This window comes from Oreochromis niloticus, linkage group LG4 (assembly GCF_001858045.2).
Source record: "Oreochromis niloticus isolate F11D_XX linkage group LG4, O_niloticus_UMD_NMBU, whole genome shotgun sequence".
NCBI lineage: Eukaryota > Metazoa > Chordata > Actinopteri > Cichliformes > Cichlidae > Oreochromis > Oreochromis niloticus.
Window position 1 is genome coordinate 17,924,317 of NC_031969.2, and position 64,319 is coordinate 17,988,635.

At 39.7% G+C, this 64,319-nt stretch overlaps 1 protein-coding gene across 1 annotated transcript; it reads left to right on the forward strand.

Annotated features, from left to right (window-relative positions):
* The first annotated feature begins 14,935 nt into the window (after nucleotides 1-14,935).
* Nucleotides 14,936-58,501, forward strand: fam20ca (FAM20C golgi associated secretory pathway kinase a). Its single transcript, XM_003452872.5, has 10 exons — nucleotides 14,936-16,371; nucleotides 16,809-16,993; nucleotides 20,490-20,568; nucleotides 50,741-50,833; nucleotides 53,374-53,489; nucleotides 54,631-54,811; nucleotides 54,956-55,065; nucleotides 55,146-55,227; nucleotides 56,172-56,231; nucleotides 56,825-58,501. The coding sequence occupies exons 1-10, from the start codon at nucleotides 15,821-15,823 to the stop codon at nucleotides 57,081-57,083; spliced, it is 1,716 nt and encodes a 571-aa protein (XP_003452920.1). The 5' UTR covers nucleotides 14,936-15,820; the 3' UTR covers nucleotides 57,084-58,501.
* Nucleotides 58,502-64,319: the final 5,818 nt, after the last annotated feature.

Below are 64,319 nucleotides of genomic sequence, written 5' to 3' on the forward strand. Positions count from 1 at the left end.
GGTACAAAAAATGATTTTGGTTTGTATAACTTTTTCTATTCTATGTATAACTTAATATTAAGCCTTTACAATTTAAAGGTAAGTATCAGGAGCACCGCTGCTTTTAGTGACAAGTGAGTGCTATTTTGTGTAGTGCTTTGCTGTTATAGGACAATCCATGAATAAACTGTTTAGTTTATTCGTTTTCTCACCAGCCAGAAGTATACAATTTGATCTTAGTTGATAATAAAAATACTTTGCTTGTTCTGCCATTAATGAACCAGTTCTACCTTCTCATTCATAGACAATTTATGAGCAGAATCTTTTTGAAATGGACTTGGCTTATCATCAAAAACTAACAAGAAAACTGGCAACTGTCAATCAAATGAAACAATGTAAGACAGAGTATTTAGCATAGGATCCTATGTATTCAGTTCTTATGCTGTATTCACACTGGAATTGTATGTGTTTGTTCAACTCTTTATTCCCTACTGCAAGGTCAGGCATATCCTGAGCTCTACTTTTAGAATCCAAGTTTGCTTGGATTGTATGTTTGGTTGGGAAGTGGGAATAAAAGAGATACCACTTATCCTGTGAAAAAACAATCATAATTACACAAATTACTGTAATACATACAACAGATTAGAAAGGAGAAATCAGATCCCTCTTTAAAATGTATTAGTGGCAGCAATATAAGTCGGACTCTAAAGCAAGACCTAACAGGCATTTTTAGGTTGAACAGATTTCTTTTTACTGGAAAATTCTGCACAAGAGGTGATGCCAACAAGGAGTGTTCTGGGGAACTGCGCAGGAGACTCAGTGAGATTTCACTGGGAAAGTGCAGAGGTAGGTCAGTCCAAGTAAGGATATTTGAAGATATGTCACAAAGTAGTTCCAAAGGTAGGAAGATTGAGTGACAGAGATCTCTTTTAGGTGTCAAAGAGGATACTCTAAGGGCCGCTGGTTACTCTGAGTTGGCAACAGGGGGCATACGAGGTTGGGCAGGCAGACGGGTGGTTATGGAGAGTTTTCCTATGAGGGATTCTAGGGGGAATTAAACAGCTCAGCATCAGCAGGTAAGTTGGTCTGGGAACAGAGCTACTCCATGGCTACGCAAGAAACAGTGGAATGCGGGGAGCCAGCGAAATTAAACTTTGGAAATTATGGGAACACAGGAGAGCCATAAAAAGCCTGATTATTAAGCAGGAAATGCAGACAATCTGGCAAGGACTGGATACAGGAACTGTTCCTTAAGTGCAGGTGGATGACGAGGCTGATGTTCCACAGGTGTGGTGTCTGAAGAGCAGGAGTGCCAACAAGAAGTCAGAGAGTTAAAGCATCAAAGCAAGAATAAACTATATTTCTGTGACAAATACAATGAATGTTTTAGTAGAATTTACTTGCAATTTTTGATTTTTTAAACTTAAAATATTTTTGCATTTACAGAGTTGGATCTCATTTTTGAAATAATTGAGAAGATTTGTAGAAAATCACCCTCCTGTGTATATATTGTCTGCATCTCTCTCTGTTCAGTGTTCTCCCTCATGGTCCACGTAATCTCTGTCATTCCTTCCCGACCAGGTAAGGTTTTGTATTTTGCCTTTTTTGCCAGCAATAAAGCTGTAAGTTCAGCATGTCCTGTCCTGCATTGGAGGCCCACTACCCATTCGCCACATGCCCCACTCTACATGACAAAAACAAAAGAAGAGCTTGCTCAGGGCTAATCATGTAGAATGCATGTGCATTTATTGGCAAATTAAATGTTACAATGAGCAATTAAGCCCGAGTAATAACTGAAGATGTGTACATGACATGAAGAAAAAAATTTCAATATAAAATATTTCATTTTATATTTCATTACCACAAGTTTAAATAGCTAGCTAACTAGTTATTTTGACTGAACTAGCTAGATAGCTAAGTGAGATAGATAATCTTGGGAACTCTCAGGACTATTGAGCCTCTATTGATCCCCTTTAAGTTGTGGAGTAATTTCAAATCTTAATCTTATCACTCTGCACCGAGTGTATTCTATTGTTTTTGTTATTTTCAATTTTATTTGATGTTTATATAATTCAAGATGGAAGGAAAGGAACTTGAAATATTTGAACCATGGTTGTTTTGTGGAGACAACCAAGCCTTTGCCATATTGGATTAGAGGTAAATATTAGTATTTTGCTGATTAAGGCTTGAGTCAAAACTTATGAAATTGTCCATTTCCTTTTCTGCAACAGCATCATAAGCAGTTGAAAGCAGATGGATAGATTAGCTTGGGAGGAGATTGTACATTTGCTTAACATTTTGCTGTAGTCCTATGAGACCTCTGATCTAATGAAGACACACGATAAGCCAGGCAAAAGTTGGCATGGGACATTTTGGCTGAGAGAGGAAGTCAAACAGGGAGCCAGGCCCTGATATTTACTGTAGAAGACCAAATGCCAAGATTAAATGGATCGGAGCCATTTGTCTGCTGGATTTATAATAGAATCTAAAAATCCATCTTAAATAATTTACAACGTCCATTGTTCATTTGTTAATTTTAATCCAATAATTGACTGTAGTTTTATATTTGAGTTATAAACATTTTCTATACTAATTTGTCTTATTTTAAATATTCACCTCTTTTCTTTTTCTATGTAAAAACTGATTCAGCCTGTCTGAAAGATTTGAATGGAAACAACACAAAGCAAAAATCAAGGAGGCAATTCTAGCTCAGCTGTGTCAGGAATAAGGCTGCATGGAATGATGCCTGTTTGGATTGGGAAGCTTTTACTCATCACTTCCTGTCATCCTGATTGCATGTACCCTCATGAAATGTTTCTTGGGGTGGAATTTTCATATATAAGAGGAAGACACATGTCATGATTTTCATCAAGTTTTAACAAACAGATTGACATGGGGACACTCATTATGCAAATAAGCCACCATGTAGTAATTCCCTAAGTTGGCAGTGTCATACTTAAGATGATTATATCAAAATCATTCTGTCTATTTGAATTGCGTGTTAATTTGGGGATACAGAGCTCATTTCGTCCTTTGCCACTGTAAAATAAGAATATACATGAAGAACAGTTTAATACAGTAATATCTTCTGATAGCGCTCTAATGTGTGCCAGTGGAAGTGCTGAAAAATGATATTGATGAGATGTGCTTAAACAGCCATCCCACCCCCAGCACATAGAGGCCAGAAGACTGTCTCCAGTAATATTTCATGGTAACATATAACCCAAAACATAGCCCCCAGTTGAAATGTGAAGCAGTCCATGTTTTAAAAAATAAAACGAATAAAAATAATTGAAAAAAAAACCCTTCAGGAGACAGAATACAATGGACATATCCAACTTCTTGGCACAGACGCACGCATGTATGCCCATGCAAATACACGCCCTGCTGCTGGCTGCTCTGAGCCACCCCCTGACTAAAACCACTTGTTTACTCAGTGATCCCATGCTGGCTTCCAGACCACAGTGACCTGGGAGCAGGGCAACTTTCAGCGGCCTTGCCTGCCCCGTAGCCGCTGTCCCTGGCTGAAGATCAAGGCTGTCTGGGTTTGCTCAAAACACAGCCACTGAGAACCCAGACTATGTAGGAAGGAGAGAGCGAAACAGGCAGTTGTGTTGACAGGGCAATTAAAACACACAAAAACATGTCTATAACTGTGCTCCTGCCTCGTGAAAATCGATTGTTTCTAATGAATAATACACTGTTATTTAGTAGTGCTCCAAAGAAACATCCAAAAGCGATTGCTTGTTGTTGCTCGTTTTTAATCAGCATGTCTTCTGTTGTTTTTCTTTTTATTAATAATTAAGTCTTTTCTGCAGTTCAGTGCAAAACTGATTAGGAGCAGGATGATAAATATCATCAGCAGAACAGAGTCAGCAGAACAGCTATATTGTACAAGTTAGCACAAGGATTCTGTCAATATTTCTCAAGAACAAAGTGAGAGATCAATGAATTCATAACACACAGGACACCACAAAATCAGCCCTGACATTGCAACTTTAAATAGGTACTGACAGTTGCCCAAAGTAACCCAAAGGTCACCAGTAAACATTCTGACCTTAATCAAATTTACACCTAATTTGTTGTGCTTGGAAAATCTTAAGGAGGATTCTCTGTGGCAGCTGCAAAATGTAGATAAAAAGAGTATTTAGCTTCTTAGCAGACTCCCATTAAACATAGAGACAAATTGCTCTTTTTTTTTTTTTTTTTTTTTACAGGAAACAGTGTTTGCATGTTAAGCAACTTTCTGAACATTGTGGTGTAAACAAGTTTCACACCTGACATGTTGCAGTCAGGATAGGGCCAAGTGGAGCCATCAATATGCAATTACTCTAATGCAATTAAACATGACTCTTCCTCTGCTCTTGTAATCGATACCGATCATTTCCTCTAATCACAGGAAATGTGTCATCAAGGTCCAGCGGGGGTGTCATTCCTGTAATTAAGCATCTTGTCACAAAAACCACCAAGCAAAACAGGCCACTCGCTCCCACTCTTTAACCTCATCCTTCCTCTACAGTATCCGGTGCTGTCTAATTATGGGCTTCCAGGATGAAAAGTCTTGGCCAAAAAACATTTTCCACAAACAGGAGAGCCATCATCACAAACAAGGTGGCACTGTAATGAAAAGGGAAATGCCTGCCTGCTTCTCAATTGACAAGCCAAGTTTTGTATGAAACACATATAAACTGTGTTTTCTTATATTTGGATGTCTGCCATGACTTTTAACGTCTAAATTTTGGAGGTCTAGCCAACGCCCTACAATGACCCATGTGTGAACATGCGAGTGGGAGCAGAGCAGTAACAGGATGTGGCCCATGAGGGATTAGAGCCATGCCAAACACTTGTGTAATAAACAGCCTGTTAAACAGTCAGAGCCAAGAGGAGAGAGTGAGCCCCAGTGTCTACCATACACAAAACAGTGAATAGAGCCACATCATCATACTACCCGACTCTTGGTTGCCCTGGTGACCTGTAACATGTCATGCTAACCTTGCACTGTGGGTAAAATAATGTTGAGGCTGAGTCATCCCAATAAGAGGCAGAGCATAGCAAGTCTGTTTTATAAAGCACAATACACCGCGTCAATTTAATGATCTTATGATAAATTATGATATAGGTTTGTCTCTTTGTCATCTTGTTGATCCATGTAGCAAAATTTGACATTGCAAACATTTATAATGATTTTTAGCGCCATTTTTAGAGTCATCTTCAACTTTGAAATAAAATTCAGCAATAGTTTGAAAATATTGTGAGACCCTGCTTCCTAATCTCTTGGGAGTGTAAAAATATGTATACATTTACTATTGAGTCATTATAAACAATAGGATGGGTGTGCACAGGTGTCACACCAGCTATTGCTGTCCTGTTCTGAAGGTCATTTCAAAGGGGAAATCATACTATACAACAGTTTTTCCATGTTTACCCTGCCTACCAGACAGGGTCATTTCTACTCGCTTACTTTCAGCCTGGCAAATGTGGGCTGACCAAGTCTTTAGTTGGTTGTGAGAATGCCAAAACAATCAGCGTCTGGTCTTGTTTGCTTAAAAATTACATCAATTATACAATTTTCTCTAAAACTATAGTGACAGAAAGATTTCAACAAGAGCTTCATATTGCATGAAATTAATTTACTTAAATTCCTCTTAGAGTGACATAGAGCATTACAAATGACAGCTGAAAATACATGAATCTTATGATGTTTCAGACTGTCACTGATTTAGATAATGAAAGGTTTTTTGTTTTTGTTTTTTTATGTGAGGGAAACACCATACGTTGGGGTAAAACTGGTATTCGCATAGGAAAGCAAAACTGGCATTTTATTATGGATTTTCATCATTATTCTTGCGATGATAAACATTTGGTTAAGGTTCGTGGTCATGTGTAAAAAAAGTTACACCCAGAGCTGCCACCACGATTTGAGGCCCTTGCTGAAACAACTGCTTTTGGTGTTTTTCTTTTGGAGACTGTGGACTTCCTGCAGAGGTTGGGAAACAGCAGTCAAATATAGTACTTCGTGGTCCTGTACCTTGAAATTAGCACCGCTACCTTAAGTATAGGACCTCAATAGCCTTTGATTAGACCATGTCCCCAATATCAGGGACTGCACACTCTATAATGTATTGATCCATTAATTACCTGTATCTTACACTGACATCGATCTGACAACAATTTTCTTGCTGGCCACAGGGAGCAATTTATCTTTCTCTTCAATGCGCTGGATTTTCTCTCCACTGTATCCTAAACCAAGGCAGAAGTAGTTTGACTCCAAGGCTTTGTATGGCAAGCTAAAGGCAATATCCAAAGCTATAAACAAAAATATATTATTTGAAGTGACACTTCACTAACAATATCATCATTATTCACTTGTGCACATTACTTTTGTCTGGTTGAGCAGCGATCCAGCTTCAGCCCTGCTGGAGGAGATACAGCCCTGCGATATCCCTCTGAGGCATCACATCCCAATGTCCAGAGAGCTAATTTGACAGCATATTACCACTGCTACATAGCTAACCAATAACCTTGCTGAAATATAAGCCTGTGCTTGCTACAGTCAGCAGTCGCAGGCCTGTCCTCTTTCATTGTTAGGACATTGTTGTCATAGCTTTGGACAAGGTGTTAATTTAACCTTCCAAGCCACTGAATGTGATTTTCAGTGATTGTTATTTTTATGTTAACAATATGCATTATAAAGAAGCCACAGCTGCAACAACAATAAATCACATTCTCCTATGTCCTCAAGTGCAAAGACACAAAACAAGTCTCTGTGATAAGCATAATAACCAGTGAGTTGAATGGAAATTTTTTTACTATGTGTTCATTTTTTTTTTTTTTTGTTAGAAGCTTAATAAAGCTTCTAAAAAAGCTCTAATTTCTTTGTGGTGAGAAATAAGATTCATAAACAAAAGCATGCACACACACACACACTCACACACACACACACACACACACACACACACACACACACACACACACACACACACACAAAAGAGCCAAAAAGGGTGAAATCTGACCTCTGCACACCAAGAGAATAAATCTAACACTGTCAAAAGTCATAATGAGACGTGGCCTTCATTGTCATTAGTCTGCTTCTCCTCAGGTACTTGACGTCAGTAGAGGAAAGATGATCTTCTATCTCAGATCTTGGCATTGTACAGCCTCTGGGCCACATCCGCCCCTTTGTTTGTCCCTGACTGGCCCACATTAGGTCAATGAAAAATTAGGATTCAAGCGTAAATAACTGTGCTTAGTTTGTGCAGAGCAGATTGCTGTGTTTCAGGATTACAGTTTGAATGGTCATTCTGAGAATAAACATGCAGAAAAATACAAGAACTTGACTGATGGAGAGCAGGAACGGATATCTGAACCTTTCCTACCAAAGCTTTCCACATTAAGGGATGGAGCACTCGAGACCAGCTTAGGTGATTTCCCACCGAATCACAAAAAACAGTAAGCCATCCTCTGATGGTCTGATCATCTTTGTATTTGAGATAATAGGAGAGTTTTAAATTGCGAAGGAGCTGGAAACAATGCTCTCAATAAGAGAGACTACAACAGACAGTGAAGGCTGGGCCTGAAATGGAACAAAATACAAGGTGTTACAACCAATGGATTCCCAGATCTGACAAGGAAAAATGTCAAGTTTTTTGTTTTGTTTTGCTTTGTTTGGGGGGGGGGCCGTTATAATGTACAACTGCAGGTGTTGTGTAAGTTGTGTTAATAAAATGTATGAAAAAATGATAAACCATGCTGTTGATGTTGAAATTAAAACAGTTAACTTTAGCAGGGAAAGAGCACTGAATTACAGAAAGCTTGTTATGCTTTTGGAGGAGCATGAGATTAAACATGATGACATAGGCTACCACACACCTGTCCAGTGGCTCAGCCTAGGCAAAGTGCTAAAGAGAGTATGTATCCTGAGAGCAGAAATGTGAGTTTTCTGAGAAGAAAGGCAAGAACATTCTAAAGCTCTCACACTAAATGTAATGCACTTGTTCAAATGTTCTGTTTTGCACAGGTCCAAAACAGAAAAAAAAAATTCTCTTAATGAACAAGAATAAAATACTTGATAACTAAACTACAAGGAAAAATAGCAATTGCACTTTATATAAAGTTAAGTCTTTGAAATTTTGCAAAACCCTGTACATTTTGTTTATGATTGTTTTGGGGAATCTTAATTAAATTGTGATAAAATGTTTGCTACTATGGATTTTTTTTTTCTATGGCTGTTTCATATTTGCATATTGCCTAATTGTGACATATACTCTTACCAGCAGCAGTAAAATGAATACTGAGCATAATAGAGTTCAGCTTATTGAAGGATACCTCCACAACACTCCCAGTGTCTCATGTGGCTCTGTGGGAAATGAACTGCCCACCCCTGCTCCACCTGGTAATTAATCAGGTATTGGACACAACATTGAAAATTAAGATCTTCAGTTGGGAAAACTCCAGCCAACAATTGGTCTTTAATTGCCAAGGTTGTGGGAAATATTTCAATTAAATTATTTATGAAAATAAGTAGGGTTTAAGTTATCATACAGTGAGAGCAGAGGTATTGTACAACAACAAGAAAGAGCAATACAGTTTCAAATTCATCAGCTTTATTTGCACACTTTGATATGTGTGCCAGGCAGGGTCATGGATAGATAGGATGCATGCAAAGTACAGGACACCAGAGCTGGTATTCGTATCCTAAATGTAGGTTTAGACGGCAAAAGCTCTGTGGTCACTTAGAGAATGTGTTGAATCATCAGCAAAATATTTAAGCAAGCCACTGAAAAGAAAAGAATACAGTAGGCTTTCTATTTCTTGTACAGTTAGGCCCGGTTTTTGTTATTTTTCTTCTCTGCATGCCGACAACAATTGTACATTACTGTAACATCAAAAAGGCCCGAAAGACCACATAAGACTACTAAACAGCATGATGACAGAATTCTTTTCCTGGTTAAGAAAAACCCCTTCACAACATCTAACTTGATTGTTACCACTGTTTACACTCAAGAACAAGAAGGCCAGAATAGCTGCCTGAAAAAACAACAACTTTAAAACAGTCTGCATTGTCCTGGAAAACAATCTTTGGACAGATAGCACCAAAATTAGTTTGTATCAGAATGGCAGAAAAGGTATGGAGAAGAAAACAGAGAGAAACAGCTCATGATCTGAAGCTTACCACATCACTGCTAGAAGCAGCAGAATGAATTCTGGCCTACAGAACAGGGCTATACTCTCTGCTCAGAGTCAGCCAAACTGATCGGACAGCAGTTTTTACTGATGACCCAACAGCATAACGAAAAAGAAAGGCCAACCCAAGAATTTCTCAAGGCAAAGAAACAGAATAGTTTTTCAAGAGCCCGATCAGTTGCCCACCTGATCTCAGGACTACAGAGCATGTTTTTAAGTACTAGATGTAAAACAGAAGGCAGTGACCAATGCATAAGTAGCAGCCAAAGGTGTTGGCAGCCTCGCACAGCATCTCAAGGTGGTGATGTCCACACACACACCTTTCCTCAATTTGTGAAAAAAGGTCCATGAAATACTTTAGTCAATGACTTTGGGCAGTCCTTGATTAAAGGATTTTTATCCAATTATTAAAAACAACCCTAATATTTAAAATTGTGAGTGTTTGTCATCTAAATATGAGGAACTATCTATAAAATGGCTATAACTCCTAAACTATTAATATAATACTTGTGTTAAAAATATTGAATTGAAACTGAAAGTCTGCACTTTAACCTTGATGTCTGATGTTAAACTACAAAAAGTGTGTCCTTGTCTAAAAGCCTATGGCCCAAACTGTACCACTGGTGCACTTCAAGAACATGCTTCAAAAGCATGCAAAATAACAATTATCATAAAAACTGAGTTTGTTTGATATTAATAAGTATAAAAAGTGGAAAAAATGGAGACCTGTCAGCTGGCCTTTGTATGAAGTGAGACCTTAAGTAACAACAATACTTTTTTGATCAACGATGGACAGTTGAGAGTCCACCGGTCAATCACTCTGATGACAGATGGACCAGTGGCTGTTGTTACCTTGTCAAGTCTATTTTAGGAAATCTATCCATGTACACCTACCAATTCACACAAAACATATATCCTTTCTATGACTCATTTTCAAGGTCACACGCTTTTGTTTTTCAAATTGAAAATCCCTGAGCTCAGTTTTACCCTGTGAGTCTTTGAGATAAAGAGTTCAACACAGCGGGACCACTGTAGAGCTGCTCATGGCACCAGTGGTCTCATTATTTTAATTCTGCAGCATGCTGTGATTAGCAAAGGGTCCAAATGAAAGATGTAATGTGACCCGTGTGGTAGAGTAATGTTTTATATAGAAATCCTGCACATTAAAACGACCATAACATGAATGCATTCACTGTATTCCATTTGACATTATTTTGCAGTAACTGAAATTGAAAGCATGTAATAAGGTTCAATTTAAGGTCGTGTACTTAGACACAGACACACACAAACACCCTACAACAATTTATTACTGCTAAGTTAGAGCAAAAGAATTTTATTAAAAATGGGTCTGACCAAAAACAAGTTTTACTGAGTTAGTAGGTGGAATTATTTTAGCCTGAAGTACAGACGCCTACCCTCATTAATGGGCCCTTTTCACACAATTTTCCTCATATGTCCCCAAAGAAGACCATTTTCAACCTGTTTTCAGTCAAGTGAATAAATGTGCCATTACTCAGCACCCACCCTCACAATAATTTTCTCTCTTTCCATTTCTGTCAGCAGCGTTCAGATTCCCTCAGCCACGCCTTCCTTTCTTTTATCCTGGCAGCAGTGTTCAGTGACACGCCATTTGTCAAAACAGCACTTTTATTGCTTTTACTTGGTCACATTATTCTCTAATTATAATCTATACTTGTGACATTTGCACAGCCATTTCTCCCTCATCTTGATATTAGCTGTGTAACAAATCATCAGGCTCATATAACTGCCTACCAGGGTTATATGGGACTGAACCTACCTGTCCTTTTATGGATAGCAGTAATAAAAAAGATGTATATTTATATAAATGGATCAGAAATGTGTTTTGCCTTCATCCAGTACTAAAGTTATAAAACCCATGTTGTTAAATAACCAGATTAATTTGATGTTAGTATAGTCTGGAAGCTCAAGTTGAACTTTGGAAAGTCTACTTCCAACCCGAGGAACAGCCGAGCCCTACGGTCAAATATTCAGACACACAGACAGAGAAAAAAAATATATTCATCAGTGGATTCCAATGGACCACACTAGACCAGACTATGCATTGATTTTTTTTTTCCATCTGTTCCCTCCCTCTCCTTCCCTTCCTTCATTTTAAACATAAGGCGATTCATTCTTCAATTCCCAGAGCTAATCAAAATGTTATAAGACCAGCTTCCAGCATGACTGTGGATCCCCATGTAACTGAACTTCTCCATCTTCAGTCACTTTTCCTTCTTTGGGTCAAAGGTTACCATTATTTCCAGAAACAAATTAGATGCAGAGAAACTGCACTGGGAATGATGCCTCAGGACCAAGAAATATTGTATGTGTAACCTGAAAAAACTGCTGCAATATTAGTAGCTTTAGGAATGAATTATTATAACCTTAAAAAATATATAACTATTATAACCTAACACAATAGGCCATGTGAAAACCTGAATAAATTGCTGCTAATTCTTATTATAGGTCATTCAGCTATCTTGCCTTTCCTTCTCATATCTCATGATATTATTGTTGTAGTAAGTATATTACTATCCTTCACTGTGAGTTATTTGAGAAAACTAATGTCACAAAAGCCCGGATGTGCTCGTGAAACTGGATTGTTTTATATAGCAGTACACAGACTATTGTTTGTTGTTGGCCATGACAATAAAATGGTGCAATGCTTTTATAAAATGTTCTAGGTGCATAAAAGAAAAAACCAAAAAAACAAGAGGCACTCGTAGCTGACTGCTACTTACGTCATAATAAGCTGTATCACCTATTACTGAGCTTTTGTGGATATAAATGAGACGCTATTGTTGTGAAAGTAAAATGATAAGATGTTTTCGTAGGTGCTGTAGGTGCGTAAAAGCAAAAGAAAGGGAATATTAGCTTGTTGCTTCATGGTTGCCAGGCAACGTGATGGCATCATGATATATCATGAATAACTGAACTTTTGTGGATACAAATTAGATGTTCATGTAAAAAATGATACTGCGCTTTCATTAGGAGCTAGATATGCATAAATGCTAAAAACAGGTATTTTTAGCACATTGTTAGGCGGTTGCTAGGCAAGATGATAATGTCTGATATAGCTGATACACTGCACATGTAAACCTTCAAGGACCAAAGATGTGCCTGTGTGCAAAGTTTTCAAATTCTGATCATATACAAGGACCAAAAAAGCAAATAAACACACAGCCAAAGGGATTTCCTTTATTACGCTAAGATACTGAACCAATCAGGCATAACATTATGATCACCTGCCTAACGTTGTGTTGGTTCCCCTTGTGCTGCCAAAAGAGCAAAAAAACAACCAGCAATAATTTTATTTGGCAATTTAAGCTAAAGTCTTTTGGATCGGACCACAAGAGTCAGCCTTCGCTACCCACATGCATCCATGAGCCTTGGCCCGCCCATGAACCCATCCATAGTTCCTTCCTTGGACCACTTTTGATACATGCTGACCACTGCAGATTGGGGAACATCCCACAAGGTCTGCCGTTTTAGAGATGCTCTGACTGAGTTGTCTAGCCATCACATCTTAGCCCCTTAATCATACATATCTATACGCTTCCCCATTTTTCCTGCTTCTAACACATCAACTTTGATGACGAAAATGTTCACTTGCCCCTTATTATATCCCACCCAATAAGAGGTGGAACAATGAAGAGATAATTAGTGTTATTTACTTCACCTGCCAGTGGTCATAATGTTATGGCCAATTAGTGTATAACACATCAGTGTGCATCAATTACTGTTTCTTCAAAAAAAGGTGGACATTTTATCTTTTTAATTAGTTTCTTGATATTATAATTCCACATAATGTCAGGTTTTAAAACGGCTTGCAATTTGAATATCTTCCTAATTTCAGTGGATTCTTATCATGTGTGCACGTGCCAATTTGTTTTGTTTGGAGCATGAGATGAACTGGGACAGCAGGCCTGCTTTAGGGGAACAATTTGTTTGCTTGTTAGCTTTAAGATCTTGTTTTATTTAGATGCACAAATCTGGCAGTGGCATGAACTCCAGCTCAGTGCCTCTGGGAAGAGGGGCACACGCCAAATGAAGCTCTTCCAATTGAGCCCGCTTGGTGAGCCTTCTACACCATTCAAGCACAAGCCAAAGAAATATGTTTAATTTGTTCAATTTATTACTTTGTGTATTTTTTACTGCTAAGGACTTTGCTTTTTGCTTTTTTAAAATCATATAGCAAGGTTAAATAGAACATATTTCCCTTTTTTTCTGTCAGTCAAAAAGTACAGATTTTACAACTTGAACTCAATAGCACCTTCAAAGTTGGGGAGAAAGTCTAGTCCCAGATATAAGTCCCAGTTGCAGAAATTGCAGTAAATCTTATGTCCCTGTGAAATTATAAATAAAATATGTTTCACTAAATAGAAAAAAAAATCACCTCTGAGAAGACCAGCTGGTGTGTTTTCACTGCACAATTTCCACAGCTGTGAGTTTTTATTTCTGGACAATAAATAACCAAAACCTTTTTGAACATAACAAATTAATCAGGGGATGAAAATTGCTACTCTCTAAAATAGAATTTAAGGGAACATAATGGAATAAGAACAGGCTTGGTTAATCCTTTAACATCACAACTCAAAATTACCCCATTACAAGTCAGAATGACATTTACATTGGTCATCAAGGAAGGATCTGTGAGTGAGCCAGCAGGGATCTTCCACTGATCTGTATGGAGCCTGTGATGAACCAAGTGGAAATTTAGGTTAATTTCCTTTCGATTCATGATTCGTGTGGCTTGCATGTACCTAAATGTGCATAAAAATAGATTTCTGGTAATCAAACAAACAATGCATGTAATTTGAAAGCCTAAAATGTCTGCAGCTATGTGCAGCGATTATTTATTTCTTGTGATTTTATGGGTTTTATATATAGTATAATTTACAAATCCTGACAAACAAGCTATTACTTGCTACTTGCTGTTTGCTTCAAAAGCAACATGCTGTCAAAGACTCCAAATGTCCAAGTGCATTTAAAAAGAAATAAACAAGATGGTAGCTTGATAAATATGCTGACACATCTGGGCATTATGTGACTTTTCTTTTATTATGTGAGAAGTACATTTCTAGCAGATTTGAATCAGAATTTCGAGGAAGCAATTTGGGTTGGATTTTTTTTTTCCCTCTGATGCCCGTAACCAAAAACAGAGTTACAGTAAATGATGACTTTATGCTCACGCTTCAATTAAGGTTTCCATGGACACCGCTCCAGCTCCATATTACCCTATGACTCTTGGATGTCAAAGCAGGAATTTACAAGCACCTTTTCTTGACTGTAACAATGCCACTGCAAGACTTCTGAACTAAATGACAATTTTCCATATTTCTATAAATTTTATTAGAAATAACAAGGACTCACCCACTACCACCTCAACAATAACAACAATAATAGTAATGGCTAATTCACAATTAAAATTACTTTCTTGTATTCCTTCAGTTCGAATAATGTTTATCTAAAACACTCATTCCTTCATGCCTCTATTGAATGTCCCAGTTTAAAATACCCAATTCCTTATTTTGATAATGATCCAAAAGGACACATCAAGCACATGCAGTAGGAATACATACCCATTGCCCTCCGTGTGATATAGGCTACAATCTAGGAAGCACAATGTTTCAGGTAGTTCCAACGCCCTCTGGCTGTTTGCGGGAGACTTGCAGCCTTACAGGGTTTCAGCATACAGCTTTTAATCCCCGAAGCTCGCCTTTCATGTCACTAGTGCTACTTGTATGTGCAGACGCAGCCAATCTCTTCCTCATGACGCCACCGAGGTTGGGCTCAGAGGGCTTCGATCATAATATTTAACACACCCACCCTGGATGGACACTTGGAAGGAAGACAAGGCAGTGCTGAGAGGAGAAATCACAACCAGGATCCCACACACCTGCCGGCCAGCCTGCCAAGCCAGTCTCTGATTTGACTTCAGCGACGTTTGCAGACAGCAGCAGCTTTGTGAAGAAGCGGGGCAGCATCCAGGCATCTTGCAGCGGATCACCTGTTATTTTGGGGGGTTTTTGTTTTTGTTTTTTATTATTATTGTTATTATTATTCCTCTTTCTGCTTATAAATTAATCGTAAATGTTAGGAAACGTGTGCTTTTGTGGACTGCGTTATATCAGTGTCATGCTGTTACTTTCCTCTGAAGACAGTTATGACGCGGTTGACATCTCACTCCGTGCTGGCAGCGACACAGGGAAGCAGATTTGAAGAAGACTATTGATGCTTTTAGCAGGACCCCACTCCCTTCTCTTAGCCTAGGATACATCTTCGGTGAGATTTATTTAGTCACTCGTCCTCCTGACACTATAGGCTATCCTGCTCAACAAGGCGATGAATGAAGAGCACTTCCTGAGCCAGCAAAGTGTCCGGGTTTTCACAATGTGTTGGTCTTTCCACCTGTCTCGGAATTAATCGTCGGGACTGTTTTAAATATTAAACACCGCACATAAAATGGGCTTTTTAAACATAGGCTGACGCTCATTATGTGTGGAGCGATCATAGAGAATTCCCAAAGTAACATCGTTGTCTCGTCCTCAGAAAACAGTGTTAGACACTAATGTCGGTGCTGTAGCTAAGGTGCGCTTAAAGCTTGCTATAAAATATATATTTATAGAGGCAAAACATGATCTTGTTTCGCAAATTCAGAGTCCTGATACTTATGGTGTTTTTGGTTGCGTGCACCATGCACATCATGATAGACTTGTTACCAAAACTAGAGAAGCGGGCGACGGGAGCGGAGAGCGGGGACGGCGGCTGCCAGTGCGCACACCACACGGGCGGGGAGTCGCAGGGCTGGGGGAAGCAGCGCGCCAGGACGGCGGCTGAAGCCGGCTGGCCTAATAAGCACACGCTGAGAATCCTGCAGGATTTCAGCAACGAGCCGAGCTCCAACCTCACATCGCATTCCCTGGAAAAGATCACCACCGCCGGGGACAGGGCGGACTCTTTCCGGCGGATGAAAACGTCGGCGGGGAAGGCAGATGACCACAAGCCGCTGATGGGAGACGCAAGCGGGGGTCGGACCGTCCCTTCCCGAGCTGTCTCACGACTTTCTCGCCTGTTTGAGCATCCTCTATACAAGGTTGAGCTTCCGCCTCTCACGGACGATGACACTTTGTTTAACGTCAACAACGACATCAGGTTTTATCCCAGAGCAACAGGGAACCAGGGATGGTAAGCCAACGAGATTTAAATTAAACTTGTGTGATTTAAACGGGACCACGAACAGCTAGAGTGCTCTGACTTCAACATGTTTGCTCTATAAAGAAGTCATTTTGTCACCCAGGTCTTTTGCCTTTATATAACATTTAAAATGACTCCTGTTCTATTCTATGCTGTCCATTCAGACCAACAAATCTATTTTATTTCCTTATCAGTCTTCACTTCTCTCTCTATCTATTTTCTTTGTTTGAGCACCCAACTTGGCCTCTGCTTTCCATCATGCTGGATTTTGTTTTCTTTTCATTGTCTTGGATTATCCATAGCCAGCCAGGCAGCATTTTTCTTTTTTGTTGTTTTTTTAAACCATCTGTTATAAGCTTGTATTGTTCTTTGTCGACTCCTTCACCATCACTTATACCTTCCCACTCTTCTCCTCACTTGCTTGTCAGGCACAATGAGGACGGAAACGAAGACGAAGAGGAGTTCTCTCCAACTGAAGAGGTGACGGCAGAATCCTACCCCAACTGGCTGCGATTCCACATTGGGATCAACCGCTATGAGCTCTACTCCAGACACAGCCCTGTGCTGGATGCCCTGCTGAAGGACCTGGTCACACAAAGGATCACCAGCGTAGGTGAGTCAGTCAGCTATGCTGAAAAGGTGTATGTGTGGGTGTGTGAAGTTGAGGATTTGATGGGGTCTGCAGTTAAACTCTTTTATCTGGTCTGTGTTGATCAATTTCTAACTATTAGATTCTGGCCTGTCATTTTGGCCTACAGCAGCAATGTCCCAACTAACTTAAAGCAATGTCCAAACTAACTTCCCTAATTATACTCAAAGTTCAATATTATACTAATGTGTGAAAAATGCAACTTGAGAAGGCTTTTTCACCTTGGCATGAACAAAAGAAATAACTTTGGCATAAATCTGAAAACTGTAAAAAGTGGAGTGCCTCTGGACCTGCTTGTTTTTGTAATGACTGCTAAATTATTTGAAGTGTAACAATTATATAATCAGGATTTTTGATAGAAATTCATTCAACACTCTTACACCAGAAGGACAGTGTTTTATTCAAATTCCCTTTTGTTTTTTGTTCCATTCAATCACAGTATTTCACTGAGATCTGCATTGTGTCACTAAAAGTTAAAGTGGAGTGCCAGGAATTTTTTATCTGGGGAAAAATAATAAATAAAAAGTTGTAGTATTTTTTATCTTAAATCAGACCAGCTTAATAACTGGGAAAAACTGGAAGAAACATTTGAGGAGAACTTCCTCCCCATCAACTCTGAATGTCACAACATTGTTTTCATTTCTAAACACCCATTACTCTCTTTTGGAAATGCTTTTCTTTTAAAGCGGGTTATAAATGAGCGCAACAGTAAGAGCTGCTAAAAAAATAGTTTTCTTTTTTTGTAATGAGATCAGATGTTATAAGGCAGATGTGCATTACATTGTTACCACTGTGGCCAAACTTCCTTTGAGTAGATGTGAGTAATAATCATGACCACAATCCCAAACTGAGACCGTTTGTTCCCTTTAGGATGAAAATTTTTTTCAAGGTGTTTCTGATGTTTTTGTTGTTGTTTTTTTGGGGAATGTTGGTTACTTATGCCTATTTAGCCTCCAGTACTTGTTGTATTTGTCTGGTGTCTCAATATTACTACGTCCTCGTTCTCTCACAGAAAACTCAGAATTGCTCGCTCTACACATCTCCTTCACTTTAGCACTCTCTCTGCCTTTAACCATTTTTTTCTGTTTTTCAACAAAAAACAGTATAATTGCTAACGGCCAGACATACCTACAAAGATACTGTCTGTCTACAGCAAAGCAGTGCTGCATGTCTGTGTGGCTTTATGTGTGTTAATATGTCTGTGTGTGTGTGTGTGTTAGCGTGCACGCCCTGGAGGCATGCATTAAAGCATTCGTGCCCCATAATTAGCACAAACACTTAGCTGTCTCAACAAAATGACAAATCAGACACAGCATTAGAAAGTTTTCTTCATCAGCATTTTCTCCCCACTAGCCCCCCCCCTATTTTTCTTCCCTCCTTTGTCTGTCTCTCTGTTGGGGCAGGCTGTGGCCTTTTGTTCAGTCTTCAGCTGCACTCATAAATCATACGCACAGTAACATGAGGTGATACAGGTGAGAGCAAGATGGATTTATCATTGCCGCATGAGAGGGGGAATCTCAGAGCGTTGGGCGAGGCCTGGAGCATATCTGAAAGACCTGCGAGCAGGAAGGTGTAGAGAATAAGACAGGGACATCGATTCATTTGTGGTCTCCTGGAGAAACAGAGCAAGATAGATGGTTAGATCAACACAAATACATACTCTCGGGCACAGCTACCGAGACAGATGGGAGAATCTTAAGAATGTTTTGTTGTGGGTTTGTTGCTGTTCAAGTCATGTGTGATTGCATGTCAGTGCAGAGACAATCCAGTGAAACAATCAGCCAAGCTTTAGCGGGATTTTTCACAGGGGATTACCTTTTTCTAGTTTTCGATTAGAAGGTGGATTTTTATGAAGGCCTGCGCTGCGCGATGAATTCAAGAATTGTGGCTTATGTGTTCAAGGTCATGGCATTAAATCATAGTTCAGTCATTTGCAATCTCTTAAAGGTTTTAGATTCGTTGTATAGCTGCACCAAGTTTGAGGATTACTCTAGGGTGCTATTCACTTGACCTGGCTCCAGCAAATCTGTCATATGTGAAGGCCAAATGCTCTCAGTGTATTTTTTTTTAGCTTTGCTTTCATTCAGCATTCATCCTCTGTCATAAAGAAAAGGCACTGACCTGAGGTTATGTAGGTTGTACTGTTGTGTGCAACAGTGTATGTAAAAATCCAAAAGCTTTTGAAAATGAGTCACGGTAAATGGGGAGGCTTGCCAGCACTGAGTATGATGAATTCAGACAGACAGAGCATAACAGAGAGAATGTGAATACAAGGATGACATATCCAACTAAAAAGAGAGGGAAAAAAGCAGAGGAACACACCGTGAGAGCTCTGAGAGAAACAACAAGAGAGTCAATGAAGACAAAAGACAGCTCGGTGCAGGGGGTAGAGTGCAGTCAGCTACTCAGCCAGCAATCCAGTCAGTAAGTGGGTCCACTACAGGGGGCTTATGCGGATATTGGGGTTAGGCAGAAGTGCTGTGTTGTGTAATATGATCAAGTTAATGCGCTGTAATAAATGGGCAAATACCCGAAAGCTTGTCCATTGTGACAGAAACACAAAGCAGTTGGACAGGCCTGGCGGTCTCTTTGTTTGAGTCGAAGGAAAGCAGGAATCTCACAGTGAGCCTCCATCACCCTCTGGGAGACACCATGGACATGACTGATAGTCAGTGACATATGCCCTGGCTCATCTCCCTGAGTACAGGAGGTTAATTTGTGGGAATGAAAAGGGAAGTTGCTGCAGTGAATCCAGTGTGCACAAGAAACTTGCTGACAATGTGTTCAATTCATGAAGGCTTACAGACAAACATCTGGTGAGACTCATGTTTCTTATATTATGTAGCTTGTAGCTAAACACACATGGATGGAAGTCTACATTTAGGTCACTTTATTGGACAAACAGACAGATAGTGAGGGGTCGATTGATATGGAACAACAGGTTCAGGCATCCTGAAGTCAAACCATAATAATGTGGTATGTGCCTAAACTATTCTCAGCAATGTGCTCCTGTTGAAGCAGCATATGTGACATTTATGTACTAAAATTGAGGGGGCTTCTTTTCCTCAATCACTGATATTTTGTCATTCTCAGAGCACCATGTTCTTCTAACGTTGCATGCATGCTGCGAGAACACACAGTCACTCTTTTTCATTCAGATAAATTGTCCGTTTCATGTTCAACCCTCAGATGCTCTTCATGCCACTTTTTGCGCTCGGTCACACAGGCTCCTGACTGGCACGATTGCATTTACAGAGTCTAGGAAATTGGCCGGCAGATATGATAGCTCTATTATGCATTCATGCAAAATTACATTTTTCCATAATGGCAAATAACAAAACAGCTGTGCGTGTTTTTTTGTGTTTTTTTAAAGTGCATCCATGTATTTGTGCATGTATGCTTATGCCTCAGACAGTTTAGTTTAGATGCTGCTCTAACAGCTCATTTTGTTTCCTCCCAGCCATGAAATCTGGAGGCACCCAGCTGAAGCTGATCATGACTTTCCAGAACTATGGACAAGCGCTGTTCAAGCCTATGAAGTAAGTAACACAGGAAGTGACTGCATGAAAACACAGGTAAACTACATTAGGGGTAACAATTGTTCCTGGAACTTTCTTATTAAACATCTAAATGCAGATTATACTTTTATACAAGTTTTTCTATAAAAAGTCTGTTTGATACACTCAGTTTGATTTACCAGTTGCATATGTTTTAAAGAGGGCAAACAAAGTCTCAGATGAATAAGTGCCAAGCACTGTCATCGCATCTCGCTGCGTGTTCACCTACACATCTCCCTCCTCCCTCATTTTTTTGCGATCTTCTCCTGATGGGGAATTGTCTGTCTTCTTTTTTAATTAACATCAACAGGCTTATGTGTTAATTAAAATGAGCATTGAGCCATGGTGAAGGCGTCTTTGGGGAGGCATACATACTGGCAAAGACACATTGCGTTTGAAAAAGAAATACCCCCACCCCCCTCCCTCAGCTGTCTGAGTTTTGCCCAATGAATTCCCATGGTGACATGGATAAACAGCGTCCAGGCCAACTGGGCTACGATCAGAAGTAATTGCTCACGAGCCAGGTTTGATTGCTATGAAACGCTGAATTGTTTTCTACATGAGAGCCTCAGTGGAGAGTATTAGATTTTGAGAGAGAGAGAGAGACAGAGAGACAGAGGGAGGAAGGGAGAGAGGTAAAGCTTTACAAGTTCATATTGTCATAACTCAACAAATCGTACGGGTGTAGATCGGGATAGTTCTTTATTTCAGTTGTACCAAGCCCTTTACCACATAAGCCAAAGTCACATAAATAAGAGGAACAGTGAAGGATTAGGATAGCAGACATGTGAATGCAGTGCTAGCTTGACAATGAACTGTGAAAAGTTTGGAACTGTTTTCTTGGACTGATTTATGGTGAGAGAGCCTGCAACATGTTTTCAAAGTTTATTCAGCGAGTGCAGGTGTTCAAACTCTTCATTTGTCTTCTTTTTACATTAGGGTAGTGGCACTCTGTGTGCTCAAACAATTCGTCATTGTGTCCCAGCTTGCCAAATTATTTCAAGGTCAATTAGTGGGTGAACTTTAGAACATGTGGCACTGTTTGCAAAATTAGCCTCAGAGAATATGTGGTTCAAAGCACAGCGGTCTGAGTATGTATTTTAAACACAGCAGGAGCCAACACCCAGCAGGCATCATCTAGTCATAGTCAAGTAAACTAAGTTCAGTGATTACCCTGGGTTTCTATGTGTCTGGCTGGGTAAATCTGATATTACTGGTCTAATCATTCAGGGGCTGCTGCTAGGCAATACGGGTGCTTGCATGGGTAGTATCTAAGTTTAATGAAGTAATAAGTCAAAGGAAAGGGGAAGCTTAAATATTGTCAGCAGGGATTTGAAATGTAACTCCATCCACCAAACTTTAAAATGCTAAAGAATCTGTGATTTCTTAAAGTAGATAAGTAAAGCAGTCAGTTGCCATCAGAAACAGTTTTCACAGTAAATAAATGTCAGTTTCGGAATCACATGCTACCGATTCCCACGGCTCCTTATTTAGCCTGTCATATTTTTTATTCAAGCCTCTTGCTTTGACTGTCACAAACTGTCTCAACTGTTTACAGATGTTATACAAAATTCCACAGAGCGGAAATACAAAAATATCAGTGCTTACTGAGAGTCGTAATGTAGAAACATAACCTTTGTCTCTGCTTTTGTTCAAGCACGTTGTGGCATTTTGTTGTTTCTGTCAGTGCACTGATGTGTCCCACTTTTATTTTAGGAACCGGTGCATTCTGGGTACAGTAGTTCAGTGCTTTCTTGTGTTGACTTGTTTTTCTTCACCTGTCCCTTTGTGCAGCATCAAGTGGTGCATCAGAGAGACTTTGATGTTTCAGGCGTCCTTTGAGCCAAATGCAAATTTCTACACTGCCATAGGCCAGGAGCTTGCACAAGCTGACAGCTTGCCAGACACCTCCACAAGATTTTTTTTTCCTGTGCAGAAAATTTGTTAGAGTTTTTTTTTTTAATCTGTCTAACTGACTTTATAATTATGTTTGGTGATTTAAAGTATGATCCCAGATTGGAGTAGAAGGTGCTAATTTAGTCTTCAAACTACAATTTGTTTTTCCCCACAGAAAGATATCATTACTTTTCCCTTCCAAGAATCTTTGACAAATGTGTGTAATATCCTGCATTACCAAGCATGTACAGATGTCTTTGGTTTGGGTTGTTGTAAATCATATCTAGAGCCAAACGGATATTTAAGGCCGGAGTTTTAAGGCCGATATTGATATCAGCATTGGGTGATTCCAACACATCGGGAAATATTTTATTCTTTAAACATAAACAGATTTTTGTAACATTTGTTATGTGTATTTATTTATTTACTTGTTTACACTCTGCTTGACTCTGCTGAGCTGGTTATTGTGGTTATACAGTAGCATACCAGGCAAGTTGCAGAGTGCCCCCTGGTGGACAAACTCTGCAACGTCAGCACTAATAACGTGGTTGAATGGTGTTTCTGCCAACTCATCTTTACTTTTTAAATTTTCATTTATCAGTCATTTTAAATGCCGATACCAATAGATCGACAAATATGGGTTGATAATGTTGGCTCACGTAGTCTTTTATCATATTCAAGATGTACTTGTCTCCAAACGGACATGTCTCCAAATAATTATGAAACGTATGAGTCAAAAAGAGTCAAATTTTGGTGGTGTAAATTTGTGGCCATCTTTCCTGTAGCCACTGAAAAATGATAGAGAATGACTAAAGAAACTAAAGTTAGGAATATAAGATGGTTGTCAGAATGTTCTAAGACTGTTATGGAAATAGGGGAAACTGGCTTGTGAAAAGACAGAGTACCGACAATGGAAGACAAATGAGTAGTTGTGGTAATCCAGAGGGTTGGGGTGAATTTGTACTGCCAACCTGTCAAAGAACTGGGTCTTCCAGCTGGAGCCATGTTTACAGGCTGAGAGAAAATACTCCATGCCAAACCTCCATGTCTGTCTGGTTTATGTCCCTGGTGCCTATCCTTCCTATTCCCTGTCAAGATCCCGGTTACAGTGTGTATACAGAGCTATAATGTTCATGTAATGCTAAATAGATTTGTCAAATGGAGGTTTGAAAGTTTGAGAGAGGAGGTAAAAGCCTCTGATATGCAAAGAAAGAATTGATTTCTCCTTCACATCCTATCTGACAGCTCTGTTTCCACTCCCTCCCTTTGATGTTGTTGATAGTCTCACATTTCAGAATGGTTTCAGAATTGCAAGAAAGATACTGATTACCTTTGATAATGTACAAACCTCAGTCCTGTTGAGAGCTGTTTTATGAAGGCATAAGTTTCACTACATGTCAACACATGTGCTACAAGATACTGTATATAGGACAGGCATTCAGCAACCACGGGGAATCTGAATATGTCCTCATCTCCATGAACTGAATCAAATTTGACAAGCTTTGGCTCTTAGCGTTAGTAAAGCCAACATGGTTGGCTCGGAAGCCTGATAGCTGCAACACCCAAGAGGCTGTTTGGTTTTTATCATCCAAAGGCTGTTTTATAACCACAGGTTCATTGTAGGCCATCATCATCATCATCATAGCTGCTGTACGCCTACTGTTAAGTTATAACTGATATTTCTCTATAGATCCTCTCTGTAGATGGAGAATTCTATTAGGGCTAAATCCATTTAATGTCCTCTAAAGAAAAAAAAAACTTCTTGCTGCTCTTGTTATTGATTTGACTGCAAAAGATGAATAATTTTACTATTGATTTACATGTATTCTTGTAAAGTGCTGAAGGGTACTGTTCAAAAAGAGATGGCTTGTCATTGTTGTGGGAGGTTTAATGCTGGACACTGCCTATAAATAGTTCCCTTATACAAACCCAACTATTAATAGCTATTATAGCTATTTTCTGTAATTTAAACCAAAAAAAGACAACAGTTATGTTCATTGACTCAGATAATGAGCATCTTTATACCAACTGACAGTTCACTAGCAAGGACCCCGACCACAGATGTGGATGACAAAAGTTTAATAATGATTGCAAAGAGCTAGGCCTGAAGCTGATGTTTGGGAAAGGCTTCATTGAGGATCGGGGCCAGGTCCTGATACATTTGAGAGAGTCTGACAATCTGATAACAAGGAGAGGAAGAGGGGACCATGCAAACAAGAAATGGGTGTGTGTGGTGTAAATGCAAGTAGGAATTTGCAGACGTATACCTAGAAGGGGGGTTTTTGGGGCGCAGTCCAGCTCCTGAAATTCAGGTAAAGTATTTTCAACAAATGCAGGTTAATAGATTTGTTTATGCTTGCAAGCATGAACTCAAACTGCACACCTGTAACTATGAGCATAAACACAAAAAACCTTCTGTAATTCAACACCATGACTTAACTGAAACCTTTTCCACAATTTTGGTGGAAAAGGCAAAAAACTACTTTTGAGATCTTATAAAATTTTCTTGGTCTTGGGTTGTTCCTTTGTAAACATATCCACTGTGGGCTCGAGAATACTGCTGGCTCTAATAAGATTGACAGATATTAAGAGGTGCCATCTGAGCTCAAGGTTGTATGAACAAACACAAATCAGGCATGTTACTACAGACAGATGTTCAGATAGCTGTAGCGCACACACTCACACACGCACATACGCATATTTACAGACAAGCTGCAAAGAGAAGGACTCTGTGGGGGTTATAGAGTTCGTGCTCCTGCCATCAGCGACGGCCGGTACTGGAAAATCCGCGAGCAGTGAGCCAAGCTGCAGCTGTAGCCACTCACTCAGAGCTGTGGGTATATTACAGAGAAGGTGATGACTGCAAGGCCACACTCTGCCTGCACACACAAAAGAAAACTAGCTCATTCACTTCCTACCACTCACCATTTAGCACTCCCCTAATGATTTTCACTGTGACAAGTCAAAAAGCCTTGAAGCACAAAGAGAGACTTTAAATGTGATGAAACGTCAAATCTTTTCACATTAACACCCCTGTCGTCTCGTCCGTGATGAAGTTTTCCATGATGATTCTGACCTCAATCTTGCATATTATGAAAAGCTTCAGCTGAGTTGTCAAATCTATCTTTTCACTTGCTGATAGGTTATGTAAACTTTAGCTGCATGATTTAGTGGCTTCATCAGCCCTTTCATATGAAGGGCGCTTGGCAGGGAGGGATTCATCAGGTTTTCAGCTGCCCCTGCAGCGCTGTCTTAGGTGCCAGGGGACAGAGCAGCAACTCGGGATGCCAAGTAATTTGTCTGACTGGGATGTTGCAATCAATGAGAAACTGAAAAGAGCTACTGTGGTTAGATTATAAGGGAACAGAAATAGAGGAGGCTATACATTTCAAGTGATGTGTGACGTACGCCCACTATGTAGTTTGTTTTGGAGGTTTCTTTCTTTGCTAAGTGTGTGTATGTGTCTGTGATTGGATTGTTTTTAATGTAAGAGTTTATAATTCATTCAGAATTATTTGTGCATCTATAGAATATTGAACAAACTGATATTCAGAAGTGTGTGTGTGCCTGTGTGTGTGTGTGCGTGTGTGTGTGTGTGTGTGTGTGTGTGGGGGGGGGGGGGGGGGGTGTCAGAGGAAACACTATGACAAATAATGTAAGATTTATGTGGAAAACCTGATTGCATTGTGTCCAGCCAAAGAAACGGTTGTATGTTGCGCAACATTGTTTCCCAATGAAACCCACGCAATTGTGTTGACATTTATGTTGACGCCATTGCTTTTTTTGTAATGTTGTGAAATTGGTTAGTTTTTTAAAGACACACTGGAGTGCTATTAGTGTACAGATTAGTTTTTAAAGTGAAAAATTAAAAGCACTGAATCTCATTGTTCTGGTTTATTGTGCGAGTATTAGGCAAGAACTAGCTTCTGAAACAGATTGAAAAAACTATTTTAGCACTTAGGGTCTGCTGTAGTGAGATTTAACGATGCATGTTACCCAATTTGTGTATGAACAAAGTTCCATTTAATTTAGCAATAAATCAGCTTGCCTCTTGCTGATTTGTATAATTGTCCACAAAGAGGCACAACACAACACAACATAATAAAATACAACAATCACAGTGTTGCCCTCTGGCACATTTGCATGATCACAAAACCACTTAGCTCTTCACTAATTAAAAGCACAAGTAACTGATCAACTTTCTCCCACTTCAAGTACTAAATTGGAAGGCAAATGCAAAGCTCCACCTAGTGATGGAGGTATTATCGGAGGTATCGCTCCAGCTGCAAGCAGCCATCTACTGTAGAAGTGGCAGTAAGTGTGGTCTTGTGCTGCTGTAGCAAAACTCCATCAAGGTTCATTTAGAGATGCTCTTCTGCATACCCTGGTTATAATGAGTGGGTATTTGACCTCTGACATTAACAAGGCATTTTCACTATAGAACCGCTGCTCACTGGATATATTTCTATACCACCCTGACCGTTCTCTGTAAACCCTAGAGATGGTTGTTTGGGAAAGACTCAAACTCACCTGGCACCACCAACCATGTCAAAGTCACCTAAATCATCTTTTATCTTTTATCTAACTTTAAATATCAGCAGGCTATTTTAACTATGTCTGCATGGCTAAATAAATTTAGCTGCTGCCATGTAATTGGCCTATTAGACATTTGTACTAACAATCAGTTGAAAAGGTGTACCTAACAAAGTGGCCATTGAGTGTATATATGGGCGTTTAGGAAATAGTGGCATAGGACATTGAAAAAGATTCCAGGTTTTGCACAACAAGCAACGGTACTTGGAATAAAATGTACTTTTTAAGCCTATTTTACCATTAAGTGACTGTTGTCTAAATGTATAGCAGTACCACTGAAGTAGTAAATGTACTTGTAATTTCTTCTGCTGTTATAAAACTTTACATTATTCTGTGTCATAAGCTGAGGAACTCAAATACAGAGAAATATATTGTACGCTGCAAACGACATCTGCTATCAAACGTTATCTGGAGGGTACTAACTGTCTTTTATGTTTCATTGTCTACACACACACAGATATACACACTCAGTATTACCGTGTCAGGCATTCACAACATCTGTTTTTCATGCAGCTTTGTACTCGCAGCCAGGCAGCCAGCAAGGGCCTGAACCCAGCGGCTCTTCTTTAGGCTCTGAGCATGTCTGACTCCTTCTATAGGTCTTTAAGATTAATTTGTTCTTTAAGCCGTTTTAATGTGGCTCAGGATTGCTTATATTACAGAGGTTTTCTCTGCTTTCCCTTTCTCTATACACCTCTTTTATCCCCTATCCCCCCTTTCTTCATTAGATGTTGTATCAAAAACTAGTCAAGCTTCAGGCTGATACTATCATAAAAGTTAATACTAAACACAGATTTCTACCTCATACATACATTTCCAGTATTTTTCTTTTGCGCTCAGATGTGCTCTGATTCATATTTTTCTTTTCTATGAAAGCAAAACCCCTTAAAGAAATTCTCAGTTTCTCAGCTACACACTGTGTTGAAGCAGAAAATGTGGGTTATTTATATTTAGACATTCGAATTCAAAGTCTCTCTCTGGATGTGTGTCTGTGTGCTGTGTAATCAGTGTGTGGGCTCTTTGATAGGTTGACCTTTTGTAGGCTGTGAGATGAGCTGGTTAATTAGTGCTGTACTTTAACAGCTGTACAGCCACCTGCCTTCAGTGATTTATCACATTTTCCTAGTCATCGGCACACACTATAAGCGCTGTTTGAGTTGGGAATGTAAGATAGCTTAGTGAGGTCTTAGCAGAACATTTACTGTGAAATGATTTGATTGAAGTGTCAATCATTTCTGTGTGTTCTGCTTATTATCTAACCATGTCCCACCATTAAAGGAAATGTTTGGGTGCCACAGCACTTGCGGGTTTTCTGCATAATTACCACTGAGTCACTTATTCTTCCATTTGTTTGCTGGATGTTCTCAAAAGAATCCACTTCTTTTCATGTCCCTCGTTTCTTCTCGTGTCTCGCTTACTTCTGGGTTCTGTCTCACTTCGGTGTCTATTCTCGATTCGAGAGGTCCGCAGCGTAGCAGCTGGCACCAAGCGGGCCTGCATGTCATCTCAAATCTCAAGTAACTTATTTATTTATTTATTTGTTTTGACAGGCGCACTCTTGTAGGCTCCCAACACAGACACTGAAACGCAGAGGACCGTCTTATTTTAGACTCCCGAGTCTTAAACTCCCTCCCCTTCACGTCCTCCCTGCTCACGCACACACACTTCACATAAAGACTTCTCTCATGAATGTTTTACTAGGTCAACTCCTGAGGAAGTCTTGTTTTCATCACCATCTCTCCCTCCCTCCCCGTCCATCCCTCTCTCTGTCTCCACCTTCCATCCGCACTCCTTTTTGGACTTGTTTGTTTGATTCGCTGAGGCAGTACTAATCCTCGGCTTGTCACTCGCCTCTGTTTAGAGCCTTGCTGCTCTGTATTTTTAGGTTCTCTCCATTTTCTCTCTCCCTCTCTCTGTTTAACAAGTGTTTAGGCACTCACAGCGTAATGAGGCAGAGCTGCGAGTAGCCTAATCGTAATGCGATTACAGGCCAGCCGAGTTGCAGGAGATGACTGATGTTTGATTGCTTAAATGGTCATGTGTTGTTGTTTTTTTTAACCACATTGCAGCAACGGCACATTCTCAGCTGTCAGCAGTTAACTCAGTGACTACAATGCATTACCATCATCCAAAGCCACGCTGTGAACACATTTACTCACTGTTACACTTCCTCTGTCATGAGACAGACCCTTATTTTTGACAAATAGGTTTTAAATTTAATGTGTAGATTTTTAAAAAAGAAAGTAAATATTTGAATTTCAGACCTACTACAAGTACTTCTGCACCCTTGCCTCTAGGTTCAGCCGGTGCATGTGCTATACCACATACAAGCATATCATATTTTTGTAATCATGTATTCTTGTTGTGGCTCCTGACATTGCCACTGCTGTGCATGGCTATGTTGATCATGTGTGCTAGCATATCATTATAGTCCAAAATACTAGATGGGGGGAATTCCTAAGCTTCCCGCTAGGAATGTCGCTGCCGCATTTGTCTGGAACGCTGGAAATTCATTTCCCTTCAGGAGTTGATTTCTAGACATTCCAAATAAACATTGCTTCGTGAAGGAAGAAAAGCAGGCCAGGTGCTGAGTTGCTGTCGGGGTGCTTATTGTGCTATGAGCAGGAATAGCTGTTGAAATTACACAAAATTGCATTGTTTATCTTAATGAGTATGCAGGAGCATGGTGTTTGATTGAGGGAGCTTTGCAAGAGCTGATTGTCAACTAAATGCTTTGGTGACTCCACAATCTGTGACTAAGACCCAGCATTTATCTTAACACAAAAGACAACCACTCGCTGTGTGACATAAAATCTTCCAAGCCTTAATATTTTTAATCTCTGGTTTTGCTCTAATAGGAGTAATTATTCAGGCTTAGATAGAAAGAGGACTATTCTTCTTCTGTTGTTTTCTTTTTTTGTTACAGCTGTTGGTGAATGACAGAGAACACATGCTTCATTCTTACTTTGTCACTAACTCAACTGTTGCCCTTTAACAATGGGACCACATGCACCGCGCCACCCCTTACAACCGAGCACTGTGATTAGATAACGACCTTTCCCAGATAGATCTATCACAGTCCACCTGAATGCCTCTCCGAACTGAATGAATGAAACAGTTCTTCAACAGAGAGACAGAGAGAAAGCACTATAGCTCTGTAACTTGGGCCTTTTGTAATAGCACACACAGAGGTAATGCATCCATAGTGGGTAAGGCCTGTGCTTGTCTGGGCCTCTGCCATGCAAGGTGGCAATTAGACCATGTGTGACTCCTCTGTTCTACTGACAGAGGTCAGGAGAAGAGGAGGAGAACGTAATCATTGTTTATCAATTATACTAGAGGAGGGAAGGAGGGTTCTCCCTGCCTTTGCCCATTGTCAGAGCAGGAAGTGGGATGGGCTGCAGCCAGGTCTGGTTTCACCAAGAGGCAGGAATTTGATCCAGGGGTTTCCTGGGCTTCCTCCTCCCTTTTCACCCTCTTACCTTCCTTTTTGTAGCTTTGGCAGCGGTGATGCAAACAGAGGAGTCTCTGTGCTAAAGGTGCAGGGAGACTGAGGCAGTGCTGCTGCTAGAAAGATTATTCACACAATGACTGCAACCTTAGATATCTGAGATCAGTCACTCTGATGTTTGTGTATGTGTAAACTTTTGTATTTTACTTATTACTTATTATTTATTAGAAAATAACATTCGCAGCTGTTTAATCTCCTCATGTTTTACATCTTTTTGGGAACAGAGCATCAGTAAATATAGACAGAGACTTGATGTATCCACAAACGGGGGCAGACTGACCATTTATCATGACAGCTGACCTCCAAGTGGATCCATCAGCTCGTGGTGCTTGTCAGCATCCTAACAAGCTCATATTGACATCATAAGATGCCGACATAAGCTGCTGATAATTGGCAAGTATGGCATGCAGCTTGAATAAAGACACTATGTAACCAGCACAAAACAAAAAATACAGTAGTGGCTGGTGAAGGTCATATTTTGCCTTATAATGGCACTAGAGAAAACCGAGTCCACCCGGAGGATGTGGTAATAGTCTTCACTATTAATTGTTTGGAATTATGTGGACATTTTGCTTATAATGGATGCAGTTGAGGAAGAATCCAGGGATAATCAAAGTGATTAGGATTCCTCCTTTAGGCACCTTCTGCTGGGTATCCCTATTATCCTTCATGGCATAGTATTGAGTAGTTCTTAAATAACAAAAATGTAAAATAAAATAAAATAACCCCTGATTATGGAGGAGCTGATTGACTTTGGTGTCTGTCTGGCCATAAATTTTGTAACTCTCTGCATTCTGTGCAAAAGTGTTTTTTCAGCCTGGGAGAAAAGTAAAGCAGGGTTCTTTATTGAACTTAGTAAAGGCTGTGTTTTGGGGTTTGGTGGTTGTGTTATTAAGTTAGTAAGGAAAATGTATTTATATAGCACTTTTCACGGATAAAAATCACAATGTGCTTCACAATACAAAATGAAGAAATAAAGATATAACATATCCTAACAATGTAAAGCACCAGAATACAACATAAAACAACAAATTAAAAGCTTTTCTGTATAAAACATTTCTTCAGATGCTTTTTAAAAGAGTCAGTGGAGTCTTTAAAGCGTAAAGCCCAATCCCCACGAGTTTTGCACTGAGTGTGTGGGGCCAGCAACAACTTTTGATCTGTTCTGATCTTTTGTACTTTCTTCTAAGCTATATAGACAAGAAAGACCAATTAATGCTCAGAGAACACATCATTATCACTAGATGTTGCATTTGAACACAACTTGCAAATAACACTCACTTTATTAAAAGCAAATATGATGCATGAGCAGTAATAAATAAAAAGAAAGTTTTAGAATATCTTGCTGTAATTCTTTCATTTTTACGTTTGAAGTCCTCCACTTCTTTTTTTCTCATTTTCATTAGTCTCATAAACCCATCAATGTCTCACTGGTGCACTTAAATATTTTGTTGTGTATCCTTTGAGCAATGTTTTCACTAGAAACTGAATATGCAGGGGTCTATCCGAAACACGTCCTTGGTTTTAGTGTGACATCTCCGCCTCGCTCCTTTCACATATAAATTAACTCTTTTTATCCTCAAGTGTTTTGGACTTGGGCCATCCCACTTAGCTCGTACACAAGGATAAAATGCAGCCCTTGGAACTGTTTTTCCAGTCCTTTCCCCACTTCCTCTTTTGCCGCTGTCACCCACTCATGACCACAATGACATCTCTCAGCCACCACTTAGCCTCTGATAGATGGTTTCTATTTAGGAAACGACATCTGACCACAAACCACTAAGCACAACAAGACTGTTGACAGGTCTAAATAGAAAAGTTCAGCTGTGGGAAAAACAAAGCACGCACACTGTTGGCTCGAATCGGGGGCCTCACCCACAAAATAGCTTTCCGGATAGACTTTTTTGATTGCTTTTTTCGGCGTAGGTATCAAAGTTTTTAGCTTTATGTAGTTAGGTTTCACTCTGTGGTGGAGAAAGCACTGAAAATGACTGATATGACCCTTAAAAACTGAGCTCTTTGTGATGGATGAACTGTTGGGGCTTGTAACTTTTAGCTCTGAACAGAACAGGTTGTTGTGAATCCCCCAAAGCTTCTCGAGTAATTAACAGTCACATTCATTGGGGAACTGAAAAAAACAAAAAAACATGAAAAAAAAACCATGACACTACTTAATCAAATCACATTCACCATCATCCATCACTAACAAACCTCACATTGGACTAATTAGGAGAAATAGTACCAAATCCTTCAAGCTGTTACAGACCAAAGTCTTCAGAGATCATCAAAAATAAACCGATGCCAAGTTTCTCTGTGGGTCTGCTGCTGTGTGCATGCATGTTTGTGGCTGTTTTAGTGTGTGCATACATGTTATCATCCAACAATCTTTGTGGTGTGTTCACATTCAGTTTAAGTAAACACAGATGGGAAAGGGAGTGACTGGCCGGCATCCACAGTGTCCTTCAGGAGAAAATCAGAAGACGGAGGATGAAGAGAAAGAGAAGAGGATGATGGAGATGTGTTTGTGGATACATGGATATTTGGGTTATAGCCAGAGCACCTTAGAGGATAATTACATTTTATTTCAAACCCAAGTGTATTTCTCACTGCCATCATGTGGCTATTGAGCCAGCATAGCTAGTGTGTTCAAATTTAGCGAGTCCCACAGAGCCATAATATCTTGTGGGTCATGCCAAGTTGAAGTAAACTCATTACCCTTTAAGGTCATCAATTTTGCACTTTGACTGATAACAAGTAGAGAGGAAGATCATTTTGAGGCAGTTGAAGGAAGATCTGCAACTGCAGCAGGTGATATCAAATATAATTTTATACAAAGAGTATGAGTGTGTATTCTAATCTTTGGGTCAAGATAACGCGATTGTTTCGGATATCTCTAGATATTCACCCCTACAGATGATAAGATGGTGGACATCCAAAATGCTTAGACAATCCAATTAACTTGTCTTGGCCAAGCCACACAGGCATGTCCTAGATGAGAGAGTTCGTGCGTGTATGTGTGTTTGTGTGTGTGTGTTGAGGGGGGGTTGTGTGGCTTGAAAATTAATGCTTCCCAAGATTTAACATAATTTTCTCTAATTGCCATTTGCTGTTGAGCAACTACTTAGCAATAATCAAATAAATTCTTAATGGTTTGTACCGCAGGCTACTCAGGAGGATGGACCAGCTTGCCTCTAAGTGAATGATTTATTTGGTTTTGGAACGTATTCCTTCCACTGCACTTTTTCTGACTCCGTCACATGCCAGTTTGCAGTCAGGGACTCTGCCTTGAATTTTGTCTGTTTTTATTCTGTCAGAGACGTTTTCTTTCCCCTTAAATAACCTCAATTTGTTTTTATGAATGCTGACATGCAATCATCAAGACCTTTCCAGTAAGACGCAGCGTCAGGCAAAGTAAATAGGAGATAATTCACATGGTGAATTGTTGCTGCTCCCTGTATCTTTCTCAGTCTTTCTTTTCGCTAACTCTGCAGTTTCTGCACCTTACTGACACTCTCAGACTTCAGAGCTCCAGCTCGTATGTCATGCTGAATACTGAGGCTTGTTACTCACTCCCTGTGAGATGAAGACTTGGTAATACCCATTGATTTTTTTTTTTTTTTTAGTTGCCAGCATAAACAAAATCTTGCGCACACATGCATACAAGCAAAGCTCATAAAATCCTCATCGATCCCACCAGGCTATCCAGTTTGTTTTGATTATAGAAGTAATGTTGGACTTTGCTGTTAGCTGACCTTTTTTTTTTTTGCTTTAGTAAGACCAGAGTGTCAAGACTTTACCACATCACAGAGTTCTTTGAAGCTTCAGTCCCTCCCTATTCTCATCTCCTCTTTCTTCACAATTTCTGAAGCTCTGAGGGATAGAGACAACTGGTAGAGGCTTGAGCGGGAATTTTCTGCTGGAAGACTGTAAAGGGTCTGTAAGAATGCTCTTTGTGACTTTTTAGGGTGTGTGTGTGTGTGTGTGTGATATTTGCAGTGTTGTGAAGGGAGTGTTCTTACTGTTCCTAGTTAGTCTTTACATAAATCATGTCATGGTTGATACAGATGCAGTTAGGTATAGCTGTCAGCGTCTTGAAAATGTTTTTGAAACAGGTGGTTTTGGAGCTGCCGTTCAATATTCAGCAAGCTTATTTATGTAAAAAACATACAGAGGAAGGTGAAAAGCAGATTGTCAGTATGCAATATCAAAATACTCTGGCATATTTTGAAGCTTATTGTTCTAAACCTTCCCACGCTCGTGCTTTTGACATCTAATCACTGTTGACCCAAGAATACCCTTGGTGTTTGTGTATGTTCTGCATAATTCATACTTCATATTCTGTGCAAAGCCTGTCATAAATCGCACACCCCGTGAAGGATTGCCTCAGACTTGTGCTATTGAAAAGAGCTAATCCACTGTGGATAGATATGTAAATATAGCGAAGTGTGGCCCTGTGCTGCTGGAACACTGCTGATTGTTGAGGATTGTTGTGGGTGATGGTGTGGGAGAGAGAGGAAGAGAGGGACAAAACGAAATGTAACTATAAGCATAAAGACCTGTCCTTTGAGTAAATAATCCACATAGCTAATATGCAGCCAACATACATAGTGTACATGAACAAAAACAGTCTTACTCCGGTATATGAATCTACAGTAAGAGCAGAGTAAATGTCATGTTACCCCATTAGATTTTCTCTTTATAATCTTTATATTGTTTTTAAAGACATATACACAGATGATAGTTGTATTTAGGTAGTTTTTGGTCCTTTTACTCAGTTATTCCATTAAAACAACTATGGAAATAAAATTCCAAGAAATGAGGGGAAGGGTGCCTCAGCCATAACAAAACTTGGACATGGTTACAGGATGCAAACATTACAACTGCTGAGCAAATTCTGAATACAATTTGAATGTGATAACTGATCAGACCCGGGTATTTTAAAAAGCACGTTTCATTCAAATTCCCTCTGTGGGCCATAAAGTCTGTGTTGCCCTTTATTCAGTGTCTCTTCTAAATTTTAAACTCGTTTCCCTCAGTTTTTGGCCTTTTCAGTCCAAACTACACCTCATGTAAACAATACAAGTTGTCTGTTACAAGCTATGTTTGTATTGATAAAACTGCCTTTCTTGTGGGATTTGTGGGTTGTTTACTGTCAGTCATCATCGACCGGTTGTGTGTTGTGCACTGTTTGTACTATTGCAAGCTTAATGCTCATTCCTGACAGCAAAAGGTTTGAAGAAATGATCTTTATCTGGCTTTTAGGTTACAGCTTCTCTTTGATTTTCTTTCAGATACCACTGACCAGCATAGCGATGTCACTAGAACTTTCTCTTTTGACACCAAAATTCTGAGAATGCAACAGTACTTGTTTTTAATAGGTCAGCAGCATATATACAGAGGTTGCAATTCTTCTTCTGGTGACTAATTTGACAGTCATGCAAACTAGAGAAAAAAATGACTTGACTAATCAACTCTCAGAACACATTTAAAGCACACACACTTACTTTAAATGGATAAAAAACGAATGTTAGCTAAAGAAATTGGAGCTATATGAAACTGATTAGGTTTCTAGTAAATTCAATCATGTTTTAAATGTTACTGAAATATACACAGCGCAAAGTACTGTACAACGTAGCAAGCATAGTCAGATTAGTTTGCAAAGCTTTGCTAACGCTAATGCTGCTAGCTAAGTGCTAGCAGCATTAGCTTGGGTTCTTTCACGTTGTTCAGTCCACAGGCCTGTACAGAACATGGTCACACATCTGCTTGGTTATATTCCAATTTATTCTAACAAAGCAGACATACAGGTGGTAATTCTTTAAAGAGTTGTAGAACAGCGCTGGTTAACACAACTGTCATCTGTTTGTTGTTTTCCTGACTTAGTTATGACTTCCATTCACAGACAATGCGTAAGAGAGGGTTGGTGTAACACCTTTAAACTGGTAACTGCCATCGTATATTAATAAAATAGCATTGTTTAACTGGGTATTTCTGGTGCTAGCTAGTTAAGGAGCAACGTTTAAAAATGTAGTCAAACAAACACATATATCTCTAGTCTATGCTTGCATGCTGAAGAAAAAAAAGAAAGATGTCCACAAGAGCAGGAAAAGCTACTTGTGGAAAATGGGGACTAATTCTGCTACTGCAACAGCTCATCCCAGACTCATTGATAACAACAGAAAGTCAGGCAGGGAAGTACTTTGTGTTTGAGGCAGGATTAAAAAAGGCAATATGCAAACAATGCTTTCATGCTTTTCAGAGCAAAGGAGGAAATACTTTCATATAAATATTAATTCTGATGTATTGCAAATATCATTATACCTTGAAGTAACATTAGTCAGCTATTCAGTAACCACTCTCCACAATGAAAAGTAAAAACATTAACAGTTTTGAAAAGGTCAAATTTCCATAAATGATATATTTGAATTTACTCTGGTTATTTTTTTGGAATAAATTTGTTAATGTACAAAATCTACTTTGGGGCTTAAAGTATGACTTCAATAGTCTTTTTGTAAGTCTGATATGATTCATGTTCCTGTAGAAACTGGTATATTTGGTTATAAGTTCAACTTTAAAGTTTTAGAAGGGGCACTAGTGAGCTGTTTTGCTACATTTAACTAATACCCATGAAGCACTTCTGACATGTAAGCAGACAAACATATTCAAACATATTTCAATCAGTTTATTCAAGAGTAGAAGAGAAGAAGAAATCCTTCAGATACTACCAAAGATACAAAGGGAAAATGGCATGTGTTCAAATACATGTCTTTGACTAGATACTAAGAAATCTCTGAAAAGCTGTAAAAATCTGTTAATCAAAAAATCCTAACTGGTGTTTAATATTCATCGTGTAAAGTGATATAACGAAGAAAAAAAAAGGTGCCAATTATTGCTTTATGAGAGTGACAAAAATATTCTTTTATCTCCGATATCTGTCACTGAAAAAACAAAAACAAAATCTTCTTGATGTTGAGCTTTGTTAATATCATTAAAAAAAAATGTACGTAAATTATTCTGAGCGAATGAAATGCAACAGAAGCATTTGAGTCATCAAACATTTATTCCACTGATATCACGAAGCTGCTGTTTGGTAGTTTTCTTATTGAAAAGCACCAGTGAATATACTTATCCATTAACAAGTACAACAGTCTCATTTTGACACAGAGAAACGTTCCCCTAAAATGGATTTATGAAAACGAAAATAACAAAGTGATACTAATAAGATTTACTTTTCTTTCCATATATGTTCCAAGTCTGCTTACAACTCAGGGGAGCCTGTTAAGATGATAGTAGGGAAGTGATCCCAAAATGCTCAGATTTAGTTCTGCAGCTTTGCGTCGGTTCTTCAGTGATTTCAGCTCTTTAAACACTTGAAGCCCTATGAAGCATTAAGCTCAGGGTAACAAGGCTGAATGTGTCGTGCCAGTCAATTAAGGTTGGCAGTTAAAAAAAATAACTCATGCCCAATTCAAAAATAGCTCTAAAAGTAATGTGGAGCAGAGTAGACACTGAGACTCAGAGACTAAGAACATGAGGAAAGCCTCATTATCCTCTATAGGCCATTCTCCACCCTGGACACTATTTGGCTGTTTCACAGTAATCCAAACCTTTGTCTTGGTATGAATTTTTTCAGGACCTTTTTCAACACCACAAACTTCAGAAGTCGTTTTGGTACCCGTATTGTACCCACTGGACCTTAGTACAGCAACAAAGTATTTTTCTGATCCCGTTTCTGTTACCAAGGTGTTTGTTAACCACACAGGGTTGTTGTCCATGAGCTGAATCCCTGACCTGGAGTTTCAGGGATCATTTTTAGTATGGCCTCTCCCCCCCGGATCTGTCCAACATGTATGACCCTACCAGGAGCACTAGGCTCCCACCAGTATAGCGCTCAGGTTCATCAAGGCATACGTGCCCTCTAACCAGCCCAAGGTTGCAATACTCTAGAGAAAGCAGCCCTAAAGGGAAATAACCCTAGAAAAGGCATGTAAGATTACTGATTGGTTAAACTTTGAGAAAGGCCATCTTTGTGGCAAAGAGCAGCAGACTGGTCTCTCAAACATCACAATCAGCACAGAAAATCTACTGTGTAGACTAACAAAACAAACACTACCACAGCAACCTTTTTGAACGTCGTTATTAGTGTCCTTGTTGACTTTTGGGGAAAAAGGTTTGTGTTCAACACTTGTTTCATATTGTCCTTTTATTGATTTAAAAAAAAATGAAATAAAATACTGTACTTGATTTCGAAAGAAGTAAGAATGCCAAAAAGGCCAAACCCCAGATTATTTTTTACTATCTTAGTGAGGGAACAAACTACAAAGGAAGCTACTCAGATCACAAGGTTTTAATGACATTAGGGGGTAGCAAGGTGAGGTTTTGAAAGTTTCACATATTGCATATTAAAACACTTTGACAGAATTTACATACATAAGCACAAATAGCTAAAAAATGTTGCTTGTATCTAAGAAAAATAGGCTCTGGTAATACTAGTATGTGGAGAAAACAATATTTGGCTATCTTTATACAACAATTTAGCAGCCAGATTTGCTGTCAAGCAAATATGATTGTATCACAAAAAACAGACATGCCTTTAACTTGTTCATAGTAATAACCTGATTGGTATTTGTTGTTGTGCCTGACTATGTGGAAACAGTGTCAACATCTGCCCATCTGCAGTTCAGTTTTCGATGTGATGCTACATCCCAATTGGGATTAGAGTGCAAGACCAGCTGAAGAATATCAACCAAACTGACTTCACATTGCTTCCAATACTCACAAACTTACTACAAATCAACCGGTTAGAAAGCAATGTGTGTTTTTACAGGAAATGCACGAACCAAACGCTGGTAGAGAAACGGAGAAAAAGTAAGGAAGTTGGAAAGCTGACTTTTTCAAATGTAACAGCAGTGCAGATCAGATATGTCTTCTCTGTGCAATCTATGCCACTGACATCGATTAAGATGAAGATTTCATTTCATCTATCTGGTGCATTAAAAAATACAATAATAATTGTATTAATGACTCCAACAATAATTGTACAATTATTGTTGGAGTCAAATTTAGCTCCATACAAATATGAACACTTGAAGTTCACTTTAATTTTTTTTTTAAATAGCACTAAATCATAAGAAAAGTCCCCTTGATGCACTTTATATTGTAATGTAAAGACCCTACAATAATACAGAAAACACCAATAATCAGACAACCCCCTTCAAGAAAACACTTGGCGACAGTGAGAAGGAAAAAACTCCCTTTTAACAGAAAGAAACCACCAGCAGAACCAGGCTCAGGGAGGGGCACCATCTGATGTGACTGTGAAGCGTGACGCATTGGGCTTCACAGTGGAATCTTTGATTTAACAGTTATACATTTGAAATGAAGAATGCTTAGCCATAGACCCGGCCTGGTCAAAGATGATGATGGAGTAGAAATTTGGGGGGGAAATACATATCAGATGCAAAAGTAATATAGGTATGTGACCCATAGCAGGACAAGTGCTTAGTTTGTTTGTTAAGTTAATTTAAGCTGATGCCCTGATGTTTCCGGAACATTTTCCTTCCTAAAACCTCAATGCAAAGAAGTTTCCATTTGACATATTACAGTGAAAGAGAGAAATGTACATCATTTCTCTCTTTCACTGTAAAAAAAGTCTTTGAGAAGAGAAACTGTAGGAAGGGATTATGATAAAACTCATTTTAAATTGATGAAGTACTTTGCTGTTAATGTGCTTAATGTGCCCTTATTGTATGTGTACTAATCCTCCTCGGGGCATTAAAAGCTTTTCAATCATTGACTGTCAAATTTTGTTAAGAGCTTTTGTTATATATTAAAGTTGTACTCCAGTTGTTAACCCTGATTCCCAGCCTTTCACGCAATAGTTTGTGTGCTTTATTTACACGCATCTGTACTATGTTTGGCCTGTCTTGTTGAACTGAATACCCAGAAAGTAGTTAGAAAGCAGCAAGGCTTTGCAGACCTATAAGCCATGGTGTGATCCCTGACACATAAGCCCTCATCAGAGATGCACTCCTTTCTATTAATCTGGCAGCAACTGAATGTGTCTGCTTAATGTCTAAATGAGCAGCCTTTTCCATGTAAAAGTCACAGTAATCAGCAATTAGGTTTGAACAATATGGTCGAACTTTTTAATCAGTCCATCATTGCCGATACAGTCACAGAGGTGTGTAAAGCTAGGATCATTTTTGTTTTTACCAGGACAAGCCAAAGTTCAGCAAAAAAAATACCTTCTGCTATTTTAAAGAACTAATAGTTGGGATAATATATGCTATTATATAATCAGTGTGTACAGCCTGTAATTCGCAGCAGTTAATGTAGAAAAAAATAGCAACACATGGCTAATTTGCCCAGCATATCTAGGATAGCTTGTTAGGTCAGTAAATTATCCTACACAGGAATAAAGATTTGCACATGCGTGCTTTCTTCTACGGTGCTTAACACTGACGTGTGAACTGCATCCACAACATGATTGTTTGCAGAATGCCCTTAAAACTAATCTCTTTTTAATTTGCAATAGACATTAGCCGTTGTGTGGAACATACAGAATGACCCTGTTCTTAGTGGCAATGTGCAGAGAACTAAATGCAGTGTACTTGTCTGTAGCACATTTGTCACATATTGCATTGCGTACAGTGGCTCTCTCTTTCAATCTTGCGGGCATGTCTGAATGAAAATGTCAAGAACATTAACGTGACAGTGACCTACGTCCGACTGATCGAATGCTGTCACTTTAACAAAGTGATGAAGCCAGCGATGTTACATATCCTCTGTCTGCAAAGGGCTGGACAGACAGAGATTTGCAGTCATCTGGTCAGATGAGATAGCCGGACAGACACATTCGCTCCCTGACTCTCGGTCGTGACTCAACCGCACACTCATGCAGACACACACGCTCCCTCTAACTCACAGACACGATGTACACTGGTTCTGAGGGGTTCTGTCATCTATCTCAAGGGTTGCCAGTGAGCTCTGGTGGTCACAGATAGTGACCTAGCCCACAGCTATGCAGCTTCCCTCAAAGCCCCACATTTAGAGTTTAATTTCAAGGGCTCACTTCATGCTTGGAGCTTTTAATGTAGACAGAAGGTCAGACATCGATGAAAGAATGAGGGAACTTAAGGTAATTGAGGAAGGAGACATGACATAAAGTGAAGACACAGAATAATACACACTCTATAACTTTAAAAGGTTGCACTAAAGATATTACGCTAACATTTGAAACTCAGTAACATACTTTAACAACATGTTTTTAGATAAGAAGGGATTTACTTTTGAAACTTAAATCACCTCAGTCAGTGTTTTTTTAGAAATGTTTAAGCATGTCATTTGAGAACTTATAAGTGTTCTGAGCTACGACAGACATGTATGCCTGCTATGTAACAGACTAATAAAATATCAGCCTAAAGCACAAACTTCTTCCACAGCCCATACCAAACACCAAGCAATATTATTTGTAACATAAATCCAGTTAGCAGAGGTAAGGGTACACCTCCCCGTACACCTGTCACACGACTATTTTCAACCCTCAAATATATCCAAACAGGTGAGTTCACCCCACAAACAGCTATTATAAAGAGGGAAGCTAAGCTATGGAGGCCAAACCATTTTTCCACCAGCTGTAAACAGGCTTTTTTATGCTGTGCATTTGAGCATTATAACACTTGGGTCTACAGGGAATAGAGCCAGCTTTAAGTGGCCATTAGAGAAACTGCACTTTTTGGCACTTATGCACCGGCTTCATTTTTCTGCCCTCGGGGCTGCTGCTTGATGGCACATCAACTTTGCACTCCCTACATTTAAAAACAGAAGGGGAAAAAAAGACAAACACATACACAGCTTGAAATCACAATGGCTTGGAAGCAAAAATACTGAGTTTGATCAATCATCACTGCTGATACACAGCTAGGGTAATTAGGGTATTAGTATTCATATGACTTCTTTGCAAGAATTTTTGATAAATGTATAAATAAAAAAACAAATCTTAATAAATCACTTTTTTTTTTACAGCTGGTAGGTTTAAACTCTGTCTAGTAAACCACGGGCTGAGGAGCTTTTGACCAGTTTTTAACCCTGTTCTCTCAGCCCACACAACAATACAAGTCCCATGGTAAACATTTTACAGACTGCAGTAGATGATGATGCATATTTGAGATCAAAATAGACCTTTAAAGGTAGCATAAAGGGGGAGAAAGTATGCTGTGCATGCAAACAAGTCGATTTAAAATGCCTGTAATATATTTAAAGAACTTTTTTTTAAGAAGCAAACATATAACTGTTAATCATTAGGTTTCCTCCCGGTGAACAGCATACACCAGTTTGGACAACTTGACAAATAACATGCATCTTTCCTTTTGGTAGTTCAGTGGATGTTTAATAAAATGTGCATGTGTAGTAGAGTGTCTCATTTACAGCTGACACGACTCCACTATTTGAATAACCTCTAACCCTGCATCAACACTTTGGGCTCCAGAAACCTAATCACTGAGAATTTCAGTCTTTGTGTTAATTCCACGCTGTCCCACCTTGCGAGTATCTAATAACTTTGAAAATGAAGCATTGCTTTCAGGGTATCATCCATCTTCTTCAAGTCAAGTCTTTTCCCCAGCATTCTTATGATAATACCGCACAAACCACTTCCCACACATGCAGATGACTTGCCTTTCCCTCCTGGCAGTGTCTCACCCTGTGTGTTGAAAATAGCTGAGGCTGGAACACAACTTGTGTAACATTGATTTGAAATTCAATCTCGACAGCTACCTTGGTGCCCTGGGCCGATTCTTTAGATCTCTCGCCGATAGCGGTGGTGGAGGAAAATAGAGAGAAAAATGCAGACACTGAGTCAGGAATGCACAGAAAATGTATATATACCCGCAGAGTAAGCTGCTGTTTGCAGATGTGAAGAACACACACACAGAGCTTCGACAGTGTTCTCTCTTCTGTGCGCAGTGCTGCTGACAGACGAGCACACTCTGACACAAATCACCAGGCTGAAGAGGTTTTATCTCCCAATCTTTCATTCTGGTCCTCCATTCCTCCACCTGTCTGTCACCTTGAGAGGCGTTGTGAGTACTCTTCAAGGTGCCATTTACCCAGGAGTGTCCTGAATACGTCACGCTAATCACTTGTATACCTCGAAAAGCCTCGTATACTAAAAATACTCTATGTGGACTATTTTCATAGTGAATTAGGCATTCTGTAATGCAGCACTTTTTGAAAACATAATCCCAAGAGGGATGAAAAATAAATGTGATTTGTTCAAATTTGCTTGTGAAACATCAAAATAGGAGGAGAAAATAAGACAAATGGCAGAGATGAGATGAAACCTTAGACGTGTATGGGGAAAAAAACATGTTAGGAGAAAGGAGAAAAGCTGCAGGATCCTTGATAATTGGAGTTAAGTAGGGTCAGGGTAGCGAGAGGGAATTGGATTTGGCTGCATGGTAACCAAACAATTGGTAAATGAAAGCAGGTTAGAAAACACTTAGCAGGGTCTTCTTTCTACTTTTCTTCTTTGAAGCACTTGAGATCATTCTTAGGTGCAGTGATTGTTAGGGTTTTTTCCAGTCTTCTTGGTATATCCACTAAACTACTGCAAATCCATATCTGACTTGGAGGATTTAATAGTAAGTATGCAAGCACACAAAAACAAGCAAAAAGCAGCAATAAGATTTAAAGTTAAATCCTTAGAACAAACAGGAATCTAATGAGTTAATAATTAAACCAACAACAGATCAGCAAAAATGTGAAAATACAGGTCTTAAAACCATTAAAAGAAGTAGAAATTCAATCTAATAATAATCAGCATCACCTCCACCACTACTTATCATAACCACAAAATTAGAAATGTAGTTTTGGCTGCTCCCCTATTTCCCAAGAGGTCTGAATATTTGATTTGATAAGATGAAACTCTGAATGTCATTCCTGATGTATTTAACCCGGCTTGGAAGAGCAGTAGGAGAACAGTAGTTTGCAACCCCCTAAGAGTGTGTTTATGTCTCCCAGGGGCTCTTTTGCATGCAAGGCAAACATGCTAACCTCACAAAACTAAACCAAAATTTATAAAACAAACAGAAATTAAATGTAATGATAATTAAAACTACGTGCTAGACTACCAGCCACTATGCTGGCTGTGGTTCAGGAGGTAGAGCAGGTTATCAACTAATCAGAGGGTTGGTGGTTTGATCCCTGGCTTTTCAGTCTGCATGCTAAAGTATCCTTGGGCAAGATACAGAACTTTGAGTTCCTTATGCTTTCACTGAACTGCGAATGTTAGAGTGAATGAGAAATGATGTATAAAGTGCTTTGAGTACCCACAGAACACCAAGGCCAGGGGATCTAGCTTGTTTATACATAACCTATGTGTTTACAGGTTACAAGTATTTCTTAACCACGCAGAGCTTTAAAGATGACCTTTAAAATTTAACAATCTATTCTAAATGTAACTGGAAGCCAATATAATGAGTCAGTACAGATGTGGTATGATCATAGTAACAGAAGTAACAGAGTAACAGAAGTTGAGGTGCTTAAGGTGCTTTTTTTTAACAACTTTTAAATATGCTGCTGATGCAGCTTTGGAAAGTGAGGTTAGCATCTATGATGACACCAAGGTTTCCAACCAGTGGTGTGGAACATTTACAGAGACAGTTGTACCAATTTATAAAATATTTCCAGTCTTCTTTATTGGTAAAATATAGCTCCGTTATTTACAAGGAGTCACCACCATGCTGGATGTCCTTCATGACACAACTCCAAAGGGATTCGTCTCCTCTCGGGATGAAATTGGGGAAGTATCACTCGTTTAAACCACTACATTATGGAGCTACTCTCTTTATTTCTTTAATAAAGATAGTTATTATCCATATAGTAACCAGTGTCCTTTATACAGTTTGATAGTATGTGATAGGGCTGGTACTTACATAGTGCCTTTCTACTCAATTTGAGAATTCGGAGTGCTTACTTACAAAAAGTCTCCTTCACCCAATCACACACACACACATTCATACTGCACTTTTATCTGTTTTTAAGTGTTTTTTAGTCTAACGTTCACACACACTCACACGCCAATGGATGCATCTGGGGCAACTTAGGGTTCAGTATCGTGCCCAAGGATACTTCAACATATACACTGAAGGAGTATTGATACATTGACCCTCTGACTTCTAGACAGCCCTCTCTACTACAGCTGCCCTAATTGAGTCTGTTGTGATCCTTTCTCGTTACACTTAGCAAGATATTTAATTCTGTACAGTTTGGAAATCTGACCCTGCTTATATGAATAAGGTAATGCCTCATTTGAAATTGGACAAACTCATAACTCAGTGCTCGAATAGTTAACTCCATAAAATGTGGCAACTTTTCCCGATAAACAGTATGTTTGCACTAAAACATGTATGTTTTCTCCTCCCACATAAACTGTTATTATTCATAAAGAATTCATAAAGAACGTGAGATATTTGAGCTTCACACGTACCTACTGAGGCTCCTTTCCTGTGTGAACTGATACTTTTTTTACTCTCATTCATAATCTGACCATTTGTTCTTTACTTCTGCACGGACCATTCACTCTGAACTTCCAGAGTTGATAGCCTCTTTAACTTTTTTCCATTCAGTAGTTTTTATTTTCTTTGTGAGTCCAGAAGAAAACCCTAGAATTAAATCACGGTTCTCTGCTTTTCACACTTGGCGATGTTGGGCTCCTGCTTCTTTGCTGTTTTTCCCACCGCCACATCTCATAACTTGTGATGTAAATAGCATCTACTTCCATTCATAGCTGAAGAGGGGAGGCCTGTGCATATGGACACAATTTCATGATGATTGAAATTCATAAAACCCAAGCGTGTGTAGGCATATTTAAAGAAATATGACCAGAAATAATATGTGTATGCACATTACTTGTCTGCTACCAGTTTTACTCCTGAATTTACAGTGTTGTGCCCCTGGCCCTACAGTATAATGTTTACTTTGGGCTCTGCAAGACATCAAGTGTGTAATATAATTGACAGCAACATAAATTTCTGTTTTATTAAACATTAATATTGGAGTATTATGACATTTTTTAACATTGCATCTTGTGTGTGCTTGTATGTTTTAAAGCCATGGTCACTTTTCACTGGGATCAGATATGATGTCAAATAGAAACTTTAACACCCAGTGAAACCTTTGATTCAAATACAATCCAACTACTATGAATGTTTGTAGTCTGATGCTGTCGAATGCTTGCATCTGACTCAAAAAAATACATACATTACATTCAATGTAATATGTGTGTGCTGTACCATTAATCCCAGCCTATATTATACAATGTGTCTCAATGGCAAAGCCCTGTCCATGTCTTCTTAGCCACCTACCCACAGGACAAAGGGCAAGACAGACAGACAAACAAGCCTGTCAGAGGAGGGCTGAAATCTGCTGTGGATTACCAATAGATGACAGATCTCCCATCCATCCTCTCTCTGTCTCTCCTGCTCCTTCTCCTATTCTCTATTTCGAATCAGAATCCAGCTAACATTACAAAACCAGATTAGTGGGGGTATATGTAACAGTTGCAGTTGTAAATACAGACAAGATATTACTGTGAAGTTGGTGTTTGTGTAATGAAAGCATACATATCCTTAATACCTAGATTAAGTGATTTTCTCACAGGCGTCTCACAGCCTCTCACACACTTTGCCATTTTACAGCTTATGTGCAAAATATTTGAGCTTATTAAATATTCTGTGATTTATGTGCTACTTTCTTTGAGTTTCACTGCTTTAAAGAAAGTGTGATTCAACTGTTCACGTAACAGTTTCTGAACTGAGATTTGGGTGACTTGGATGGAGGTTCGAAAAGCTTGTTTCACTAGAAAATTTAATGGCTACCATTTTCTTTACAAGTAACAAAGCAGAAGCATCTACAGCTGGACTGTTTAAACCTTATGAGACCCAGTGTCCTCATATGGAGACATTACATTTTGACTTTTCTATACCTTATAGTTCATTCAGCTCAGGGAAGTGTTTTATCCTTTATATGATGCTGGCATTATTGTGTTGTGCTCTAAAGGGCATACTTTCTAGAAAAAAGGTCATGCTTAGTTTTTATACTTTATCAGATCCAGTTAATCCCAAATAGCTGGGAGAAATTAAAAATGCATCACAGTGAAGAGTGCAGACCTCAGGAGGATATAGATAGTTTCACAGAAACATTCATCACTCAAAAAGTTCTTAAATCTATCCCAGTTTTTTATGTTTTCATCAACTTTTAAGCACTTTTTCTGCAATCTGAAGTCTCTTAATGATTCTGTACTTTTTGTTCATGCCTTCAATGAAACCTTCTTTTTTTTTCTCACTTGTTCTTTTCAAACATCTGATTCCCCTTTGATAAATTTCTCATTCTTTCATGCCAAGAGTCCTACACTTGCATATTATCTTTTATATCTAAATGTGAATCATCTTGCGTGTTCTTATTTTAGCTTCCAGATACCTTTCAAATAATTCAGATCATGAAAGGTTAACTTGATTTTAGAACATTGCGGTAGCTTCACATACCAATAAGTTATCAAAAACCATAAAAACAGCTGTAATAAATTAGATTTAAATCATGACATAGCCATTTTGCAAACTTAGGTTTATGCCCATTTATTAATGTTCTTAGAAAACACTGTATGTGTAAAGCCTTACACATGTAAGTTTGAATAATTTTGATTGTGGCTGCATGTGGGTTTTTTTCTATTTCTGTCTGTAGGTAGGTGATGAAGATGAATCATACCTAAACATCCTTTTCACTTTGCCTACACCTGGCTTGTAAAACCAAGCTAAACACTCTTTAATCTTTATTTCACAGGAAAATATGAACAGAGATGTTTATTTCCTCTCATCAGTTTAATGGTGCTCCAGGTGGTTGAGTTTCTGTCTGTGGGTTTGTCTCTACTGCCCTCTGTCTGTCACAAACATGCATCATCAGCCTGGCTCTGTCCGTGTGAGTGTGTGTGTGTGTGTGTGTGTGGAAAAAGAGTCTGGGACACAGCTGTTCTTCTCAGCCCTCCCTCTCCCATCTTCCTCTAATATAACCCTCCACTGTGCGGGCCTAAGCTCATGAAAGAGCATTAAAACGGTTGAGTCAGCACAAACTGAGTCCACATAGGCAAGCAGTTCAGCTTCATCATGCTCACACATTCTGCTGAACTGCATACAGTAGGTCTGCTGTAGCCTAATCACACAAGGCTTCAGATAAAAAGCCTTTTTTATTATCAAGGACACTCACTGATAAAGGGTCTACACAAGTGTGAGAGGAAATTTGTTTGAGATTTTGAATACTGTTTGCGTATGCAGATCTGTATCGGTGTATTTGTGCCCTGTGTTATAGGTTTTCCATCACACACCTACCATAGCCTTTTATCAGAAATGGTTTTGCAACTCGGCGATGAAGTAATACCCAACAGTCGGGTTTATGTCACAGTCGTTTTTTTACACATGGCGGAAAATGAAACCAGAAGCAGAAATATTATGCATGCTTAAAAAGCTTGGAGCAAAATATATCTTCACGGCTACTGACAGAAGACAAAAGGCTCCCTCGCTGACTGCCGATAGAGCAGAGCAACTTACTGTAGTAAAACTTATCATTTACATCTCTGAAGCGCAGCTTTCTGGGTTCCCAAGCTGTGTCCACAAACCTGATTATCTATGATTTTATTTAATCCATATTTAGCCAGGAAAAAAGTAAAACTGTTGAGATTAAAAATCTCTTTTACAGTAGTGTAAGTGTATGGATACCCATCCGAACACAGAAACAACCAGAATATACACTTGAGTATCAATAAAAATGAATACTTCTGTAAAAGAAATTGTCTAATGCCAGAGAAAAGGTAATAATATTATTACTTTTGGTAATTATAAGCGCATTCAAGTCATTTAAGTCCGCCTCAATTGCAAAATATTTAATTGACGTCACATTGAAATCAGTGTGATGACTCACAGGGTCACCTTTAAAAACCAAGACTCCTGCTGCTGTTTATTCAGCTCCCTCTCCACTTACACGGTATCTTTTATCCCCCGCCCTGCACCCTGAAAATGAAAACACCATTACTCCCCTCCCTCCTCCAGGTTGGAAAGAAAGGATTACAGTGGCAGCAATTGATTTATGGGTAAATGGCTGCTTCCCTGAAATGTAAAAGAGAAGGAGGACAGGTCATTTTCTGTTGTCACCGCTTCAGATTTTCAAGAAAATAGAAAGGGTGGAGCAGGGATAATGTGACACTCTGCCCTTAAGTCTGAGAGGAGACGAGACGAGAAAAAAAAACAACAAGGCAGGGCAGAGCAGAAAGTGGTAATATTCGCAAGTATGTGCGTGTGTGGATTGTGCAAGCAGAGGAGTTATAGCACAGGCTGTTGTCAGGTGCATCAATATATGTGTGGTTTGGGAGAAAAACAAAGAAAGTGAGTGAAAGTGGAGAGATAATATTCTTCTCCCAGACGGGTGAGCAGACAGTGAGAGCCAAAGACAAAGACCGGCACAAAGAGGCTTCTAGCATTTCCTGACTCAGATCCATGGCTTGCTTGGCAGAGATTCCGAGTTTTTTGTGTTTGCTGAGAGGAACTGAAGGATGCGAGGGAGAATCTCGTGCAGCTTCCCTTCAGCAGCCTTGTCCACACAGGCTTTACAGTCGTATGAGTCAGATTCTGGCCTAGAAAGGGATGCAGAGGCTTAGATGAGTTTGGCCCTGCAGGAAGCAAAAATCTGATGAAAGTTGAAAAGATTTGCATAGACGGGAAGAGAATGTCACGAATCAAAAGGCTGCATAATTCAAATTAAAACACATCTGATTCATAAACTGACTTGTTTATAAGATCAGCCTCCTGATGAATTATCTTGAAAAGAAATGAAAACATTTTTTTATGCTACTTGTCATTCAGAATTTTTAATGCACATCGTCATGTTTCCAAGCAAAAATAAATTATATATATATATAAAATATATGTGTGTGTGTGTACACATACACGCACACATACACATATGTATATATATATATATATATATATATATATATATATATATATATATATATACATATATACATGCAAGGAAATCACATTTAAAAAGCAACTGCTTTGATTTCTCCTGCTGATGCGGTGCTTTATGCTGTGTTTTATCTTTCAGGCAGACGCGGGAGCAGGAAACGCCTCCAGATTTCTTCTATTTCTCCGACTTCGAGAGGCACAATGCTGAGATCGCTGCTTTTCATTTGGATAGGTGAGTTTTCCATCTTTTACCACTCAACTATAAAAAAAGAAAAGGAAACATACATGTGGTGCCAGAATGTGACCCATGTGCTTCCCTACTGTGCCCATTTTCTAATCATCCCTCACAGTCTGTTCCAGAAAGAATGACGGGTCACACCAACAGCGACTTTTACCCCATTATAAACCGGAGGTGTGCCATAATGGACTTAAACTGTGAAAATCTGAAAGGGATTAAGTACACGAGGGATTAGATAACACGCCAAAAGCAGGGATCATCTCCTCTAGTTGGTGCTGAGTATATTGATTTCAGCATGATCCCTTGGCTCTGAGGACTTAAGCTGACAAGGTAGAAAAATATATCAACAGAAGAGCACTCAGATTTGATCATTTGGGATTCTGGGACAGGATGATAAATGGACTACTGGGCATCTTAGGATTTCTTGAGGGTGCGATAATTATCTGACACATGCTCACAAACACGCAATCTCGCTCTCTTTCAGATGAGATCGCCAACACATGTTCATCTGGGTAGGCAGATAGAGCCAAATAGGAAAATCGCAAACATGCCATTACACCCAGAACATGGTTATTTGCTGCAGGGAGGTGGTGCCTGTGTTACCCTTAAAGAGCTGTTTGTTTTTAGGTCACATTCACCATGTGGGGCTGCCTGTGAGTTATAGTGCAGCTGCCCGACCACTGCAGCCTCTGGATACCAGACTGAGCTACTACTGTTATATTACTTTATATTGATGCAGAGTAGGAGGTTGTTTGACTCTGCTAAAACTAGACACTTCTTCCAATTTGTACCACCCTGTCTTGAAGATACTAGGAAAAGTAACCGCTTTCCAGTGATTACTTTCAAACCTCAGGGGGATTTGTCCACTGGTTCTTTGCCTACTGTCGTGCCATCTGTTTTGAACAATGTATGACTCAAGGGTGTGTAAAAGGTGGAGTGTACACGAATAAAAGCTTGAGTGTGCTCTCAAAGAGACTACACACTGGCACACACATGCATGTAGAAGAACAGGTGCTCTTTTGTCGTCACGGCCCAAAGTGACGGTGCATTTTGTCGCTCCTGAATGCTCTCCTCTGTGGGCTTAAGTTTCGCCAACTCTGTTCCACTGAGCCTGTCTGTGTGTGTCTGTCTGCTCCCAGGAGACTTAGCTTTAGTTTCAAATAGATCAAGATCTATTAGACGGCAAACATATAATGGGAGAGGCTAAACAAGGGTTGAATAGGTGCCTTATGTGACATAATATAAGAAAAGAAGAGATTGAAAGGTGGAGACAGAAAGGAAGAATTGGGCCAAGGAACGTAGAACTACCCTGATCTGAATACTGGTGGTGAGAAAAGAACGTGATCATGTGAATGGTCTGTGTATATCTTGCATTGGAAGTTAAATAAAGACAAAAAAGGTGTCCATAGGTTTAAATAAATTGATTTTATTTTGGTGCCATTCACAGGGGGAAACAGATTGTACAGTAAAGATGATTAATTTATTGCTACATCTTGAATGCTGAAGTCATAAAAATGATGTCATGTAGTGTAAAATTTGACTGGAAGTCACTAAATATAATATCAAAATATAGAAAAACTCCTGATGTTTCACTTTGCCCTTTTTATTCATTCACAAATGGACTTGTGTGAAGGGACAGAGCCATGGAGTGTCTCTCACAACCCTCTGGTCAGCCCCACACAACCACAGGCCCATTAGGGACCTCGTGCATATTCATAGAACCAGAGTTACATCTAGTAACAACTGCTTTTTCTAACTTTTACAGCAGTTTTTGCAGCATGTATGACACATTTTAACCACCCATCTCAGTTGTGTTTAAAAACAACTGTCGCCATCTGTTTCTTATTATTATATATTAATATATATGAGTCTGCTTCTACGAGACACACCTATGTAAGCAAACAATAAGTGTGAGTGAGCCTTCAGCAGTTTGTTATGGAGACAGAGAAAGATTCTAGCTACACGTATGCCTCAACTGCATGACAAAATCATTTCCTGTCCCCACACAAAGACGGTTTATGCACACAAGCTGATCCAGACTGGATGAGTTTTATTAAATTATAGTTTTTTTATGTGTTTTATGGCAGCAGTTTATAAATGTTTCAACCTACCTTTTTATTTGATCGAGCTCATAGTATTAATCTCCAGAATGACGCCTTCTCACATGAAAATATTTCCTTTTAAGCCTCTGTTGGCATGCGTGTATCAAAGATAAAGTGCAAGCAGGATAAAAGAAGAAGTTCAAAGCTGTTTGTTAAAACAAAGCAGGTGCTCAACGTTCAGAGCTCCCTTGCTTTGCTGGAAATACTCAGCACTGCCTGGAGCACCACAGGAGAATGAGCTGCAGGCTGAAGTTGCTCTGTAGCATCATCTGTTCAGCACAAAGTAAATTTTGTCAGATGGTTTAAAGGCATTAAAATGTGGACCTGGTCTTCCAATTTGCCACTATAGCAAAATCTGCTTCTGTGCATCATCATTTGTGTTTAAATACTGAATGATTTGCTTTTTCTGCACTTCTTTCTTTTGCTTTATAGGATTCTTGACTTCCGGAGAGTTCCCCCAGTAGCAGGACGACTGGTGAATATGACGAGAGAAATCAGAGACCTGACACGTGATAAGAAGCTGTGGAGGACCTTCTTCATCTCACCAGGTAGAGACTCTGGTGGCCTCTGCAGCTTGGCAGAGAGATGCAGCTACTTGACTGCATCATAAATCCAACTTGGAAACAGCACAGAGCAACCCTAACTCAGTGACTTATCTAGTAAGACTTCAGTTAAACTGTAAACTGTAAAGTGCAAACTGGAGTACGAACTTGTAGCTTAGGGTAGTGTCAGTCACTGTGCCCTGGTCTGCTCTTTAAAGTAATGAAAATGCCAAGAGTGGAAAAAATAAAGTAATATAAAGCTATAGCCAGAACTCTCCACATGGTGGCACTGCAAGACAATACACAAACCTCATCAGTGCAGGAATTAGGATGTTTTTTTTATAGAAACACTCCAGCATCTAAAAAAATAAAATCTTGAAAAAGTCAGTTTTTATAATTTCATTTAAAAAGATAAACTTTCACATTTTCTGTGTTCATCACATGTAAAGACAAATATTACAAGACTTTTCTGAGATAGTAAGCTAGGTTTGGAGTAAGCTAGAGGTCAGTGCTCACAAAATGCTATAGTGAGGCAAATTAAAGAACCAACACATGTGTACTTCAGATGTTTGGTCACCCAGAAAAAAGTAGGGTTTGTTGGTTCTTTTTTTTTTTTAGTTTAATTTGTCAGTTCCCTGTATCTTGGTCATAGTCAATATTAAGTTATTTAAAAGTAAAATGTTTAGATTAGAGACCTTTCTTAAGAAACATCTTTTCAGTAAACTGTATCTAAGGCAAAAACAAAAACATCACACTTAAGTGGCTAAAATCAGAAGTTGTGATGACAGAGCTGGCATTGTGTGTAACGTGTTTAAGATGGATTAATGTGATGTAGTGTAAGAATTCATTGTCTGTTAAACTGCAAAAAGGCTTTCTTTTGAAATGTAGAATGATTTATTTCTCCTGTTGTGTTCACTGAACGGCACACTTGGATACAGTGAAAGCAGAGTGGTAGCCTGTGGTCTAATGCTTATGCTTGTTTACATCCTCTCAGCATGAGGGCGTGAATAAAGTTTTCGCATGTTGTCTTTGATTGTACCGGGGTCAGCGGTTCCTTATCGCCGCCATTAATCATTTTCTCCTCTGTGTCTGCATGCGAACTAAATCAGCATTTCTAAATCTGTGCCTTCACTTTTTCTTTTGTCAGCCAATAATGTCTGCTTCTACGGTGAATGCTCTTACTACTGCTCCACCGAGCACGCTCTGTGCGGCAAACCGGACCAAATTGAAGGCTCACTCGCAGCCTTCCTCCCAGACCTGAACCTAGCCAAACGCAAGACCTGGAGAAACCCCTGGAGGCGCTCCTACCACAAACGCAAGAAAGCAGAGTAAGAAAACTATACTGAGGCACTACATTCATATATGTTTGTGATCACAAACATGCCTTTAGCCAGTCCAAACATATGACTAATTACTGAGTCATTAAAAACAATTACTCATTAAGTATTAAGAGATTTTCTGCATATTCACAGGTGGGAGGTGGATCCAGATTACTGTGATGAGGTGAAGCAAACACCCCCGTATGACCGAGGCACTCGACTGCTGGACATCATGGACATGACCATCTTTGACTTCTTAATGGGTAAGGGGAAAACCGAGTAAACATTAAAATGATAAAAAGGTGTATTTGTGACTTCTAATGTGTCATATCCCCCTGTGCAGGTAACATGGATCGCCATCATTATGAAACTTTTGAGAAGTTTGGAAACGACACCTTCATCATTCACCTTGACAATGGAAGAGGGTAAAGATAGTCAACTAATTTAAAAGGGTCTGTCTTGGTAACCGGTTTAAGTTTGATCTACTTTGGCAACAAATGAATGAAAACATCGTTGTTTTGCTGTTAGTAGCAGATTATAATCAGTAATTAAGATAAATTTGCAGTATATGTAACTTTGCGCATAAAGTTACATATATATTCTGCTTGGTCTTGTATGTGTGCAATTCCAGCACACACACAAGTACTCAGATTTAATGCCCAGGATTATCACTGCTCATCAGAGCTGGGTCTGAGACAATGACCCAGAAACCAAACAGCAATACGAGTTCACAGCTTCCAAACCCGACAGTTGTGTATCAGGTCAGGAGCCTAAAGAGGAGGATTCCAATATTTTTTTCTGAATTCACTGGATCGTGAGCAGTGAACAGAATACATGCTGAAAGAGATACAGCACAAGTGCACAAGGGAGTCATCTAAAAACTGGAAGCAGTGGAAGCAATACAGCCCCACCTTCTGTGACTACCTAGGGTGTCTGCAGAGGTAGAGCAGGTCATCCAGTAATTGGAAGGCACCGGTCTGCATACCAAACTATTGTTGAGCAAGATACTGAACCCCAGTTGCTCTCCAGTGGATTCATCAGAGTGTAACTGTTAGATAGAAAGAACTTGGGCATAGAAAATAGTGCTTGTGTGAATGAGGCATGTTGTATAAATCGCTTGGAGTGCTCCAGTAGAGTAGAAAAGCCTACAAGATTTAAATCAAGTATGTTTTAGTTTTATTGTTATGGCTCTAGCTGCAGAACTTTGTGACCTTACCTCATAATCGTTCTTGTCATTATAGAATGTTTTTAAAACCATTTCAAGAGGACATTTTCACAATTAATAACGAAATAAACTCGAAATTTGTCTAACAGACAAAATCCACCATTGTGATAATTCATTCTTTTTTCTTTATCCCCACACTTGCAGGTTTGGAAAGCACTCTCACGATGAGCTCTCCATCCTGGTACCTCTGAGTCAGTGCTGCAGGTAAGATTTTAGTTAGTCAGTGAATGACAGTCATTTTGATAGGTTCCTTCTTCTCCTCCTAGCTTTAGGACTAAAGGGGGCTGATCGCCCCTTTAAACAGTCATATTGTGGATAAAAACAAACAAGTATTGAGGTCAAATCCAGAGATCAACGGTCCCCGTGGAATAAAACTTCAGTTTCGGACACACCATATGATTTGGTCTAGTGGCACGCTGAAACAAATAGGTTTGTTAGTATGAAATAAACTTTTCACCTTTATTCTTCCACAGCATGTCTTTGGGTTTCTTCCTGTTAAAAGGGAGTTTTTCTTTCCCACTGTCACCAAAGTTGTTGCTCACAGGGGGTCATCTCATTGTTGGGGTTTCTCTGTATTACTGTAGGGTCTTTACCTTAAAATATTAAGCACAATGAGGAGAGTGCTGTTGTGATTTTGTGCTATATAAATAAAATTCATTTGAATTAAATTGAGAAAAAGTACTAGTTGGTGGGTTTACTAGATTCATGTGTTTTATGATCATCGTGTGAAAGATAAAAAGTTTCTATTTTCTTAAGAGATGGACAATAACCCTTTTTTTCTTTTCCACCCTTTCAAGGATGAGGAAGTCAACTTACCTGCGTCTCCAGCTGCTGGCCAAAGAGGAGTACCAGCTGAGCTCCTTGATGGAGGAGTCGCTGCTGCGTGACCGCCTAGCCCCTATTCTAATTCAGCCTCACCTTCAGGCCATGGACCGCAGGCTCCGGCTGGTGCTGCAGGTCGTGGCTGGCTGCATAGAGAAAGAAGGATATGTTAATGTTGTGGAGGAAGATCTAGTTGGGGACACAGCCACCCACAGGGGCCCGGGCCACAGGTAGTGAGTGCAAGGAGCTGACACCAATGGACCATGGCTGTTCAACTAATGGGATTAGACACACACACACAAAAAAAAAAATCCTACTTCTGATATCAAGCTGAATTCAGTGAATTCCAAGACTTGCCATCATTGCCTATATGGGAAATGCTTTTGAGTGTGTTTATACGGAAGAAACTGTCTACAAATACCACAAAAGACTGTCCACACACAGCACTTTGTATTTGTTAGATACAGATGTATTTTTGTTCTACCAGATGTTGTATGAGACATCAAGGAACCACTGCTGTGTTCTGACTTTGTCCTGTTTGGCCTGAGTATGGAGGGCATCGGTTTGCTTTGTGTGTTTTATTATATTAGAACATAACCAAATGAGAACCTACACTGACTAGGGAATATATGGTCAGACAATAAGCTTTATGAGTTATGACGATGTATGAAAACGTTTCATTTTTGCAAAATGTGTCAGAATTCAGTGTTTTACATTGAATGTTTTCAAGTTTTAAGTCATTCCTGGCACAAACGACAACCAGGAGAATATCAAGTTTTCCAATAATCTATATTTATAAGGTTTTTGTCTTGGCAGAAGCTCAACAACATAAGTTTAAGTATTTCACACTGTAGTTCAAACAGTACCTTCACATTGCCTTATTTCAGCTTTGTGTATTTTTTGTCACCCCCTTCCTCCCATGAAAGTTAAGCTTGCACTACGTACAGCACATCACTACAACAACGCAATATTTACCAAAAAAACTTCAAATGTTAAGACTCGGCACCACACTGACATGATGGTCACCTACATCAAATGAGCCATTAATGGAAGCAACATCACAGTTTCTGTAATGCAAACTTGTTACAGATTTTGTGTTCAAATAGCTCTCAGAGCATCACAAAAGCCTTTTTTTCCATCCTGGTTTTGCTTCCTGTTGCATTAACAAGGATACTTTTGCATTTGGATCCTATTTAAGTTGCCATTGTGTATTTTTTTTTTTTTTTTTTTTTTATGTTTTAAATGATAGGAAAAACCAATCAAGTTGCTGACGTGGGACCAGTAGAATTTTCTCTTTCCTTCTAAGAGTCCTCTGTATTGGCTAACCCAGTACCTGTGCAATGACAGAAATACAGTACTTGAATGTTTTGGGGTTGGCAGTACGGACCGGATTCACAGAGCAACAAAAGTCTGAGTGGCTGATGTCAAGTTTGGAAAACGCTTGGCAGGGATAGCGACGTTAAAATGCCAGGGATAGACACGGGGACATCGAAGTCCTTTTTTTTTTTGTATTTTCATTGTAAATACTTTGAAGATCTATCAAGCTGCACTGCACAGTGGTTTGCTTCTGTTTTCTGCTCTTGCATTGTTACTGTGAAGACCTGTTTACTAAATGATTTAAGTGTGCAATAAAAGCAAAAAGTAAGGACAAATCCCTGTGTGTCAAGAGTAGCAATGGTGAAGAGTGGACCATGAAGTGCAGAAGGACGAAGTAGAATGAGCTCTTATTGGCCAACAGCAACAACTACTAGTAAAACTAGTAAAACTAAACTCACAAGGAAACATGCAGAAGTAAAATAGTAACAGGGAGTAGGCAGCCAACTAACTCAGGTAGCCTAAGCAGAAATCCTAACAGAGGAAAAGACCAGACTATACACAGACACAGGTGGGGACACTTAAAAACAGGTATAAACAGTGAGGTAGGTCCAATCACAAAGGAGGCACATGCAAATAACAAAACAGAAAGTAACCAAAACACTGAAAGAGCCAAACCAACTGGATACCAGGGTCATGATAGCGTGTGCATGTGTTTGCATGTTTCTGCAGGTGTGCAATTTATACTGCTCTTTATTTTACGCATGGGTGGATGTAAATATGTTTGCCCGTGAGGACTAACATCCTCATAGAAACAAGGCTGGAATTACTCAAGAGTTTCCAGTCAGAACTCTTCAACCTCTGAATATTAAATGAAAAACTGTACATTCATCATTGGTGTTTAACCACTTAGCCTTCAAGTGACCAAGTGGTGTCATTTAGGACTCGGGCTGTAAGGATATTGCCATATAAATAACTGGCTATTGTGATATTTAAATTTTAAAAAAACAACTTACATTTTGAATGTACTTCTACAAGTTGTCAGTTTTACTTTTACAGAAATTGGTGTGGCATAGATAACAAAAAGCTGTGCTGGCTCATCTGTGAGTCTTTTTTTGTTTGTTTTTTCTATATATTCTTTGATTTAAATGTAATTTATCATTTCTAATAATGACATTTTAATGTTTGCAGTGAACCACAGCTAACAGACCTCGAATACCAATATTTACTGCTGCAGACGGGTTGAGCCAAGCTCTAACTAATCATAAAAATGATTGAAAACTATAATTAGAACCATTGGCACATTATAGAATATCTGTCACATGAAGAAAACAGTGTGACAAACACAAATAGAACCATTAAAAAATATTAATAGCTCATAAAGTGGGATCATAAATGACCCCACTTGGTCATTTTCATAATATAGGCTGGCAGCTTTAAGGGTGAGCAGAGTCAAATCCATACACACAACTACAAACAATTCAATTTGCATTTATGACGGCAGCATTTCACTTACAATATCCTTTTTTCTTTTTTGATACAAGTGGCAACACAATCCAAAAAATAAGTGCACAAGTGTTTGGGAGCTGAAACTCATTTGTGTAGTTTTGAAAGTTTAAAGGTTCCCCACTCGCACCTGATACATAATTCCAGCTGTCCATCTGTTGTTTGGGGCATGTTTTTTGTATTTCTTTTTTCATTGAATAATGCACCAAATGTTTTTAATGGGTCCCAGGACTGAACTCGAATCTAGATACAGCCTCTCTTACTTACAGGTTCATGCGGCCAGAGTATGTGTAAAGGTTTGGTGCTGAAATAGTACAATATATGTCCAAAACCTGAAAATAATGTTCACCAATAATGGGGACTTCACTTGCTACAGACACTAGGTTTACCCCATACCCAGACAAATGCTGACTTATGAACTGTCCAGATTTCCATTTTATCTCAGTGAGTCTTAAACGAGACTTGGCACAGATCATGTTGGTACATGTTATGCCAACCAGATTAATAGTAACAGTAACAGAAGGAGGAGTTCTTTATTAGCATCTGACTACTCTTTCAGTCTTTTTGTTGCCCCTCCAGCAGCATTAAAAAAAAAAGTGTAACTGGCGCTAAATTCAAATTATGCTTTGCCTCTCTTTTTTTTATGTAAGCTTCAAATAATCTGCAAATCATTGTTTTTCACGGCATCCTAACTTGTTAACTAAAATGTATATAGCTTCTCTATCTCTGATATAATAAAAGCAAACTTACATTTATTTAAGTGAGACAAACCCTGAACATCACATAATTTTATGTCACGTGTAAATCTCGGCTCAGTCTCTCATTCCATAGAGCCTGATTCTCAGCCTTTCATTTAAACCTTCAGTTAGAGAACGCTTTTAGTCTTTAAAGGCGAGAATATCGAGCTTTGCATTAGTCGTCCGAGCATACACAAACATACATGCACATATCCCAGAGCGCTGTTGGTGTTAAAAGGTACTAAATTAATGGTGTGCTTAATAATGGCGACTGAGGCGCTGTCCGTGGTGCTGAAATTACTGCCGGCGTAATCACAGCAGTGCGGCGAACAGCACCGCGGACAGCGCCTGGTGTTTATGTGGGGCAGCGGACGTGCAGCCACACTTTTAGGAGGCGAAGACGACTGGAGCCTTCTAGCGGCTGTGAGCTTTATCTCTGGACTTTTCTTTTAGCTGACGGTGAGTTTTTACTTTTGCCACATAACAGGTTGGTGTTTTTAAAAGTCGCAGTCAAAGGCAGATGATGGCTTCCGTGCCCGTTTTTTTCGATGGTTACTTTTGTGCGCTGCTTTCCTGCTTCGTTCACATTAAATAGAAGTACACCGATCACTCCCCAGCAGAGGGCGCCAGTGGGCAGTTTATCTAATCAGCTCTTCCCGGTCACATTTCAATAGGTGGCGCTCGAACCTCGCGTTCACGTTTGAGTTGTTTACGTCTGTGTCGTGGAGGTGACGTTATTTGTTGTCCTGGGTTGTGCACGCAGACTGTGATGTGTACACGCGTGCATGAGTGCTAGCTGCGCTTGATGAGCTCGGTTTGATTATAGCTTTCGTGACCTTCGCTGTCCCTCAAAGACACATAGGCTACCAACACGGGACAGCGTCAGTCGGTTTGAAGGTATAATGACACGCACACACACACACACACACGGTGTCGGCATGACGCCACTCATTTGTTTGTGAAAAGGGTTAAAGGAACAGCTCCCCCCAAAATTAAATATATCCGTTTTCCCTCACTCTGTGTCCTGTAGTCCTGTTTAACCATCTAGATTAGATTGATGGCAGCAGCCCAGTTTCTCTGCCCTTTCTTGAACAAAATCGCGTGATGCTACAAGTGTCAAAATTACATTTGAGGAGGGGCGGAAGAACATGCGTTAAAAAAAGCACTGCACGAGTTAACTATATAAGTAATTAAATAATAAAACAAACATCAAAAGAAGACAGATGCAATTTGGGTGATGGTGTGTGTGTGTGTGTGTGTGTGTGCGCGCGCGCGCGCGGGGGGGGGCGTGAAAAAGCTATTTTAGCCATGTTGTTGCAATTAATAGCACTGCCACTAGGCTGGGATTAGACTGACTCGTGTAACTGTAAATAGCTGTCTGTTAAAAAAAAAAAAAAAAAAAAAGAATCTCGAGTCTGCGTTTGAAAAAGGTCAGATTCTGGGATTTGTTTATTTATTCATGAATATTTATTTAATGAAACATGGCACACACAGACATACACACACACACTTTACCATATTACTATTTGCAGTTTCACTTGACCAGAGGGAAATAACCTAAACAGAAATATTTAATGTTCCCTCACTCTCAGCCCTGATGTTGTTTCCCCCTCCACAGCAGACCACCCCGCTTTCAGAATGGCGGCCTCTCCTGCCTAGTAACAGTATCCAACACCACTGTCCTCCCGTCTCTATGGCAACAGAGAGCCACCCCTTTCCTGTCCTCTTTCCCATTGATCCAAGTTGATCCAAGGTGTGTGCGTGTGTGTCGATGTGAGTGTGGCTGAGTCCTGGATGACCGTGACCCTTGCATCACCCGTGCTTTTCCCCCGTCAGTGAACTTGAAGTATGGCCGATTTGGCATTTCTTGAAAACCAAACTTTTGAACTTCTGAAAGGAGGAAAAAAACCAACCACAAAACTAAACAAAACGATGATAAACACCATTTAAAAACGCCGATATCCACCCGTGAGATCCACGGCTCAGTGCTGCAGACTGACTTATTATTATAAGCAAAGAGAGCTGCTTCCTCCCAGATATATTTGACTGGTAAACAAACACACCGCTCTCCCTTCAAACTGTTCACACAACCCAGCTCGCAAGTGTGCGTCAGAGCGTATGGCGAGCTGAGATGAGAGGCGCTTTCAAACGCGGCTTCAGAGGCACTCGTTTCTAACCCCTGTCCATCTCCACTGATGTCAGCGCTGTAGGCAAAATCACGCTCCACTCAGATCTGCACTGATCAAAAAAGGAAAAAAAAGAAAAGAAAAGAAAACAAATGCATCCCCAGGAGGATAAGCTGCACCGAATGATTCAGGGCCCTGCGTGGTTTGGTTTGGCTCTGCGCGTCCAGTGGCATCGCCTTAAAGGTGGACGAGGCCGAAATGTGTCACCTGCATGTCAGATTAACATCTCTGTGTCCCATTTCACCTTAAGGGAGGGAAGGAAGGGGGCATTGTTGCTCTGTGAGCAGCGGGGCCTGTCCACGTTGTTTTTCACTCGGCTGAACAACAGCCTGGCGGTAGCTTACGCGCTTGTGCCAGCAGCAGGAGGACGCTCTGTGTCTGAGCTCATGAATGATTAAAAGACGGCTATTTCGCGGCTGCAGCTAAAATTGGGAGTTAGCCCTGCCTTAGCTATAATTAGAAAGCAGATGGAAAGCGTTCATTTATAAAAGCGCATAGGACGGTTTAGACGTTTTCAGGTGACCATATCCCGTGTGTGTGTGTGTGTGTGTGTGTGTGTGAGAGAGAGAGAGAGAGAGAGAGAGTAGAGGGGGTCTGCGTTGGGGAGGTAATGTAAGCGCGTGTCCCGAAACTTCCCCCACCCCCGCACCCCGTCTGCCGTCAAGGTCAGACGGAGGCGCATCCTTTTGCGTCAAGAACCCGGTGGGGAGAAATTAAACTCCAAATCAATCGCCCTTGAGCCGAAGGCGAGCACGCGGATACGCCCGCGTGCCACTGCGTCTCGTTTGTTTTGTGAACGTGTGAAAAAAAAGAAAGAAAAAGCAGCCGAGCGTGGCTCTTCTCTGCTCTTCTGCTCATCTGTCCATCCTGGCGCGTGCGTGCCAGGAGCAGATCACGGGCCATTGCCGTAATTGCACAGCGAGCGATATACGGAAGAGAAGGGTGGGAGGAGCAGAAGGAGGGGGCATTCTGAAACCGATGAAGCGCCCTTGGCTGCACGGGAGAAATTCAAGAATGACCGAAATAGGCGAAGCTCGAGCAAAGCGGAAAGAAGAGGAGAAGACGCTGATTACTGGCGCGCGCCCGGGCACGCTGCCGGCAGCGCCTCGTCTGTCACTCAAGAGGGAGAGGAAAGGAAAGAGAGGAGGAGATGGCTGAATGGGAGGAGAGTCACAGTCCCACTCCCTCCTCCCCCTCCTCCTCCTCCCCTCCCTTCCTCCTTATTTTCATTCATGGCACAATCAGTGACACATGCCTACACATATCTCCCCCATGCAGTGCCTGGCTCGCTCGCTCTCCATCAAAAGACCGCTCTGTCTCTCCCCTTTACACACAAGCGCACACACGCACACACCTTAGCATAGGGGAAAACACCCCTCCCCTTTTTTTCATTTGTTATCTAATTTTCTCATAAACACCGAAACACACTGCAGCTCCCCCCTCGTCTCTTCCTATCACTGTCTTTCACACTGGGATTTCGGTCATCTCTTTTCATACGTGAGTAAACACAGAGAGTATGTCTCTGTCCCCCATTCTCTCTCGCTCTCTCTTACACACACGCACACACACACACGCACACACACACACACACACACACACATATTCCAGATAATAACAAACGACAACAAACACATCCAACCCAAACAGGCTAAACAAAAAAAGAAGGACACAACAAAACAAACACAGACACGGGCAACTGCACACTGAAAATTGCATATTAAATTCTC

Coding starts and splice junctions, on each gene's coding strand:
- fam20ca (XM_003452872.5), top strand. CDS start 15,821: ATGATCTTGTTTCGCAAATTCAGAGTCCTGATACTTATGGTGTTTTTG. Junction 16,994..20,489: donor ACAAAGGATCACCAGCGTAG/GTGAGTCAGTCA, acceptor GTTTCCTCCCAG/CCATGAAATCTGGAGGCACC. Junction 56,232..56,824: donor CCTCTGAGTCAGTGCTGCAG/GTAAGATTTTAG, acceptor CACCCTTTCAAG/GATGAGGAAGTCAACTTACC.